Source organism: Cupressus sempervirens, chromosome 2, assembly GCF_028749045.1.
Source record: "Cupressus sempervirens isolate cs-2001-9-10 chromosome 2, ASM2874904v1, whole genome shotgun sequence".
NCBI lineage: Eukaryota > Viridiplantae > Streptophyta > Pinopsida > Cupressales > Cupressaceae > Cupressus > Cupressus sempervirens.
In genome coordinates, this window is record NC_143119.1 from 528,064,687 (window position 1) to 528,136,775 (window position 72,089).

The following is a 72,089-nucleotide window of genomic DNA, read 5'->3' on the forward strand; positions in this document are numbered from 1 at the left end:
CATGTGCTCCTCACTTTGTGACTGAAAGGGACCACTGAGAGTTAGCAATAACTAGAGAAAAATAGCCTTGCTATTGTTCCTAAAGAAAGTGAAAAAAATAACCCACAAATTGTGTCAATTAATCAATAATGAATTACTGCAGTTACGATTTCCCATGCTTCCATATTGAAAAGTACCCTTATTAGTTAAAATCTTCATTATCATAATTATGGCTTGATTTTCTTCGTACTTCCTTGGATCTTGTCCAAGTCAATCACACTTTTAAGGTTTGCCAGCAAACAAATTCTGGGAAGCCAAGTCATTTTATGGTCTGCGTCGACCCCAATGTTCACAAACCTATCAACAACCATGTTTTCTTCCTAGAAAATATCTGTGACATGGATTCTATTAAATTTGGTGAGGGTCTCACAAGTCTCATCAATTAGATTTAAAATTGGCCATGATGGATGTGAGTTGCTAATAATGCACTTTATAATGTTATTCAAATCCTCTTCGAGTCATAAATTGGTGACACCAATTTCAAAAGCTAGGTTTACAACATTGCACGTGGCATTGGTTTCCGCAAAATGATTAGTTTGGAATCCCAGTGGGAGAGAAAAAGCTGCAATACTATCTTTGTTTTCATTCCTTATCATGCCTCCACTACCTGAGGAGCCAGGGTTGCCATTGGAGGCTTTGTCAAAGTCGGCTTTGTGCCATCCTTCAGGGGGAAGGAACCACGTGGCTTCCTGTCTTTTTCTCGAACTATCTTTAACCTTCTCCTTGATCCTGCCTCCTATCTCAAATTCTCCCCCCTTCCTCACAAAATCTTTTTCCTTTATGTTACTAAAAATATTTCTCCCAACAACTAAATCTGGCTCCTCCTTGTCTCTGAAAATCCTGTTGTTTCTCTTCTTCCATATGCTCCAACAAAAATGGGGTAGTATCCAGGAGCTAATTTCCTTCAAGATAGACCCATTGAAGGATAGCACCAGCTGTGGCCTAAGTCTTGGGTGAGGAGGCCCCAAATTGTCCTAGAGAAAGAACAGTGAATGAACATATGATTTCCTATCTTCGACTCTTCTTTACACAAAACACATCTGTTGGGCATGGTGTGACCTCTTTTGATGATATTTTCCTGGGTTAGAGTTTTTTTCCTGAAGAGCCAACTAAAAAAACATGTTGACTTTTGGTGTAAGACTAGGGATCTAAGCCCTCGACCAAGGGGGAGACTCATTTAAGCTACATAAAGTAGAGTACCTCGAGGCAACCAAATAGATTCCATTAGCATTATCCATCCAAACTAGTTCATCCTTATTGATGCTAAGGGACAAGGAATTAAGCATGATCATGATTGGTTTGAGGTCATCTGAGATAATGGAAAGGTCCCTCCAACCCTTTTCAGTCCTGTAATTGGTCACTTTGTGCCCATAAAGGTTGATGCAATCATTAGCCTAGAACCCATAACTAGGGTTGTTCAAAAGGGGGCCCTAAGATAGCCAACTATCTAACAAGAACATAATGTCCTCCCCATTACCCAACTTCTAGGAGACTTGTGAGTTAACCAAGTCCCTAGCTTTTAAGAAACCATTCCAAACAATAGAACCTCTTGGGATGTCCTAACTGAAGAGGTTAAATTGAATAGAGGGCCTCTTTATATACTTATTAAATACAATATCTCTCCAATCCCCTATGATGCTAAAGATGTGCCAATTTTGCTTAGCCAGGAGGGCCTTATTGAGGTGAATGAGCTTCCTAATTTCCAGACCACCATTCTTCTTGGGGAGGAAAACTTTGTCCCAAGCAACAAGGGGGTACCTTTTGTTCCTTTCAGCTCTCGTCCATAAGAAATCCCTTTGGATTTTCTCCATCCTCTCAGCATATTTCACCGGTATGGTAAAAAGGCTTAGAGCATATGTCAACAAGTTTTGAAGGATGGATTTAACTAGTTGGCATTTTCCAGCTTGGCAAAGAATGGCTCCTTTCCAGCCTGCCAGTTTCTTATTGAACCTTTCCATGATGCAATTCTAGAAGGGATCTTAAGGGGTCATTCCCAAGGGAAGACCAAGGTAGGTAGAAGGAAGCTTCCCCACCTGACATCCTATGATTTTGGAGATTCTCTTTTGTCTTTCTTCTGGAGTATTGATAAAGAAAATAGAACTTTTGTCCCAATTGATGAGCTGCCCTAACCATCTAAAGTAGGTATCCAAAGTGTCTTTCATATCCTTTGCCTCCTTGACTAAGGCCTCTCCTCCCATAATTGTGTCATCTACAAATTGCTAATGTGTAAAGGGGGTGCATTTGGAAGAGGGTTTAACACCTTTGATCCTCCCTTCTTTCTTTTTCTTCTCCATGAGTCTGCCAATGCATTTTTCTTGGATAATAAAGGGAATAGGTGATAGAGGATCTGCTTGATGCAGACCTCTAGTAGGTTTGAAGAAATAAAATGGGGATCCATTAACTAAAATAGCTAGAGAGGGAGTGGTGACCAGCTGGGAGATAAGCTTACATGATTTGACATCAAAGCCAAAAGCCGTCAACACCAAATCCAAAAAGGACCAATCAACCTAATCATAAGCTTTGGACATGTCAAGTTTGAGTAACATCCCTTCTCTCTTTCTAGCTTCCATAGAGTGAATCACTTCATGCACCATAATAATCGAATCTAGAATCTATCTGCTTGGAAAAAAAAAACCCAAATTGTTGCTGAGAAATAATTAGGGGTAGAAGCTTAAGAAGCCTCAAAGTGAGCACCTTCGAGATGATTTTATAAAAGGAGCTGCATAAATTGATGGGTCTAAACTTATCCAAAGTGTCAGTGCCTAACACTTTGGGAATAAGAACTAAGAATGTAGAGTTTATTTCCTTTAGAATACTTTTGGCTCCAAAGAATTCCTAAACTTCCTTTACAACATCTTTCATAATGATAGTCCAGTACATTTGGAAAAAGAAGGTGGAAAAGCCATTAGGGCCATGCAATTTATCCACCGAAAGAGGAAAAAGAGCTTCTCTTACTTCGAAGTTAGAAGGAATGACTCGAAGTAGTTTATTATGGTATGGTAGGAGGATCTGAGGAATACAAGAAATAATATCATCCTAGTCCACTTTAGAGAGCAAAGGATCCCAAGATAGTAGGGAGGAGAAAAAAGACACAACTTCATTTGATATATCTTCTTCCTTTGTCAGCACACATTGGTCTTTCTTCAAGCCAGAAATCCTATTGTTTTCTTTATGTTTAAGAGTTGTTAAATGGAAAAACTTTGAGTTCTGGTCTCCTTCCTTGAGCCAGATGCTTCTAGATCTTTGCCTCCAGAAATTTTTCTCTTTGCTAATGATATCATGTAAATTAGATAGGATGGATAACTCTTCTTCCCTATTTGATGCATCATACCCATTTTCCTGAATGGAGGCTTGGATAGAAGAGATATTAGTAGAGAGATCATCTTTAAGAGAGAAGATGTTACCAAAATATGACTTATTCCAAGCTTTAACCATCCTTTTAACATTACTGAGTTTTCTAGCAACCCTGAACATTGTAATGCCTTCCACTTCTATGCTCCACCAAACCTTAATTCTTTCTAAAAGGTCAGGGTGGGAAGTCCACATTTTCTCAAAATAGAAGGGAGGAGGTCTAAAGGGGTCAAAAGGAATAATCGAGAGGGAAATAGGGGAGTGGTCAGACCCAACTCTGGGTAAAAGAGCTAACTTGCAAGAGGAAGACTACAACCAATCAGGAGAAATGAGAGCTCTATCTAGTCTAACCTAAATACAATCCTTTCCTACAAGTTTATTTAACCAAGTGAAGTCACCTCCCATAAGGTCCAGATCTAGAAGAGCCAAACCATTGATGAAGTTAGAAAGGTCATGCTTGATGTCCCAATCCTAAGGTAGACCACCCTTCTTCTCCTTGTCCAGAAGAGGGGTATTGAAGTCTCCCATAATGATTCCTTTCTTCATGTTGCTATTCTGAACCATCCCTTCTACTCTAGACCAGTAGGACTTTCTATCTCTCTTGTTATTGGGAGCATATAAGTTGAGCAAAAACCAAAATTCATTGGACTGAATATGGAACACTTTACAAAAAAGAATGTTACCTACATTGAAGATTGATTCCATCTTGAAAAGTTTGGTCTTGAATAAAGTCAGCAGACCCCCAGAGGCTCCATCAGAGTCCGATGCCTCCCCGCTCATTAGGTTGTTGAACTTAATTTTTCTCAATGAATCCTTTTTCATTTTAGTTTATTGGATCATCAAAATGTTAGGTCTCTGGTCTCTAATCAGATTCCAAATAATATCCTATTTATGGGAACTATTTAAGACCCTAATGTTCCATGAGATAATCTTCATTTATTATTTTTAGGAAAATCCTTCAAAGTGCTTTGGAGCCCATTCGCCAAGCATCTTTTGGTCTCCTCCTCTCTGGGCTCCCTCTCTGATTTTTTTCCTACTTTGGTAGTAGAGCCCACATCTGGTTTGTAGCTGCTCCTAGTCACCACAAGAGAAGCCTTAGATGGATTTTTGATTTGATTCTTCTTGGGTGTCTCTCCCTTCTTTTCAAACTTCAAGGATCCAGAAGCCTTGTTACCATTCTTTGGGGTGCTAAGAAGATCTGCCCTTTGGTCTAGATCTTTCACCGAGTCCTCCTTTTTTCCTATTCTGGTCATTGCTTCTCTGGTGGAAACTAAGTTTTCCTTTAGATCCTGAAAGATGATAATTTCCTTATTTTCTCTTTCCTTTTCCTCCTCTGTGGAACAATTGTCCATTCCTAACTCCTGAAAACCTTTTTGTGAGGCAACCTAACCTTCTGCTTGACTAGGCATGAGGGTCCTATCCTTGACCTGGTCATCCTCAATCTGTTGAGAGGTGTTTAAAGGTAAAGAGGAACTCAGTCCAGACTTGATTAACTCCCCTTCATTTCTTGCCCTACCCTGAGGTTATTGGTTAGTCATCTTAGGAGCATCTACATCTTTCTGGGTTTCTAGAGAAAGGCCCTTCTGGTCTTGTGTAGTGGTCTTCTTTTTTCAAACTTTCTTTACCCTCATTTGCAAAGAAGGATTCATCTTCTTAGCATTCTTTGCTTTTGGGCACTAAAAATCCTTATGACCTATTTTAAGACAATGAAAACACCCAAAAGGGACACTCTCATAGTCCAATTGCTGGATATGAGTATCAAGTTTCGACTGAAAACATACCACTTTAGGCATATCATCCCCTTCCCTTACACCTACACAGATCCTCACATAAATTAGCCTACTCTTAGAAGCTGTAATAGGGTCGATGGAGAGAAGCTCTTCGAAAGAGTTGGCCACTCCCTTAAAAACATCCTCATTCCATTACTCCAATGGAAGCTCAGGGAGTCTGAACCATACTAGAGCTCACTAAAGGAATGATTCGTTTAAGTCTAGTTTAGATGACCATTTTTGAAGCACCAGGGTGGCCCTCTGAAAGCTCGAGGGGCTTTCGCACAGAATGTCAACCATGTCCTCTTGACAGGTGAACTCAAAAGAGAGAAAACCCTTAGCCATTGCAGTGACACTGACCTAACCTTTCAAGCTCCATTTTTTCAAAGTGTAGGCCCAAACCACATCAATATTTGGTCTCAGGACAATAAACTTCTCGATGAGCATTGAGGCCATAGAGGCAATGCTATGGTCAATAATCTAGTCTAGGATAGCAATCATGCAAGAACCCTTTTCCAAACTTGACACAACCTTAACTAGAGGGAAAGAGGACTTACCAGAAGCCTTGACATGAAAGAGCGAGGCCCATTTCTTTGGGATATTCCCTCGTATGTCCTCACATGGGTCCCCATCCCCTGACTCCTTCTCATTGCCTACCTAGATCCCCTCCTGATCTACTTCCCTGTTGTCTGGGATCTGCTTCCCTGTGACTTCCCGCTCGTCTCTAGATTTGAATTTTCCATGTACTAAAATTTATCTTTTTAACCTTTTTAAAATTTTATTAACCCTTGGTTATAAGCACTACAAGCAAGAAGCCCCACTATTTCACCAAGGATCAATGGAAAAACATTCTCAATTAAGATCCACAGTAGAGAATGACCTTGTGGGGACTTGAACCTTAGTTGTAGGCCCTACAGGCAAGAAGCCCAACTATTTTACCAAGGGGACAAGCCCTAAAATTTTATTAACCCTTGGTTGTAAGCACTACAGGAAAGAAGCCCCACTATTTCACCAAGGGTCAATGGAAAAACATTCTCAATTAAGATCCACAGTAGAGAATGGCCTTATGGGGAGTTGAACCTTGGTTGTAGGCCCTACAGGCAAGAAGCCTCACCATTTCACCAAAGGGACAAGCCCTAAAATTTTATTAACCCTTGGTTGTAAGAACTACAAGCAAGAAGCCCCACTATTTCACCAAGGATCAATAGAAAAACATTCTCAATTAAGACCCACAGTAGAGAATGGCCCTGTGGGGACTTGAACCTTGGTTGTAGGCCCTACATTCAAGAAGCCCCACCATTTGATGTTATTTGTGGGAGATAAGGAGAGTATATTTATAGAATATGTGTGTGATAATGAACCTTTGAAAATAATGATATTGTATGTTTGACATTGGCATCTCCTTCATGGTTGTTCCTCCTTCACCATTTTCCATGGGTTCATAGGTGTAACCTATTGTGATATATTTGGTTGGGTATTTCATTATATGTTCATGCATTGTAGTTTGAGTTTGAATGTGACCCATTTAGCATCGGTTCTACTATTTTTGTGGGTGGCCTCCTTGAGACATAGGTTAGGAGGTGAGCTCTACATGGTATTGTTCATTCTTATTTTTAAGTTTTTTTTTTTGGATTCAAATGTTGAATAAAGCTTGGAAATTTGATCTCTTGTTGGTGTCATTGTGAAGGAGAATTCATGTTTCATTGTGACACATTTTGGTTGGAGGATTCTCTACCCATGCTTTCCTTATTCTTTTCATTGTTGCATATCTCGTAGTTAAAGGAATGAATGTAAGTTCATTTTCAATGTATTGGCATCGGCATTAGATAAAGATACATATGTATATCAAATTTAGAAGAGATATTAGTTCTATTATTGGAGAAAGTTGTGATGAATTGATGTAATACTTCTATAAGGGCCCGTTTGGTTGTTGGAATACAACCGAAATAGGAATAGGAAATTAGAATATGATTTGTATTCTTTGTTTGCTATGTGGAATAGGAATAGGGAATAGGAATACGTATTCTCATTTTAGCCCCAAAATGAGCTTTTGTCCATTCCAAAAAATACTTGTAATTGGAATTGCTATTCTTGCATTCATTTTCGCTTTCTCAAATTTGATTAAATTTTCAAATCTTCTTTGACCTGGGGTGATTGCGAGAACTTTGTTTTCAATATTTTCAAATATTTTAGTGATTTTCCAATGGCGCTGATTGCATCTTCAAAATATTTTCAAACGGCGCCGATTGCAAGTTAACCGTATTCCAATTTAAGCTTGCATAACCAAACAAGGGATAAACAAGATTGGATTGCATTTTTCCATTCCTATTCTTCATTTTCCATTCTCATTCAAATTTTCTATTCTAATTCTCAATTCCTACGCTCGCAACCAAATAGGCCCTAATTACCTTCATTGTAATCCTTCATCTCAAGTTGAAATAAAAGTTTTTTTTTTGAATCATTGATTTAAATCATTGTATGGATTCATTCCTTTTCATTTTCTAATAATGGTGAAAGAATGAAATATTTCTTCATTGAGTAGTTTCATGATTTTGTATTGTAGAATCAAGTTTCAAATTTAAATGAGTTATATAGTTCATGGAATAAAAAATACTCTAATTAGATACATTACATAGTTTCAATACTAATAGGTCCAATAGAATAAATGGATTAACTATTAGTTTAATAAAATCTATAAAATGAATTAAAATTAAATCACTTAGGTGACAATACATTGCTAAAATAGTAAATCAAGACACTAGAAAAATTGAGATGTATATAAAAAAAACCCTTTGGGAGTAAAAAGAAACTTGTGTATTTTCCCTCCTAATTGTATTCAAATACAATAATTACTAAAGACCACTTGCTCATGTAACTATTTAATAATTAAGGAGACTATAACATAACCTACTCTAATTAATCTTAATGAGGTACATCTATTAAAAGAAAGAAAGAAAAAGATAAATGAGGTGTGAGAGGATGTGACCTCATGTGGATACCACACCCTCCACCCACTCATCATAAATCTCTTTCCTTGGAAATCTACGTAGGTTGCAACTTCGTTATATTTGAAATCAAGAAATTTAAATGCATGCTAAGGTTTAGGACACCCTTTATCCTAGGTGGGGTCTTTATGCGTACTCTTCCTAGTACTCACAATGAATCATTGTAGAGAATTTGATTTGGAATTAGCTTTAAACATTTCAACTATGTTAAAGGGTCTTTAATTTGGTGGGGTCCTCAAACTATTCCCTCCAGTGCCCTCCATATTCCCCATGTGTACATCTCCCTTGGGTACAATATCATAGTTCATCATGGGGGTGCAGATATGGGATCATATATCCTACTCCTTGGGTAGCATCCACTTGAGGTAGGAAGTCCACTTGCCAAGTGTGATAGTGATGGGAGGGCTAGGTAGGGTAGGTTAGTAGGGGTATTTAGGTAAGTTAGTTAGTTTAAACTCTTTTAAATTTGTAATTAGTCTTTATTATGTTATGTTAGTTGTTTGGTTAAGAAGAGAAACTTTTGTAAAGATAAAGTTTATTATAGTTAGCAAGGTAAGATTCCTTATGAAGTTAGTTAGTGATTAGGATATTTGGAAGTTATTAATTAGGATACATGTTAGCTAGTGATTATTATTTATTTTAGTAATGTTTCGATGTTAAGAAACATGTTTAGTAGCTACTAGATAGAATTAAAGTAAATTGCTATATATTTGAATAGTTGGGGATAAAGAATAAAGCATACTAATGTAGTGAATTTATGAACTATTATAGGAATTAAGTTTAATGTATATAGGCATATGTATAGCCTAATTGGATTTAAGTAAAGTTATTAAAGCCACTTATGTCTATAATAAAATAGGACTTCATTTCATATTATTATTAAATGTTGAATTTTTAGTAACGTTCCTTTAAATGTTAGGAAAATGAGTTCATAACACATTTTTATGCATACCTAAACTTAATTCTTTAACTGATAACCTAGTAGATCAAACATTGAATTGTGAATTGTAATCTAATTATTTGCTTTCCTTATATGGTGTACCTATAATTCACGACAAATTTAAAAAGTGAACATTATCAACCTGTTAGAGAGTGTTCCTATAGAAACACATTATGGCTTATCAAACTTAATCATGAATATCTTTATTATCAACATAGGAATCATATTGAATGTGTATTTCAATTAAATATTATGTTAAACCTATAAATGGTATTGAAACTCTTTAAACATACTTTAATTCTATCTTCCAACTATCACTTTGAACCTTAATGATAATTTGAATCTTAAAACTTAAACACCTTGAGACCCAATCATGTAACATTGGGATTTAAAAATTGTAAATATTCTCTTACCATTATCTTATCTATAACTCTTTTAGTTTTAGTGTTAGTATATAGACAACTTGGTTATAACATTCTTTAAAAAAAAAATTGGCGTGTTTTTTCCCTCAGTTTTGGGCATGACAAAGGATTGGTTTGAACACATCATCATAGAGGTAATTGAAGAACTATTTAAGAAATGAGGACTTGACTTAATTGGTACCATTAATCTACAACTTGTGTCAAAAATTTGTGGTCAAAGAAAAGAAACTTTCTCTACCACTAAAGCTAGAGGTAATTGAGGAACCATTTAAGAAATAGTGAGTTGAATTCATTAGTACCATCAATCTAACTTTAAGAAAATGACATACCTATATCCTAGTAGAAAAAAAAACTTCACCAAATGGGTGGAGGAAATCCCTATCAAGAGTTCTATGTCTAAGGTGATTTATGATTTTCTAAAGAATAACATCATCTCTTAGTTTGGTGTATAGAATACAATTGTCACAACAATGAAATTTTCTTCTCATCCTAGGAAGTTCATGAGTTCTATTTTACCTATGAAATAAATTTGGCATAGGCTTCATAATATTACCAACAAGGTAATGGTTAGGTGGGATCTAGCAATAAGAATCAAGTTATTATTATCAAGAAGTTGGTAGAAGAAAATTAAAGAACATGATACAAGGAAATTTTTGATGCTTTGCAGCCTGACTAGATTACACATAAGAGAGTAATTTTGATGTCACCCTTTTAGTTATTGTAGAAGTCAATGATAACATTCCTATAACTTTAGAGATTCCCTCTATTAAGTTAATACACACCATTATGGATAAAAGTTATTCATGATCATTCGATAAGAGAATCATTCTTCTTCAAGAGTTGGAGGAACATAGAAAAGAGGTGGTGGATTGACTTGTAGCTCATCAATAGAAAGTCGAGGTTATTTTTTATAAGAAGACCAATCATACAGATTTCCAAGTTGGGGATCATATCCTACTCTAGGAAAAGAGGTAGCAACCAAGAGGAATGTATGGAAAGTTTTATTCTCTTTGGTGAGGTCCTTTCACTATCTTTTAAGTTGTAGGGTAAAAGCACACATCTATGCCACCTTTTAAAACCTTTAAACCTATTTTGGTCAAATTTTATTTCTCTATCAAATCTCAAATTTTTTTCAATACTAAAAATACCCTTTTATAGATCTCAAATTCAATATCATCATTATATAAATTACATAATGATGAAGGGCACTCCCCTTAATACCATAAACACATAACAAAAATAAAGAAATAAAAAAAATTTGTGACAACAAAATATGGGCTTCTTATTAGCACCACAAATGTAGAATTACATAATTTAGAATTATAATATGCTAACCTATATGGGCACCTCCATTATAGTAATCTACAAGACAAAGCTATGAACTATTACCTAGAGCTTTCCTAGACAATGTATGGCCATTTCTTAAATAGGAAATTTTATGTTGCCCAGGAAGGTTCTAGACACTCAAACTTAATACATAGCATTGACAAACCCTAGCAATGCATATAAAGTCAACCAAATACATTTTTGACATTTATTTTGGAATTTTTGGTTGGCCCAACTTTGGAAGGTCATAACTCTTAAACCATTGCTCTGATTGGCTATTATAAGAACTTTTTTGAAATCATCAGCTTCTAATCTATAGGATTGGATTGGAACAAGTGCTCATTGCTTGAGTTTTGAGCCTCATATAGGCACATTTAGGTCATCCATGATGAGCCTAGAGTTTTTAAAGAAAAATTGTACACAAAAATTCGATAATAAATCCATGAATACTCATGATGTGACACTAAGCCTCAACTTATAGTTTGATATATCCAAGATGAACAACTACCTTTGAAACTGGGACATTTTGAGCTTATATGTCTAACTTACTAAGAAGCAAGCCTCTAGAAACAAAAACCTTGCATTAAGACAACGCTTATTCAAGAAACAAATAGGAAGTTTTTTTCGGATAATGCAAGATTTCTCTTACACCCAAGATGCTCCTACATCAGATACTCAGGGAAATTTGAGAAGTGATCCTATCACATCTTAGGTGTTTAGAGGAAAACCAAGAGATTTAATCTCCTCCCTAGCTAGCTATGATGAATCTTCTATTAGCCTCCCTTTCCATTTGACAAAGTATTCTTCATAAGTTATTCTCCTTGTAATTTTGCCAACATGACAATCCAGTATCTCCTCAATCTCCTTTGTAGCCAAACTAGCTATTAGAATACTCCATTGCACTTCTAAAACTTCATCTCCATCACCTCCTTCATAATACTCTATCAAATCTAAAATGTTAAATGTCGGTGAAATATTCAATTCCATAGGCAACTTCACTTCGTAGGAATTTACAAAATCATAGCTCTTCATTGTCTTGCATAGTCAAAACTTCTTCATTTTCAAGTTATTATATGTACCCACTAGAAAATGCTCCTTTCTCAAATGAACCATGACTTAATCTCCAATCTAAAATCCCTTATACTGCATTTTCACATCTACCTTAGCTTTATACTACATATTCATATTTGTAATGTAATTCTTCACTTCCTCATGTATATTCTTCAAATGTTGAGCAAATTATTCTACTTCAACACTACTTATCTCTCATTTATCCAACTACCTCAAATTAGAAGAATTTTTGGGATTGCTCCCATTTACAATCTAGAATGATGATTTACCAGTACTCTAGTTAACAAAATTATTGTACAAAAATTCTAGCAATGGTAAAATTAGATCCCATCCCTTTGGTTTATCCAACCAAGCATCTCAGCAAATGACCCAAACTTTGGTTCACAACTTATGCTTGTCCATCAGTCAATGGATGATGTGATGAACTATAATTCAAACCTATATTCAATTTCTTCCATAAGGTACACTAGAAATAACCAAAAAACTTGGTATCTTGATTTGAAACTATACTCTTTGGCAAACCATGTAGTCTCACTACTTCTCTAAAAAACAACTCTACCACATGAACAACATTACTAGCCTTCTTGGTGGAAATCAAATGTGCCATATTTGAAAACCTATCAAGCATCACAAAAATAGAATCATATTCTTGTTGAGTCCTTGGTTATTCAAAAATAAAGTCCATGCTAACATCCTCCCATGACTTCTCTAGTACAAGTAATCGCTGATACAACCTTGTATTCTACTTAACTCCTTTTTTCCATTTGACATACTCTACAATTCTTCACATCTTGCTACAACTATGGCTAGCAATAATTGTTAGTAACCAATAAAATCATCTTATCTCTTCCAAAATATCCAATCAATCCTCCAATGTGCTTCTCCTTGAAGAGATTCTCTCTCATTGAACTTCTTCAAATGTAGAACTAGATTCCTTTGAATAAGATACCTTCTTAAGTTATGAAAACCAACCACTCTATCCTATAAAGTGTAATAGTTTTTGTAAAAGCCTTCCACACTTCACCAAAATTAGAATCTTCTAGACACAAATTACTGAGTTCCTTGAACCCAACCACCTCAATATTCATTTCTGTTAGCAAAAGGTATTTTCTACTAAGAGCATCTACAATTCTATTAGACTTCCAAATCCTATGTTTGAAAATAAATATATAACTCTAAAAAACCTCAATTCACTTCAAATTCCTTTGGTTTAATTTTCTTTGCCTATTCAATTATTACAAAGCTTGATGATCAATATATATAAAAATATTCCTTAGGAAGAAGATAGTGTCTCCACTTCTTGAATGCTTGAAATATAGCATAAAATTCTTTATAAAAAAATATTATTTTGGCATCATTCAATTTCTCACTAAAGTAAGCAATGGGTCTAACCTCTTATCTCGAGATAGTTCCTATTAAATTACTATTGATCTTAGAATGGTTTTGACAATTGAGTTTCAACACACTTAAGATATTTGCTAAGTCCATGCCAAGCTAGCAACATATGCTAAGTGCAATATATACAAGTGCCGAGTCACTTAGGTGTCAAGAAAATAGATAGTGTCAAGCAAGTGTATGTTTCGAGTGAATAATAGATGCTGAGCATGTTAAAGTGCCAAGCAAGATAGAATTTTAGTAAGTATCAAGCATTGGTAATCAACAAGTGTTGAACAACACAAAATCAACATAAGAGTTTGTGCCTTCACAAACTAAGATGTAAACCATTTTGCATGCCAACTAATGGATAGATCTTGAAGCTTAGAGATAAGATAGAATCTGTTTGATTCCCTATGTAATCAACATGCAACCAATCAAAAAATTGGAATGCTAAAGAGGCAAAATGGATAAATCTCAACCATAGATTCATACCTAACCCTAAGTCACAAAATATTTTTGAGCAGATCAAAGCCCTATAATTCATGTGCACTGAAAGATGAGAGTGTGATGTATGTGAGAAAAGAACAAAAGGAGTAAAAGGGTGAAGTGATAAGAGGACATTCAAGGTGACTTAGCAGAGTAGGAGTATTGCAAGATCAATTAGCAAAATAGAGAATCAACATTATAAGAGGTTCATATTAGATCAATTGGGATTAGATCAGACAGAACAAGGATCTAAAATCAAAAATATTAGATTGTAAGTGATCAGGTCAAACATTCTACTGTACTCTAACAATTATTGCAATAGAATGAAATCCTATCGACTTAGGTTGCTTTAATAGCCATTGTATAAATCCTTTAATAGGGTGACATTCCAAGTGAGTGTTCTAAAGTCCTTTAGCTAGGCACACATCTGACAAGGTGTTAAAATCCTTTAATAGGGTAGGATCTAACAATCTTTTGTAAACCTTTAATAGAGTTGACCTTTCACAGGACAAATCATGAGAATGGTCAAAATATGTAACCTTAATAGTTGAACTTTATTTTTGTAGCAGTGAAGAATTGTGGGTGTCATCCCCACCCTAGTTTTACCTTCTCATTTTAAAGGGTTTCTAGGTGATCAAATCTAGTGTCAAATGTTTTTCATGCATGCTTTTAATTTCATGTTATTTCAATATGTTTTCATGCATGTATTGATTTAAGTGAAAAATTTTAAAGGTTAAAGTTTAGTACTTCTGATTCACCCCACTCTTAGAATTATACTTCCCATTTGTAATCCCAACAATTGGTATCAAAGCCAAGTTCTCATTAGGAGAAGACTTATAGCTTGGAGAAAAGATCTTGAGATGGAGGTTTACAAGTTGGGAAAGACCATTGAGAATTAAGAGATTGAGATACATCTCTTACCGCAGCAATTGGATGAAGCTAGAGATTCCTTGAGAAGTTCACTAAAGAGAAGGAAAGAGATTGCCATAGCTAAAAATGACATTCAATATAAGGAGATTGACACCACAAAGTTATTTGTAGATGGTAATTCTTGTGAATTTGATGCAGCAATTGCAAATCTCATGGACAAGAATAGAGTACAAGGTGAGGAAATCAAAAATATCAAGTTGGAGCAATAATCACATGCAATACTATTGTGTGATGTGACTAATCAAAAGAAGAAAGCTATAGAATACAAGGTCATGATTGAAGAAGACAAAAGAATCTTGTCAAATGGATTGGAAGAAAAATCAGCAGCATTGTCTAGGATCTCAAACATGTAGTTGGATACTATAAGCCAAATGATGAATTCCCATCATGAGTTGAATGTCAAGGATATTGAGATAACTACATTGAAGTTACAAAATGAGCAAGTATAGAATGATCTAAAAAGAGTGAAAGAGTTTGCTAAAAGTTTCAGCAAGCCAAATGAAGCCATCAAGTACTTTGAGCAACTATTGATATCCCCTAGATCCAACAAAGACACATCAAGATTAGGCTATACAAGCACTAAAGAAGGAGAGTCATCAAAGACTACTAAACAAAGAAATGACAAAGGTAAGAACTCTAAACCTACTTGTCATCATTATGGAAAGAAAGGACATATAGATAATGTTTGTAGGAGCAAGAATGCTAGTTAGAATGCCAAGCCAAGGAACATGATCCATTGTCACAAGTGCAACAAAAAAGGTCATCAAGCACATGGATGAAGAACAAGGACCATGCATGCACCAAGATTTGAAGGATGCTACTACAGTTGTCAAAAGTTTGGACACAAAGCCTTTGAGTGTAGATCCAAGTCCACATGGTCATCAAACAAGGGAAGAAATCATGAAAATTTCTACAATTAGGATTAGAATGCAAGACATAGTTGTCACTATTGTCAAGCATATGGACACATTCCAGAGAACTGCATAAGAACATATTTTGGTGGAAGCTACAATAGATGATTAACTCAAACTATATGCTTTAGTTGTTTGAAGACTGGTCATATTAGCAAGTACTACCCAACAAGGACTAAGGCACCTAACTTTGAGTTCAACAAGGGAAAAAGGAAAGTAGATGTTGAACACATCAGAGGAGAAATGAATAAGACATGGAAGAAGAAAGATGGATGCAACACATCAAATGAATGGATCACTTCACCTGAAAGGTAAAGTGGTCACACTTGATCAAACTAAGTAAGAAGAAGGTACATGAGATTGATATTTAAATGCTTCATTACACATCAGTTCCAAGATATATTAGTACTATAAAGGATAAAAATAAGCATGAACAAAGATACAAGTTTATGAGAAAAATACAAAGTTAAAACTTCAAGTTTTCACATAGTTTCCAAGTGTGAAAAGCTTGTCTTCTGAAGTTGAGTAAAATCCTAGTGTGTGCCAAGTTGTCAGCCAAGACTAGTTGGAGCCAAGTAAGTTATAGTTGTCGAATAAAAGAAATGATAGTTGTTTTCGAGTAAAGAGAATCTCTATTGAAGTTGAGTAAGGGTAATTCCTATAGCTATTGAGTGAAGTGGAATTTTCATTGATGCTAAGTAAACCAAAAATCACATAAGGAGCTGAGTGTATAGCTGTACATGCACTAAGCATTAAATGCTATGTGTTGAAGTGTATAAGGTTAATTTTTGGATCATTTTTTCATTATTCAAACACAAAGAAAAAATCGAGTAGAGTAGAAAAGTGACTTCCAAGAAAAGACAAAGTATTTGTAAAGATTCCAACAAAAATTCAGCATCACCTCATCAATCTAAGGTATTTCTCAAGTGGTGAGCTATGTTGTTTCAAAGTTTGTTGAAATCCTAGTTTGAAAAATGGCTTCTAGCTCCAAAAACCCTAAGGATAAGGAATATTTTGAGGTTTAGTTAGTTAGCAATGAGGTTAAGCAAACAAATTTTAGGGCAATTCCAAAAGTTGCATATAAAAATGACCTTGTTGGAGCTTTATCTATTATCACACCAAAACTCGTAATGATTCTAGATATTAGGAAATGCTACAATTGCAAGGTTGGAGGGATTGGTGACATGGAGATTTTCTAGGCCTATGACAAACTATGTGAGAATGGGGTATTGAAAGAAGAATTCAACATTGTTGAGAGAAAGAGACTAACACATGCCCTAGATTTCCCTGCGGTCTTTAAAATAGAATGGATTAGAATAATTTTGAGCAGAATCCATGATGGACACCTGTGGTTGGAAGGTGGTCCTATCAAGTTATCAAAGAGAATTATACATAGGGTTACATGATATCCAACCCTAGAATGGTCAATGACCCTAAGGAGTGACTCAAAGGAAGCCATTGAGAAGAACACAAGGGAAAAGTGGAATAAAAGAGGCATGACTATTGACACCATTAAAGATCCACTTCCAAAATTTCCTATGAGGGTCATATCTCACAAATTCTATTAGTCAAGTTGACTGAATAATGTCTCATGCATTATAGTCGATGTTGGGTAAAAAATTGTGAAGAAAGATCATACATATGATTTGGCAGAGCTTCAGTTACAACAAATCATGGAGAACCTAGGAGCTATAAGGAGATCAAAAGGAGATCAATGTAAGTTTGGTTCAATTTTGATATGTATCTTTTTCTATGTTCAAAATGAATTTCCCTCATTTGGTAAGATAGAATGGAAGACCACTAGGTCTATAGTTGTACAAATTAATGAGTACATAGAATAGATGGGAGCCAATTTTGAAACCATAATGACCAGCTATTTTGAGGACTTTAAGAAGTCCATGAAGAAAAGACTAAGAATTCTAGTTTCCCTAGTAAAGTAGCACATCAATGATATTTTTTTCTTAGTTGATATTGATTATACTTATGTTCAAGTAGCAGTACCAAGAGTTAGATGGCTAAGGCCATTAGAATATGAGATAAATATTGATGATGCATCAGCAACAATTACAGTATTGCTCATTGAGGAAATTGATAAAAATGAAAAATGGCACTTATGATGTTGTTAGATCAAAAGTTAACATGGATCTAAAGACAACATCTATATTGAAAAAGAAGGATAAATTGATCAAGAAACTTAAGGCCAAATTTGAAGAGGAAACTGTTGAGGAGAAAGATGATAAAGATGAAGAAGAAGAAGAATAGGGCTAGGAACCACTTGCCTTACACAAGGCATGGGTGAAGATGAAGAGGAAGAAGGTGTCAAGGAGGAACAAGCTGAGGAAGCACCAACTAAGCTAGAACCCAAGAAGAGGAAAGGAAGCACACAACCTACAACATAGACAAAGAGAAAGAAGGTTGCTCAGCCAAGCCCTGCAAAGCCTACTACAAGAGCAAGCACAAGAGCTCCAACTCAAAAGGCTAAGGAGCAAGAAAAAAAGAAGGTAACAAAATAGAAAGGTCCAAAAAAGAAGAAATTAAGAAGAAAATATGTAGCCCAACTTGACTCTAATGAAGAAAAGACCGAGTCAGAAGATACAAGCTAGTTCAGAGTGGTAACTCATGCCACCAAGTCTAATTTAGAGAATATTTGTGATAATATTAAAGATAATGTAGACTTAACTAGCTTGAAGAAAATTTATTTCAGTAAGTTAAGTAGGGAAGAACAAAACATGATTGGGGAATTAGTCTATACCATTATGGCTAAGTTCAAGAACAACCCACTTGAACTTAATAATTCAATGCCTAAAGATTTATATTCTATTGTTGAAAATAAATGATATAATTACCTTAACATGGAGAAGGAAATAAGAGAGTCTAAATTGGCTCAAGTAATGCCAAAGCTTACAAAAGGATAAATAACTAAGGCTAACAAGAGCATGGGAGCAAATTTGCACCCAAATATAGAGCCTTCAATATTCACCAAAACAAAATTGAAGATGTTGTTAATAAATCCACTAAGATGTGGAAGTTGATATATGGTTTAACAATTGTTAAGCAAGGAGAAGAGGATCCCTTTGCAGGAAAGAATGATGAAGAAAAGAAGGAAAATGACAAAGAAGAAGAAACTAAGAAAGAAAAAGGAGATAACACAATAAAGAAAAGATGAAGTGGCAATAGTTAAGGAGTAGCAAATAGAACAGAATGTGTCAGACACACAACTGCCACCTTTGAGCGCTTGACATGACACCTCTACACCTACAGACATAGTAATAGTAAAGGATGTTCCTTACAACTTTGGTCAGAACATCAATCCATTGACTATGGAGGGTCTTAAGAAGATCCTTGACCAATCAACATTACAAGTTCAATTATGAAATAATCTTGTATTGGTTAGTGTAGATGAATTGAAGTAGTTGTAGCTAACTTAACAAAGGATAAGTTGAATCCATAAGAACCACCTTCTATTATCCCTATAGCTACCATTGGACAACCTATAGTGCAAATATCAATAGACACATCTACAAAGGTTGACTCCATAGTCAAAGTGATGATGATTGAGCATAAGACTTAGACTATAGAGGAAAGAGATCCTACAAAGGACCAAATAGGGTAGATGGATACTTTTGTTCCTACTCCACAAGTACAAGGTGCACCATCACAAATAATTGTTATTGATAATGGAAAATTAGAAGATGAGAAGGAGATTCCAAAGGAAAAGGAGCAAGAAGCAATTAAAACTTTGGTAAATCTATCAACTATTGGGAATCCTACAAGAATGCCTCAGAAGTTGAGCACTAATGTTATGCCACTACAAATCTAAGCACTAGGCTCAAGCTCCACAAAAGTTGCAAGGGTACTTCACAATGGAGACCCTACATTAGATGAATAGATAGTCATTCTAAAATATGACTATGACACTATTACACTTGATCAGATAAATCTAATGCATGAGGCATTAGAAAGGAAGAAGAAGTAGGAGATACTTAGAAATGAGTATAAATAAAAGAAAGAATTACATGATATTAAGGACATCTTCTTAGATTCCTTTAGCTTGCAATCAACTAATGAAAAAAAGCCCATTTTGGAGCAACTCTTAAAAATAGTGGACCATGTGCAAAGTGAAGACCATGACACCAATGCAAAACTAATTGAATGGTTAGAGAATAAATTTCAAGCAAAGGTCAATGAAAAGATATCTAGTGAAATAGTACTATCACAAGTAAAGTTGGAAAACAAAATTGAGAAGGTGAAGATAGTACTTGAGAATATATTCTCATTGTACACAAAATTGTGTGATCCTTCAATCTTCACACAAGAAACCAACCAAAGAATAATGAGCTTGAAAAGAAACCTAAAAGTATCATGCATGCAATTGCCAAAAGATCTAGCTCAAATTGAGAAGCACTTTCATACAAAACTTCACACATAGAAGGAACTAGCTATATTGACAGTAGAAGAGGCCAATACTAGAGCCAAACTAGTTCAAATACAAGCCACCCTAACTCCTCACATGAAGATTCTACAAAAGGAACTAGCCTATGCAGAAAATGTTTTGAAGAAAGATCTTAATCTTTCAAAATTAGATGGCTTAGTTCACCTTGTAGAAAAGAGAATAATACAAATCAAATCCCTAGAAGTTGGAATAAAAAACTAGGATGCTGCTCTAAGAATTGTGATGGAAGTAAAACAAGAACTTCTTAGAAAAATACTTAGTCAACATATAGACCCTTTGACATAAGTTTCAAAAGGGGGAGATAAATCAAAAGGCTAGAAGGAGACTTAACTTGCAAGGGGAGACATGTGAAAGGGGGAGCCAAAGAAAATAGAGAAGAGAAAACAAAGGGGGAGTACAAAGAAAAAAAGAAACAATAAGGCATATCAGACCAGATTAGATGAAGAGTATCAGAATAAATTAGCATGAGGAAAATCCAATCAGAGAGATTTTGGATACAAAAAAAAGGGGTACATCAACTAAGGGGGAGTTACAACAATTTTAAGGTGTATAGTCCTTTACAAAATTTTGAGTAGTTTTGAAGTTTTGTATATATGCCGAACTGTAATTATATTATACTTAAGGGAGAAAGACTCATCATGCATAGTTAAGTTTTTTTGACACTCATGTCAAAGGGGGAGATTTTTGATCTCAAAATGGTTTTCACAATTGAGTGTCAACACACTTAAGCTATTAGCTAAGTTCATACCAAGCTAGCAACATATGTTGAGTACAATATATACAAGTGTTGAGTCACTCAGGTGCTAAGAAAATAGATAGTGCCAAGCAAGTATATGTGTTGAGTGAACAATACATTCCGAGAATTTTTAGGTGCCAAGAAAGATAGAATTTTAGTAAGTGCCAAGCATTAGTAATCAACAAGTGTTGAGCAACACAGAATCAAAATAAGAGTTTGTGCCTTCACAAAATAAGATGTAAACTATTTTGCATGCTAGCTAATGGATAGATCTTGAAGCTTAGAGATAAGATTGAATATATTTGATTCCCTATGTAATCAACATGCAACCAATCAAATAATTGGAATGCTAAAGAAGCAAAATGGATGAATCTTAGCCATAGATTTATACCTAGCCCTAAGCCCCATAGTTCATGTGCACTGAAAGATGAGAGTGTGATGCATGTGAGTGAAGAATAGAAGGAGTAAAAGGGTGAAGTGATAAGAGGACATTCAAGGTGATTTAGCAGAGTAGGAGTATTGGAAGATCAGTTAGTATAATAGAGAATCAACATTATAAGAGCTTCATATTAGATCAATGAGGATTAGATCGAATAGAACAAGGATCTAAAATTAGCAATATCAAATTGTAAGTGATCAGGTCAAACATTCTATTGTACTCTCTAACAATTTTTGTAGTAGAATGAAATCCTATGGACTTAGGTTGGTTTAATATCCATTGTATAAATCCTTTAACAAGGTGACATTCCAAGTGAGTGTTCTAAAGTCCTTTAGCTAGGCACACTTTTGACAAGTTGTTAAAATCCTTTAATAGGGTAGGATCTAACAATGCTTTGTAAGCCTTTAATAGGGTAGGCCTTTCATAGGGTAGATCATGAGAATGGTTAAAATATGTAACCTTAATAGGTTAAATTTATTGTTGTAGTAGTGAATAATTGTGGGTGTCATCCCCACCCTAGTTTTACTTTCTCATTTTGGAGGGTTTTTGGGTAGCCAAATTTGGTGTCAAATTTTTTTCATCCATGCGTTTACTTTCATGTTATTTCAATATGTTTTCATGCATTAAAAGTTTTAAAGGTTAAAGTTTAGTACTTCTAATTCACCCCCTCTCAGAAGTATAATTCCCATTTATAATCCCAACAAGTACCACTAGCATCATAGTCTACTTGAAACACCTTGTTAATATCTAGAAGTGCTAAAATATGTTTCTCTATAACATTATATTTCAATAGATTAAAATTCTTATCTGCTCCTATAGTCCACTTAAATTTTTTCCTATCCCCTCTCATTGCTTTAGTTAAGGGTCCATAAATAGTGCTAAAACTTTTTATGTACTTTCTATAAAACTATCCATTCCATGAAAATTTCTTACCTTTATAGCACTCTTTGGAATAGGCCATTCAAGAATAGCCTTCACTTTCTCTGGGTCCATTTTTAGACCTTTTGTTGAAACTACAAATCCCAAGTACACCAACTCCTTCATAAAATTGGACTTCTTTAAGTTTTTTAGTAACTTTTCTTCCCTCAACTTATCAAAAACCCTTTGAATATGCATTAAATGCTCCTCCAACATCTTACTAAAGATCAAATATAATCTAGGTAAACAATGAAAAATTTAAGTCAAAACTCTTTTAGTACCTTATTCATGAGCCACATGAAAGTGATCAGTGCATTGGTTAAGCTCAAAAAGAATGACTAACCACTTGTAAAATATGTCCTTCCCTTGTCTTGAAAGTAGTCTTCCTCTCAACACCTTCTTTGATGCAAATCTAATGGTATCCACTCTTTAGATCTATCTTTGTGAAACATACAACTCCACTCAAACAATCCATAATATCATCCATGATTGGAAATGTAAATATATACTTGATTGTGATCTTGTTGATAGTGCAAGAATCTATGCACATCCTTCACTCTCCATTCTTCTTAGGTGCTAATATTACTAGTACATCACATGGACTTAGACTCTCTCAAATCAACCCATTCTGTAATAACTCATGCACTTGTGTATTCAACTCCTCACTTTCTATTGATTTCATTATGTGCATTGTATTATTTGGTAAACTAGATCCTAGAATCAAATAAATTTGGTGATCAATCTTCCTTACGAGTGGTAATCCACTAGACACATTATCAGATACAATATGTAGAATTCTTTTAACAAATATGCAACTTCTTAAAGTACCTCTTCTACTTCTTCTTTACCATCTTTTGTAGTCACAACAAAAAACATATGCTCATGCTTCATACCTTGAAGAAACTCCTTTCCATCAAAAAAATATTTTTGTAGCACTACATACCTTTTCTTCCTTTTCCTTCAATGAATTCAACTTATGTTTTACTCCATCCTCTATCATAGTGTAGGTATTTACTTGCCCATTGTGTACAAAATCTCTATCAAACTACCATGACCTATCCAACAATATATGAAATATGTCCATAGGTATGATATCACAAAAAACCTCTTCCTAGTAACTTCCAATTTTTAAATTCATTGAGTATTTCTCACTGACCATGACCTTGTGGTCATCTTGCACCTAGACAATATGACATGGATGTGGGTGTTTCTACCTCTTTAGATTCAACTTTTTGACCATCTTTTCTAACACTAGATTGTTACTACTTCCACCATCAATGATCACATCACAAAACTTCTCTTTGCATTTGCACCTTGTGCAAAACAAGCTCCTTCTTTGGTTAGATTCATTCTCACCACTTAGTAAGAAACTTCTATTAAGTAGGACCTCTCCTCTTTTAACATCTTTAGAATGTGATGATTTGGTATCTTCATGAACATGATTAATTTTGGCTTGGCATTTTGTTCTCTAATCTGAACTTCCTTGATGTTGGAAACATTCAAATTCTCTAAGCCCTTCTTCTCCATTGTGAAAGCATTTTCTATGAAAACCTCCTCTTCTAGATCCTTTCACTCGTCCTCTTTCTCCCTAATCTTTGTTGTTCTGATCATAAAAATAATTGGAATTATCTCCCCTCTAGTTTTGACTACTACTTCTTGCCTCATCCTTGTTCTTTTTATCATCATTTTGGCCTCCATAAGACTATCAGTTGCATCTTCCACTATGACCTCTTCAACTATTCTTATCATCAAATATTTTTCTTAGCTTCTCCTCAACTTGTAGGGAAAATTGGTATGTCTCCTCAATACTGGTCATACAAACTAGGCTTTGATCATCCTAAATTCTTGGCCTTAATCCATTAAGATAATAGAAAACTTTCTCCTTATCAACTTCTGCATGGCCTGTTCTAATGAGAACTCAATAGAACCCTTAGGTATACTCTTGAACAAATATTCTCACTTACTTCAACCCTTGCATTTTCTTCAATAAATCAAGCTCATAATCCATGCGAATGAACTATCACTTTATTTTAGCTATGATTTGATCCCATCAAGTGATTTTATTCTTCCCTCTTCTATTTTTATATAACTAGATCTCCTACCACCAAATCTTTGCATGACCCTTCAGTTTGGCCTTCACAAACTTTACCCTATCTAGATCTTTAATATCTTCATAATCAAAGTACTCTTTTCATTTTTTGATCCAATCAATCAATTTCTCTAGGTTAAGATTTCTAAAAAATGTGAGAACATCAAAATTTGTCTTTTTCCAATCTTAGAAATGGCCTTAAAAAGACTCTCTTCCTCTAGATTGAGAACTGCCTCTACTTCAACCTTTTCTTCTTCTTCATCCTCATCTTTGCTTTCATTTCTTATGACAAGATTTATTCCTCTACACATTTTTGCTTCTTGTTCTTCCATCTATATCTAGAGTGTTATAAAACTCTTAGCTATAACACCTACAACTCTTCCACTACACTCTCTTCATGGAGGCATTTTCATACTTTCTCTAAAACCCTAGTGCAAACTACCTCACAATTGATGATATATCTACACACTTAGTCCAAACCATAGTTTTGGTACAACTACCTCACATTCAGAGATCTATGTAAATACTTAGGAACTCCTACTTTAATACTACTTGATGAAAAGTGTTCCCCTTAATACCATAAATGCATAATAGAAACAAAGAAATAACAACAATTTACAAGAAAGAAGTATGAGATTCTTATTATTGCTACAAATGTAGAATTATAGAGTTATAAATTATAACATGCTAACCCACACAAGAACCTTTATTATAGAAATATACACAAAAAAGTTGTGAACTATCATGCAAAGTTGTCTTAGACAATGTACACACATTTCTCAAATGGGCAATTTTATGCCGCTTGGAAAGGTTCTATACACTCAAGCTTAATACCTAGGGCTAGCAGACCCTAACAATACATATAGAGTTGGCCAAATATATTTTTAAAATTTATTTTGGAAGCTTTGGTTGGCCCAACTTTGGAAGGCTATAACTATCAAACTGTTGCTCTGATACGCTATTATAACCACTTTTTTGAATCCTCAACTTTTCATCTATAGGCTTGAATTTGCAAAAGTGCCCATCCATTGAGTTTTTAGGCCTCATACTGACACATTTAGGCCTTCAAAAATGAGTTTGAAGTTTATATACCAAAATTGCACTCCAAAATCCATAATAAATCAATGAATACTCATGATATGGAATTGAGCCTCAATTGGCAGGCTGATATATCCAAGATGAACATTCACCTCTAAAATTAGGACATTCTGACCTTGTATGACTAACTTACTAAGTAGGAAGCCTCCAAAAATAAAAAATTTGCATTGAGACAACCCTTATCCAAGAAAAACAAAGGAAATATTTTCAGGTGATGCAATATTGCTTTTACACCCAAGATGCTCCTGCATCACATAATGCTTTAATTAAGGTATACTATGTAATAATTTCAAAATATTATAAGTATTTTAACTTTTTAGAAGATGCTTCCTCAAAAAAGGAAAAAAATATTAATTCATTTAAAAAAAAAAAGAATTTATATTTTGTTGATATAAGATTTTTTTAAAGTGAAGAACCTACAATAGAACAATCATTATTTTGTCAATGATGTCAAACCTACTACCTACTGATGAGATAATTTATCTTTGCTTTGAAAGATATCATTTGGTTTATTGATGAAGAGGATTTGAAAAGAGGAGATAACTATAGGACCTAGAGAAAGGTTGAGTTATTTGGTATGTAAAAGAAGCACTAAGACCAAGTAAGACATTGATACTATAGTGTAATATTTGTCTACTTAAAGTCTAAAATGAAAAATTACTCAAGTTAATACTAGAAGAAGATCAAGTAAGAAAACTATTTGCTAATCCTTGCCAAGTAGTCAATGTAAGATGAGTAGAAATCAGTAGAAGTTGAGTGAAAAATAAGCATCTAGAAAAGATGAGAACTAGAAAAGATGAGAAATAGTGCAAGTTGGGTGATTGTTAGTATATCCGAAGTAAAGTTTAGTTGGTGTCGAGCATCAATAAACTTTAGTCTTTGCCGAGTGAACTACTGTTGGCTGAGTGAAAGAACATTATAGATGTTGAGTAACAAGATAATGATATTGAGTGCCAGTAAATGTGTTGAATTTAATATTTGATGAGTCTAAGATGACTATTTTATTTTCTTGAATTATGTGAAGCATGTGGAAGATAATTATGATGAGCTGGTGGTACAAAATTCAAGGTAAATCATTTTTAGGTGAATTTAAGGAAGATCATAGAAGAAGCTTCTAGAGGAACCAAATGGAAAAGTGGGTAGATTCATTGTATCCTACCTAATCCTACCTAACCCTAAAATGAATGATTGTGGTTATTGGATAAAAGATCTAAATTATCTATTTATACATATAATTGGTCAAAAGCAAAGGTTGTCATGTGCGAGAACCTAAGGAAGACAAGGTGTCTAAGGTATTACTTCATTTAGTAGTTGAATAGAAGTGACTACAATTGGCATGCAAAGAAAAAAGGCTTAAGAGTATGAATTCTTGAAGGGTGAATAAGCTATTAGAGTTGAAGTGTGTGAAAGTCAAGTAGAATGGAGGATTGAAATAGAGATCTTTAATCTACAAGTGAGTTGTAATTTTTTATCAGATTAGGCCTTACAAGTACTTTCTAATTAATGTATCAATCTAGGTTAAATCCTTTGGATTAAGGTTGACCTAATAGTCATTTGTAAAAAATTTAATCAAGTGACATTCTAATGGAATGGTCTAAAGTCCTCTAACAAGGTTCACTCATAATAGGGTGATTGAAATTCTTTAACTAGGTCACATTTAACAATGTGTTGTAACCTTTAATAGGGTTGGCCTTTTTGGAAATATAAAGAGGAGTAACTAGAAGGGAAGGGGTAAATCAGTTACCACTAAAATAAATCCTAGATCCCTTAGATGTCAATATAGAAAATAAACACTACTAAAAATATCGATGCTCGGTAAACATACAGGCACTTAGTTAATACTCATAATATGTTGTAACTTGGTAACCAATGAAATAGCAACTATAACTCAACAAATGATTAACATAAAAATCTTAAGATATTATCTATAATTAACTGTAATTAACTTAGTTTCATACGCATGAAAGAAATAGCATGAATACAAGTGACATTGAGATTTAACATGGAAACCCAATTTGAGAAAAATCACCAATTGCAACCGGTTACTATTTTTCACTCTTCTAAGTGAGCCTCATTAGGAGCCAACCCAATTAAAGGTTAAAAAAAACCCTATTAGGTGTAACCCTATTAGAGGATTTAATCACCTTGTTAGGAGTGGCCTTGTTAAAGGTGTTTAGACACTTCAATCTAGAAATGCCACCTTGTTAGAGGATTTAAAAATAATTGTTAAGCCAACTCTATTAAGAGATTTAGATCACTAATACAATGGTTAGAGAGTAATAATGAGATGACCTAATTTTTGATGCAACTAAATCTCTAATTATAGATCTCAATTTTGTCTTGAATACTTGATCATTGATGATTGGATGTATCTTTGCAGCTCCTCACAGATATTTTTCTTATCCTTCTAATTTTCTTTCTCTAAGAATATTCTATTCTTCCATACACTTGCACACTTTCAATCCTCAACTTGACCTTAAATTTATATCATACACATTGTCAAGTCAACTTGAATAGAACTTTGAATAATTAATATTCATCTCCTCAATCGGCTAGAGCAAACAAATAAATTCATTGATATCAACATGCCAAAACAAGAAAACCCTTCATTATCTAACCACTCCTAGTAGATATTAACTAAGAAATAATTTTCTTATGTTAATCAAGTTAAGGTAGTTAACACCGCATCTTTATAAAGTTCCTTTGATAATCAAGTGAGATCGGTTAACACTAGTTCCATCCAACTTTCCTTTGTTACCCGAGAGAGCTTGGTTAACACTATTTTATTTTTGAAATTCTCTTTGATGCTTGAGTGAACCCAATGGACACTACCTTCTAAAATTAGAAAATATTAGAATGCTTGGTAGACACAATAAATTGTCCTCATTGTCTCAATGAGCTTAACATACACTATCTAGTAAAGATATGACATTTTGTGTTATATCAAAGACAATACATAATACACAATTGATCTCAATAGGCCATTCTAGGGCATCACTTCAAAAGAGTGAGAATTAGTAGCATTTTACTGGTGGTTTTTCCCAAATTGGGTTTTCACATAAAATCCTTGTATTAGATTGTGTGAATGTTCTTATGTTGTTTCATGTTTATATTTCTACAAAGTTGTTGTGACCTAGAACAATAACCTACAAAGTTTATGTATTGTATGATCTAATGGATGCATGCATGATAAGGCTTTATGGATATGGGTCTACTAATCATTGAAAAGTTTTATTTTTACATCTAGACCTTGGATAATTGGTATCAAAGTGCTATAGTTCTTAAGAGGACTAGTTTGAAGGTACTAGAAGAAAAAGATCAAGATATCCAAAAGAGAGATACCCAAGCTCAACAAGGAGAACTTCCATATATGGAAAATTCTAATGAAGCTACACCTAGGATTTATTGGAGACCATGTACAATCTACCATCACCATTAAGCATGTTAACCCTACTAGAGCCCTAACTATCGAGGATCTAAAAAAGAAGAAAAAACACAATCAGGAAATATTAGAGATTGTATCTTCCCTAAGCTACACCGAGTTTGATGACATAAAGGAATGTGATACTACTAAGAAGATGTGGGATTCTATCAAAATGATCTATGGAGGAGACAAAAATGTACTAAGAGCCAAATGTGAAAGTCTCAGAGGTAAGCTTGATGATATGAGAATGTAAGAAGGTGAGAATATAGTTCAATACTATGCTAGAGCAAGAGAATTAGTCAATTCTATTAGAGGAGCAACTGGCAAGATTGAATATGAAATTGTGGTAAACAAAGTACTTAGAACCCTGCAACACATCTATGCTATTAGAGTCTCTACCATACAAGAAATGAGGTGCACACCTGGTAATGATTTGACCCTTGAAGGATTGATAGGTAGACTCACTACTTTTGAACTCTCTAATTTTGATAATTTAAAATCTGAGAATGTTGAATCTATTTTCAAAGTTAAATTATCATTAAAAGAACCTACAAAGAAGAAGAAAAAGGTCAAGTATGTTTCTAGTGACAATGATACAAATGAGGAAGATGTAGAACAACTTGAAGCGTTTCTACCAAGGAAATTTCATAGAGACAAAAGTAAATTTAAAGGTAGGTTACCTATCATGTGTTTTGATTGTAATGAGGTTGGTCATATTTGTACTAGATGTCCAAATAAGAGGAGACAAATACAATTATAAAAGAGATGAGGAAAAAAAATGTTACAAAGATAAAGGAAAGCAATCTTTCTACATTGTTGAAGAGGAAACCAAAGACAGATCTGATGACCATGATGATGAAGTTGTGTATGTTGCAATGAAGGATGATTCTGGTGAGGATGAGGCAACTACATTAGTTTATTATGTAAACAAGAGTGATAGATGAATCACTGATAATGGGTGTTCACTATTGGATACAATTTTTCAATTGTGTGTTGTCTTTGATGTTACACAAATGTCATATCAGTTGTTAGATAGAGTCTACCAAGCTCAGCTAGTCAATAAAGAAAAAGATAGAGTCTATTGAGCTCAGATGGTTAGCAAAGTGACTTATAGATTCTATTAAGTGTTTCTAGAAGTTACACTATGGAAATAGTTTCTACTGAGCTCACTTGGGCACTAAAGGATTCTATGGAAGAAATTAGCTTCTACCGAGCTAACAAGGTCAGTGAAGGAAAATTAATTCTTATTGAGTTCACTTGGTCTCCAAAAGATTTTGCAAAGTTTACAGTGTTTACAGAGATTCACTTGGTTAACATTGGAAATCATTTCTGGAGTAGTGTTTACCAAGCAGGGCTGACCAATGAAGGATTTCATTGTTTTGGGAAATAAAGTTTAATTGTTTCATATAATGTTTGTAGCTGACTGATGTATTATTTATTGGTAAATGTAACTTGTAAATGAGCTGACTTGACAATTTGTAATGTATAAATAAAAAAGTCAAGTTGTGAATTCAAATGAATGGATGAATGAATGAGTGAGCATGCAAGTGAGTTGACTTTTTGAAGAGGAGGTGTGAGAAAATTTTGAAGAAGGATCAAATATCCTTGAGGAACAGAAAAGTTGTATTCGATCAAAGAAGATCTAGTGAAGCAGAACAAAGATTTCTAATAGCCAATTTTAGTTGCATCTCATTCAGGTCAATCATTGTTACTTTCTCACCATTGTAGCAATAATTCCTAAATCTCTTAATAGGGTTGGTCTAATAGCCATTTTTTTAAATCCTCTAACAAGGTGGACAATTCTACTAAATTGTTCTAAAGTCCTCTAGCAAGGCCACTCCTAGTAGGGTGATTAAATACTCTAACAAGGTCACACCTAACAATGTGTTTTGTAACCTTTAACAGGGCTAGCTCCTAATAGGGCTCACTTCAAAAAAGTGAAAATAGATAGCTAGTTACTTGGTGGTTTTTCCCATATTGGGTTTCCACGTTAAATCTAGTGTCTCTTGTGTTCATGTTATTTTCTTTTGCATGCATGTTAATAATTGTGAATGCTTAAAGATTAGTAATAAGTTAATACATAGTTCATCTACTAAGTTACAACATTTATCTGTGTCGCTACCAAGTGATAGCAGTAACTAGTTATTTAAAGACATTTAAGGGATTTGTGGATTTATTTTTGTGGTATCAGAGCTTTTGGTGCTTGCAGGAATGATTTCAAGGATCTAAGCTAAAGATTAGGATGTCTTACAAGAGGGAAATTCCAAGGCTTAACATGCATAAATTTTCAGCATGTCAAGGTCTCATGAGACTCCATCTAGCTTCGATTGGAGATACATGATTGAAATATCTTGATGAAGCATATGTAACTCCTTCTAGTACATTATCTACTAATGAAATTGCTTAAAAAAATACTCATAATACCATGATGATAGATATTGCATCTGCCCTAAGCTATGAAGAATTTGATGACTACAAAACCACCTTTGAAATGTGGAACAAGCTGAAAGATATCTATGGAGGTGATGATAATGTGAGAAGAGCCAAAGCAGAATGTCTAAGAGGACAATTTGATCAAATGAGGATGAGAAAGGATAAAAACATTGACAAATATGTTGAAAGAGTGAAAGCAGTTGTCAATGCAATCAAAGCTTTTGGAGGAGACATTGAGGAGGGAATAGTTGTGAGTAAATTTCTTAGAACATTACTTCCCATTTATGCAATTAGAGTTTCTGCAATTCAAGAAAGAAGATGCGAAGCAAATCATAAGATAAATTTAGAGGCCATAGTAGGAAGATTGACTGCATTTGAGCTAGATAACTATGATAACTATGTTCCATCTTCCAAGAACATTGAATCAACATTTGAAGCCAAGCTTTCACTAAAAAAAAAAAGTAAGAAGATAAAGGATTCTCAATCAAAAAGTGAAGAAGAATTAGAATAGAGTTCTAATAGTGATCTTGAGGTGGTTGAACCTCTACTTGCAAGGAAATATTCTAGAGGCAGAGGAAAATACAAAGGTAAGGTTCCTCTAATCTATTTTTCATGTGAGGAAATTAGTTATATTGCTGCTAGGTGCCCAAATAAGAAAAACAAGGATGAGAAGAAAGGTCACAAGTGCAATGGCAAGAAAGACTTCAAATCATTCAAGGACAAAGTTAAGAAAACATGTTTCATGGCTAAGGATTCTAATGATTTTGATGATGAAGAAGACCAAATTGTTTACATTGCTGTGAAAGATGAATCTAACAATGACAAGGAAGATAAAATGCCACTTATCTCTCATGTGAGAAAAAATGATACATGGATCATAGATAGTGGTTGCTCTCATCATATGACTAGTGATAAAACAAAGTTTGAACATTTTGAAAACTAAAATGGTGGTCGTGTGAGGTTTGATAATAATGAACCTTGTTGTATAAAAGGAAGAGGAAGAATCTCACTAACCAAAGAGCTTGTATGTGATAATGCATATTGGGTAGAAGGAAAAAAACACAATCTGTTGAGTGTGGCACAACTACTCAATAATGGATTCAAAGTGAAATTCATGCATGAAAAAGAAAGACTATTGGATGACAAAGGAAAGCTGATTGGATCAGGCATAAAGACAAAAGGTAACTTGTTCTATCTTGAACTTGGTGAATGTTCATGCTTTATTGCTCAAGTTGAAGAAAGTTGGTTATGACATAGAAGGTCGTGTCATGTAAACTTTGATAACCTAGTAAAAATAAGAAAATTTAGAAAAGTAAGAAGAATTCTCGGTATAAAGAAACGTAATGTTGGTCTATGCAAGAATTGTCAAATTGGTGAGATGGGAAAGACTAGCTTTAAAAGTAAGAACTATTAGTCTAAAGAAGTTTTAGAAATTGTGCATACTGATTTGCATGGACCTATTGGAATTGAAAGCTATACTGGAGAAAAGTTATTCATTCTTTTTGTTGATGATTACTCTAAAATGATGATTCTATTATACTTGAGAGAGAAATTAGAAGCATTTGAGAATTTCAAATGGTATTTGGCTAAAGTAGAGAAGGAAATAGGAAAAAGACTAAAATGCTTGAGGTTAGACAGAGGTGGTGAATTCATTTCCCATGAGTTTGATAATTTTTGCAATGAAAGGGGAGTCAAAAGATAGGTATCAGCCCCTAGAACTCCCAAGAAAAATGGAATAGTTGAAAGGAGGAATAGATCTAGCATGGACTATGCAAGAACTTTAATAATTGAAAAGAACATTGCTATTAAATACTGGAAGGAAGCTATCAACACTGCAGTTCATACCTTGAACCAAGTACAACTGAAGGACTCATTCAAAACCCCCTATGAGTTATGGTATGGCTATAAACCTAATCTAAGTTACCTAAAAGTAATTGGAAGCAAATGTTACATTTTGAAAGAATCTAAAAAAGGTAAATTTGATGTGAAGGGTGATGAATGGATATTTTTGGAATATGCTTGCAAGAGTAAAGCATATAGATGTTTCAATTTGTCTACTCACAAAGTCATAGAAGGTGCACATGTGAAAGTTGATGAATTTGCATAAAAGACTAAAGAAGAAAGCAAAAAGGAACTAGAAGATTATATGAGATTTTTTTTCATTGAACCTGACATAGTGCTAAATACATTTGTCAATCAGGAATCTTCTACTCCTGAGTCTTTCGTAACCGAGTTGCAGGAAGTTCAAACTGAGTTGAAAGAAACCAAGTCACATTCAGATCCTACTGCTCCAATGCCTAATCAAGTCTGAAGCACCCGAGTAGTAGAAAGAATAGCCAAAACCTAAAGTTGAAGTGCAAGAGGATGACAATGCAATTCATTCAAAAGTTAAGGAACCTGTATTAGCCAAGTATGTCAGGAGAAATCATGCACTAGATCAGATTATTGGAGACAAATATAAAAGAACTATGACAAGAAGTAAGCTAAAAGGTACTTGTTTATTTGCTAATTTTGAACTTAGAAGTGTCAAAGATGCATTAGAAAATGAAATTTGGATTGAAACTATGAATGAAGAGATAGAGCAGATAGAGAAAAACAAAACATGGACTCTTGTACTCAAGTCTAAAGATAAAAATGTGATTGGAACTAAGTGGGTTTTCAAAAATAAGTTGAATGAAGATGGTAAGGTTTCAAAGAACAAAGCTAGACTGGTATGTAAAGGATACTCTCAAGAAGAAGGAATAGACTATGGAGATACTTTTTCTCCTATTGCAAGATTGGAATGTGTCAAGACCCTACTTGTATATGTTGCATACAAAGAAATTAAGGTATATCAGATGAATGTCAAATTTGTTAGAGTAAATAATTAATATTTAATTATTTATTCTATTGCTTAAGCTTACTTAGGTCATGCATTTATTTAATATTTCTTATTTAATGCATGTAGTGGTTAGTTGTTGACAACTCGGGAGTTTTCTCCTTTTTTAGCATATTCCACTTTTTGTGGATATGTGCTGAGTTGTCATTTTTGTCCTCTACCTCCTTCCAGCTTGTTCTACAAGCTTCCTGGAGCTCTTTATATTTGGGCTCTCTCTCATTGTAATAATATATCTTCACATCATTTCTTATTGTAAATACATTTCTTCTTGTGTTTGCATCATGGTGTTTCTCATGTCCGTTTAGGTTTTTTCCCGTGCTCCATGCTCTCCCCTTCTATGGCTTCTCTTTGATAGGTTCGCATGCAGGTGATCTTGGCGTCTTCGGAGTTGGCTTTCCTCAACTCCAACATGGTATCAGAGCCTTCCTGCTGCAGCTTCGTTGAAGAAATTTTGAAGCCGTGATTTGAAGTCACAAACCCTAGTTTGTTTGTGCAATTTTTCTTCAAATCAGGGGATCAGTGATTTTTCAGAGCACTTTGGGACCAAATGGACATCACCATTGGATCCGGAAGGTCGTTTGCAGTCAGGATTCATATAAAGCTTGTCATTTTTGGAGACAGGGCAATTTTGGCAATTTTTTGAGACCTCCAGGGTCGCTGCCGTACGGATCGTACGGACGCAGAACACAAATTTTTTTTTAAAAAAAGGGTTTTTGGCAACGCCGCCACTGCGCCACTGCGGGGCTGCCACTGCGCCACCCGCACGCCGCCTGCAGCGGCCGCAGCAGGCAGCGCCACCCGCGCTCCGCCGCGGCCCGGCCGCCGCCCTCCGCCGGCGGCGCCTCTCCAGCTCTCAGCTCTGCGGCCACCTCCACCAGCGGCGCAACCTGCCTTCGCCGCCCTGTGGCCACCTCCACCTGCCAGTGCCGCTCTGATAGTGCAATAGTTATTGCCCAGTCAGCGACACATGGCGTTTTCTGCCGCGTCGTGTGACTGACACGTGGCAGGCGCACCACGTGGCACATTGCCACGTGGCACCTGCCACGTCATCGTCCGTACTGCCACGTGGAAATGCCACGTAGCACTTCTTTTTTGTGGCGACGGCCTCCAAGCTGTCAAATTTAATCGTCTGACTTGTTGACGTCAGCACTGCATCAGCCCTTGCATGCACCTCTCCTGATTCACTTTTGGACCTACTTGTGGTTTTTTGGCCATAACTCTTGCATACGGAGGTATTTTTCCGATCCGAAAGAAGCGCCGGAAAGCTGGTTCCGAGACGGAGATTTTGGTGCAGGTATTTTTAGGTTTTGATGCATTTTTATTGCTTGTTTTTTCTGTTGAAGTCTGAAGTCCTATTTTTGACTCCGGCATGCATATCTTTTGCGTCCCATGTCTGTTTTTGGAAAACTTTATATTTATGGAAAGCTGGTTCTGTGTAATTTTCAGAACTGTCATCTTTTTTCCTCACTTTTGGCCGCTTCTCTTTCTATCATAGTTTTGGAATTTTTGCTCTATGGTGGATATTTTGAGTGTTTTAGGCCCAAGGATCATTTTCCTGGCATGGTTTGCTTTCTTTTTGACTGTACTTTCTCTTGGTTCAGCTCTTTTTCAGTTTTGATCATTGTAGCTATCCTTTTGAAGCACTTTTTTATTTCGCACTGAGATAAATTGTCACTTTTGTATTTCGGGGATCATGAACGTTGTTTTGAGTCAGTTGTACTTGCACTATTTCATAAAGCACCATGGGGGGGATTATTGTTTGCTGTTTTAGGCATTCTCCCTTTGTCAAGTGAGTGTCCCTTCCACAACATTATCCCATGCAGAGTCAGTTAGACCATGTCTTTATCGGTGTCTGTACCTCTTTTCCTCTCTCCTCGTTCTTGGTTCGTTTGCAGAAGATTTGGCTCACCTTCTCAGTTGCCTGTCATCACACCCCGTCTGCATTAAGGGGGGGTTATGCTGTGTTCTAATGCATCCATGGTTCGATGGTTCGATAGTGTGAACTATGTATTTAGTGGTTGATCCTATATACAAGGCGATTGCAGTGGCTGGCTACCTATGCATTTCGGTGAGATGGATCATCTACCATATAGACATGCTCATTTCGTGCCTTCTTCTTCCATGGAGGTTTCTTCAGATCAACAGTTTGGCAGATTTGCGACTTCTTCATGCTTCAGTGATGCTGCTTCTTCATGATCACTCTTTGTTCCTGTTTTAGGGGACATTTTCCCTAGTTGGAGACTTCTTCAGCTCTTCACTGGGTTCTTACCTCTTTTTAGGGGAGGGTTTTTCCCATGTGGTTTTCTCTCTTTCCCCATTTACAGAGGTTTCATCTTCTTGCATTGTACTTGGGTACCTAAAATGGCCTCGTTGCCGGGACCCATTATGCATTCATCTTAGCTTTGTGAGCTTAAGGCATTTCCCTAAGTTGCACTTAAGGGGGGGTGTTAGAGTAAATAATTAATATTTAATTATTTATTCTATTGCTTAAGCTTACTTAGGTCATGCATTTATTTAATATTTCTTATTTAATGCATGTAGTGGTTAGTTGTTGACAACTCGGGAGTTTTCTCCTTTTTTAGCATATTCCACTTTTTGTGGATATGTGCTGAGTTGTCATTTTTGTCCTCTACCTCCTTCCAGCTTGTTCTACAAGCTTCCTGGAGCTCTTTATATTTGGGCTCTCTCTCATTGTAATAATATATCTTCACATCATTTCTTATTGTAAATACATTTCTTCTTGTGTTTGCATCATGGTGTTTCTCATGTCCGTTTAGGTTTTTGCCCATGCTCCATGCTCTCCCCTTCTATGGCTTCTCTTTGACAGGTTCACATGCAGGTGATCTTGGCGTCTTCGGAGTTGGCTTTCCTCAACTCCAACAAAATTTGCATTTCTCAATGGTATACTAGATGAAGAAGTCTACATTGAGCAACTTCAAGGTTTTGTTGATCCAAACAAGAAGGACATGGTCTACAAATTACACAAAGAATTATATGGTTTGAAACAAGCCTCTAGAGCATAGTATGAAAGATTGCATAACTATCTTATTCAGATTGGTTTTCAGAGAATTAATGATAATAGTAGCTTGTATATCAAGGAAGGACTAGATAATAAGATTATTTTGGTAGAAATATTTGTGGATGATACTTTGATCATAGGAAATGATGATCTATGCAAAGAATTTCTAGAGCAAATGAACAAAGAATTTGAGATGTCAATGTTTGGAGAGATCAAATTCTTTGTTGGTCTTGAAATTCAGTAGAGCAAGAATGGCATCTACATCACTTAGTCTAAATACATCAAGGAAATACTAAAAAAATTTGGTATGGAAGACAACAAACTAGTTGGAACTCTTATGTGCACTAGTCTAAGCTTACCAAGGATGATGAATCAAAAGAGATAGATCATACATTGTATAGATCTATGATTGGAAAGTTGCAGTATGTAGTTCATACAAGGCTAGATATTGCTCTTGCAGTTGGTATTGTAGCAAGATTTTTAGCAAAATCAAGAGAAAATCACATGATGGCAATCAAAAGGATCATGAAATATTAAAAGACACTAAAGATTATGGATTATGGTACAAATTTGGAGGTAATCTAGATTTGAAAGTATTTACTAATGCATATTGGGTAGGAAACATTGATGATAGAAATAGTACAAGTGGAGAAGCATTCTTTCTTGGAAAGAGGTTGGTCTCTTGGACAACTAAAAAGAAAAATTGTACATCCCAATCCACAACAGAAGCAAAGTATGTTACAATAGTAGTAAACTATTCTAATATTGTTTGGTTCAAACAATTATTGGAAGGCATGAAGGTGGAAATCAAAGAACCTATTGTTATGTTTTGTGACAATACAAGTGCAATTAACATATCTAAAAATTTAGTGATGCATTCAAAAACCTAGCACATTACAATAAAATATCACTTTGCTAGAGAATTGGTGTAGGATAAGGAGATCAGATTGGAATATGTCCATACAAAAGAACAAATTGCTAACATATTCACCAAGCCTTTGCCTAAGGATGTATTCTTCTATCTAAGAGGTAAGTTAGGGGTCATTCCCATATTCTAAGCTTACTAAAATTAAGTTTCAGTGATGCATCAATAGGTACCAAGTTGAAGATCTTTCAGTTGATGAAGCATAATCATGAGAATATTGCATATGAATTAGTACATAAGGTACATTGCTATTCATTTGGTTTGTGTTGTCTTTGGTATGTGTTGTCAAAGAGGGAGAGGGTATACTATCATATCTTTCTAAAATTTGAATTTGTTTGTGAAGAGTTTGATGTTTGAAAAGAAGCTATGTAATTCTTTCATAGAGGGAGATTACTATATTTGAGAAGTTTGTGGAATAAATCTAAGAGGGAGAAACATTCTGTCAGAAAAATACTTGTTCTCAAATTTCATTCTGCTATGACATGTTGTGTTGCCATCAATTCCAAAGAGGGAGATTGTTGGATACAATTGTTCAATTGTGTGTTGTCCTTGATATTACACAAATATCATATGAGTTATCAGATAGAGTCTACTGAGCTCAGCTGGTTAGCAAAGAAAAAGATAGAGTCTACCAAGCTCAGATGGTTAGCAAAGTGAATTATAGAGTCCACCAAGAATTTTTGGAAGTTACACTGTGGAAAGAGTTTCTACCGAGCTCACTCAGGCCTTGAAGGATTCTATGGCAGAAGTCAACTTCTACCAAGCTCACAAGGTCAGCAAAGGAAAATCAGTTCTTACCGAGTTCACTTGGTCTCCAAAGGATTTTGTAGAGTTTTTAGTGTTTACTGAGCTTCACTTGGTTAACACTAGAAATCATTTCGGGAGTAGTGTTTATTGAATAGGGTCGGCCAATGAAGGAATTCTTTGTTTTAAAAAATAAAGTTTAATTATTTCATGTAACGTTTGTAACTGACTGATGTATTGTTTATTGGTAAATGTAACTTGTAAATGAGATGACTTGACAATTTGTAATGTATAAATAAAAGGTCAAGTTGTGAATTCAAATGAATGGATGAATGAATGAGAAAGCATGCAAGTGAGTTGATTGTGTGAAGATGAGGTGTGAGCAAATTTTGAAGGATTAGATATCCTTGAGGATCAGCAAAGTTGTATTTGATCAAAGAGGATCTAGTAAAGTAGAATAGAGATCTATAATAGCAAATTTCAGTTGCATCTCATTTAGGTCACTTATTGTTACTTTCTCACTATTGTAGTAGTAATTCTTAAATCTCTTAATAGAGTTGGTCGAACAATCTTTTTATAAATCCTCTAACAAGGTGGATAGTTCTACTGAATTGTTCTAAAGTCCTCTAGCAAGGCCACTCCTATCAAGGTGATTAAATCCTCTAACAAGGTAACACCTAATAGTGTGTTTTGTAACCTTTAATAGGGTTGGCTCCTAAAAAGGCTCACTTCAGAAAAGTGAAAATTGGTAGCTAGTTACTTGGTGGTTTTTCCCATATTGGGTTTCCATGTTAAATCCGGTGTCTCCTGTGTTCATGTTATTTCCTTTTTCATGCATGTTAATAATTGTCAATGCTTAACGATCAGTAATAAGTCAATACATAGTTCATCTACCTATTAAGTGATAGTAGTAACTAGTTATTTAAAGACATCTAAGGGATTTGTGAATTTTTTTTTGTGGTAACTGATTCACCCTTCCTCTCATTTACTTCATCTATATTTCCAATAGTTCACATCACATGACTAGAGATAAAATTAAGTTCACATCACATGACTAGAGATAAAATTAAGTTCATTACCCTTGCTTATTATGGTAGAAATAGTGTAAGGTTTGGTAATGATGCACCCTATCTAATAAAAGGAAAAGGATCTATTAAACTCATAGAAAAGTTCTTGTGTGATAATGCTTATTATGTAGAAGGACTTAACTATATTTTTTGATTGTGTCACAACTAAATAGTTCAAGTTACCAAGTTGAGTTTGAGAACAAGATAGCAAAGATCTATGACATTGATGGCAGACAAATTAGGAAAGGTGATCAAACTAGAGGTAATCTATTTTATCTTGATATGAATGATGCTACTTGTCTTGTTATAGAATTTGATGATATGTGGTTATGGAACAAGAGTTTATGTCATGTTAACTTTGATAACTTAGTTAGTATTAGTAACATGAAAAGAGTCAAAGGCTTTCCTAAATTGAAGAAACCTGACAACATGATATGCAAACAATGTTAGTTAGGTAAGATGACAAAATCTAGTTTTAAAAGTAAGAATCACACCTCTAGATATATTCTAGAAATTTTTCATATTGATTGGTGTGGACCAATTGATGTACATAGCTACAAAGGTGACACATACATTATCCTATTTGTTGATGATTATTTTAGGAGATGAAAATTATGTTTCTAAAATAAAATTCTGGTCCTTTCAAATGTTTAAGTGGTACTTAGAGTTGAGAAGGAGATAAGAAAAATCTTTCAATGTCTAAGATCTGATAGAGGTTGAGAATTTATATCAAATGAGTTTGAGACATTCTATAATGATAGAGGAATAAAGAGACAAACTTCTACACCAAGGACCTCTCCACAAAATGGTATTGCTAAAAGAAAGAATAGATCTATAATGTACTATGCTAGAATACTCATGATGGAGAAGAATGTTGCTTTGAAATATTGGAGAGAGGTTGTAAGTATAAATATTTATACCTTGAACTGTTTACAAGTCAAGAAAGGTACTCATTCAATACCTTTTGAATTATGGTATAGATAGTCACCCAATGTATAATATTTTAAGGTATTTGGAAGCAAGTGCTACATTCTTAAGGATTTCAAGAATGGAAAGCTAGACACTAAAAGTGAAGAAGATATATTTCTTGATTATTCCACATGAAGTAAAGCTTATAAGTGTTAAAATGCTAACACTAGAAAAATTGTGGAAAGTGCAAATGTGAAGTTTGATGAATATATAAAGGTACATGAAGCTAAAAATATGAAGGAACTTGAAGAGTAAAAATCATTTGTATACTTTTATGAAGGTATACCTGTAGACACCTAAATTCTTTAGAAAATAAAGTATTTTTATTTTCTAAAAAAGTTTCTGATGACATCATCATTAATTAATTAATTAATTTTTATGCCATTAAATCTCTTTATCTTAATTAAAAATATTTAATTAAGGAATCCCTCCAAAAAATGATTAAATATTATTTAAACATTATTTCTTTATTTATTAATTATTTAATTAATAAATTGACCAAAAATTCCAAAATAAATAATTTATTTGTTTTTTCCCCAAAACTTGGCCAATTTTCTTAAGACCACTAACCTCTTCCAAAATCTTCTAATCCTTCTTTAATTTCAATTAAAGGCTAATCCCATCATTCCTACCCCTAATCCCAACTCAAAATATTTAATTAAGATTAAATATTATTCCTCATATTTATTAAAAATATTTTAATAAATATCTCCTCAACCCAAACCCTTGAAATAAATAAAACTTTATTTATTTCCTAAAAACCTTATTTATCCTCATCCTAGGAAGTTCTAGACTCTTCTAGAAAGTTTTTATCCTCATCCTAGGAAGTTCTAGACTCTTCTAGAAAGTCTTCATCCTCATCCAAAGCCTAGACTCTTCTAGAAGATGTCAATCCTTATCTTTGACCCTAATCCTAATCCCCCCTAACCTTGTCACATTCCCTAAACATGGGTTAAGACTTGCTAACCCAAGCCAAAGCCAAAAAATATCTCTTCCTTCACCCACCCTCATTAAATGTCATCCACTTGTTCATCTCTAACAAGCCTAATTTAATCTTAACCCAAGCCTAATCCAAGCCTTAATCATTTGCACATTCCTAAGTCAAGCTTAAGACTTTTTTAATCCAACCCAAGTCAAAATATCTCAACTCTCTCACAAATATCCCAACCATAAAACTTTATGAAGCCCACAGAGCCATAAATGACTCTTACAAGCTCATTCATTGCTCTTACAAGCCATTATGAGGGTCTTTATGAGCTTTGAGCCTCCTTTGTTGACCCCTCAACCCCTCTTGCTCTAACCAATGACCCTGTGACATGTGTCACTCCCTGATTGGCTGTAAGAATGTATAATCCATGTGCTCTCCTCTCATTCAATCTAAACCTTCCATAAGCTTTCTCCCATCCTTGCATCCTAGCCCTTGATCCCTCAAGCCCTTTTCCTATTTAAAGAATCCTCTCCCAAGCCATTTTAACACAATCTAGAAAATAAAGCCATAATGTCATTTTGAGAAGCCATTTTTTACATCAAATTCATTCACCAAAATCTATCAAAAATCCTCCATTGAAGCCCATTTGAGCATTTGAGCATACATAAATAATGAATCCATCTTAGCTATTAGACACACCTCTACATCAAGTGATCATCCTCATTGAGAGAGCCTATCCATGAATCATATTCTCATTTGAGGACTTCACTTTGTCTCTCTTGAAGTTATGTTAAATTAGTATGCAAATGCTTTTTTATTGTTTTAATTTAGTGTTTCTAACATACTGAAGTAGCATATACATTTTGGCACGCCCGGTGGGACCCTACATGGGTCATCTTCATTAGCTTTTTTAGTCAAGTTTTGTATTTCATTTGCTAATTTTGGCTAATTTTTCTTATTTTTGTGATTGGTAAGATTGTATAAATTGGTTTTGTAGGTCCACATGAGCATGAAGAAGACAAAGGAACTCATAGTCTATCTCATAGTGTTTGCAGATTTTTCAAGCTTATAGGTGGATGGAGCACTTGGAATTCTTCTTCTATTCCATCTACTTCTTCTTCTTCTTCTTGAGGGATCTTGACCTTTTTTTTTTAAGGAAATAAAATCATACACACTTTTTTTTTTAAAGTGCTTAAAATGAACCCCCAAATCATACTTAAATCCACTAAAAACTAAAAATTTGCAAAAATAAATAAATCTTTTAACAAGTGAAACTAAACTATTCCAATCATTTGCATCCTTGCAACATCAAGGTTTTAGATGCATTCATACAAAGTTAGGAACACTTCATTTTTGAAAATTTAAAAAGATCTTCAAGTTTCCATTTCAAAAGGTTCAAAATAAACACTAAGTGCACACTAAAATCTAAATCAAACTCAAAGCATCAATCAAGGATAAAATGAACCTCATTTGCAAGTATTTTAAAATTCTTTTAAAAATCTCATGAAAACTAAGAGTCCTAAATGGTTGCCAAAATTGTTCTAAAAGATTTTTTATTTGTTCCAAACAAATGTCTTGTTTTAAAATCTTGAATGTTTCCTAGGTTTCTCATGCATCAAAACAATCTAGGAATATCATTTTTTTAGGCTTAAAACATGCAAACTAGAACACAAAATCTTGAATGAAAACCAAAGTCCAAAGAGTCATTTTCACTTTTGAATCTAAAAAAATCTTGAATAATCTAAGGTTAAAACAAAGCACTTCAAAGTTCTTAAAACAACATGCAAAATCTCAATCTTGAATGCTCAAAGGAAAAAACTTGAATGTTTAATCACTTGTCTTTGAATGCATGTTGCTAAAATCACTCTTGAGTGCCATGGATTAAAATCAAGTTTTTATTTTATTTATGAATGCATGATTAAAACAACAAATCCAATCTCGAATGCCATAGATCAAATAATCATCTTTTGGGGCATAAAAAGAATCCACATTTTAGAAACTTTCTAAGTTATTAAATTAAATAAAGACACTTTGAGTGAATTTTTTGTTGGAATCACTCTCTTTAATCACCCATCATTCTAACCATTGGTTGCAATATCAGTGCCATATATGGGGATGGGTCTACCTAAGAAGGTGTTAAGTGCTCCACAAAAATCAAATTCTACTCATTTGAGTTTTTATTGGTTTTTCTAAGATAGAAAATTTCTTGAATGCACATTAGTCTCGCTAACACTTCATTTGGGTATAAAAATTGAACAAATCTTGATGTGGAGGGCCTTTGGGCGTGCGATTGAAATCAAGCTTTACACACATCTTTCTTTTGGGCTTAAAACAAACTCACAATCAATCTTGAATGCCTTAAAGAAAATTAATCAATACTTGACATGGAGGGCCACCCTAAATCTTCTTGGTGTATTCATTCTTCAATCACTTCTCTTTTGTTGGCGCATTTCAAATTGGAATTGAACCTTTTCATCTTAAATCATGTGTGTTTTCAAAAGGTCTAGATCAAAAAACTTAAAGCGTCAGTTGGAAAAGAACTCTGTCTTTTAGCCCTAGATCATCCAAGTCTTCTCTCCCCTTCTCGTCTTTCGAGGCCATCTTGGGTGCATAAGATTAGGATCCAAAATATTTTCTTAGCTTTTAGGAGGCCTACTTGGGGATTTCATCACCCCTTGGGATGACCTCAACTCCAGCATTCCGACAGAGTATAAAGATCAGGAGGTGAATCTAAAGACACCTCTCTTGGGATCAAAATTCTGTCACTCGGGCTAAGCCTCAAGGAACTTTAGACCCTCGAGAAGTGAAAGAGGAGAAGTGGGTTACCGCTCCTCTCGATTGTGTGACATATTTTTGGTTTCATCTATGAATTTGGGCCTCACGTACCTTGTGTATATCAAGGACTCCCTAGCTAAACCAAATTTCATCCTTCTAGAAAGCTTCCTAGGATGTTGGTGTGTTTGATGTGCTTGCTCCAAACTTTTTTCTTCTTTTCTTTTCATAGCTTTTGAATGAATGTTTGCCAACTTTGGTCAAAATCCCAAAAAAGTAGAAATCTCCCAGCTTAAGGCATACTTAGCATAGTCATTGCCTCATCAAAAAATCATCTAAGCTCCCTCGCCGCAACAAAATCTATCTAGTTCTTTGCTTTAGAAAAATCTCAAATCCAAAGTCCATCCAAATCATCCCCCTAGCTAGCTAGCAACCCAATCCAAAATCACCCAATCCTTTAAGGAATTGTTGTTACTTTGCAAGAGTTTTCTATCTAATCAATCTATCCAAATCCCTCAATCTCCCCAAGGTTATCCCTTTGATAGGGCTTTGTCTAGGGTAATCTAGCCTTGTAACTTGTCATCCCTCATCACCTTAAGCTAAAGGTTGGGATCCACAAGTGGTCAATCTCATCTCATGCCCATAGGATCATTTTCATATCCTCAAGTTGACATCAAAATTCGCCAATCCTGCACATAGGAAAGAAAAACTCTCACTATTTGATAGCATACCCTTGAAGTCTTCCATCCACAAGAAAGCCAAAAATCTTCAGCCAATCCTCCTTAGGTCTATCATGCAGCTTTGACTCTCCCTAGGAAATCTTTCATCAACAAATCCAAAATTTGCACTTAATCCAAATCCAACAATGAGCTTTCGTGTTCATCCATATGCAAGACCCCATCCCCATCCAACTCATCATCAAAACATGAAATCCCAACCCTATCATGATGAGTTTGGTTGCATTGTCCTTTTTCCCACTACATCCTATTACAATGATGATGAAAATCTTGTCGACTATGATGGGTATCTTGAGAGCCTTAGATGCCTTCCACCAACCATCCCCCAAAATCCAAGCATTCCTCCAAACTATCTAGTCATGCCATCTCATATCCCAACGTCTCCTCCATCACCCAATCAACCAAGCTTCCAATCTTCCATCCCCATCACACCAGCTATTCCTATCAATCCACCATCTCCACCTCTGACACACGAGTCTCCCAAGAATCTCCTAGAGGAAAAACAAGAAAACTTGCCTCCAATAGTCGATAAGCCATGTCATCTAATCCAACCATGTGAAGTAGTCAGTGATGAAGCTTCCCCATCTATAATATCACCACCATCTCCCATAGCTATCATCCCCATACCATCCATCAAATTGCTTAAAATCCTTCCACTTCTCGCAAGCATCAAAATCTCACCACTTGTCAAATCCTTCCAAATCCTATCCACATAACCTCCAAGCATTTCCCAAATCTCCTATAATGACCCTTATGCATCCATCTTCTATTCACCCATCTCCACCACCGAATCTCCCATCTATCCATCTACTACCTTTGAAGAATCCATCCCTTCACCTCCTATCGCACCATCCACTCCAATCCAATCCTATCAAGATCCTACCCAAAAGTATGTTGACATCTCCCAAAGCATAAATGAAGATATCATCGTATCATGTCTTCCATCCATAGTGCAGTCACCATCCCCTCCATCTCTAAAACCTCAAGCCATACCTCCTCTACTGCATGATATCTTTTCATCCCATCAGCTAAATCAAGATCCTATCCTACCATCTCCTCCACTCCATGCTTCCATCTTACCACCTATCCATGCTATTCCTTCCACGATCTATAATCTACCCTCTTGGTTCACTTACATTCATCCATGGTGGCCCCCTCTCAGTAGAAGAATTAAGAATAGTATCTCCTTTTTGCAGTACATCTAATAAATCACTTCTACCATTTTCTACAAGCAAAAAGTTTCCTCAGCTCATTCAAATGCTCAATTGATGGCATTATCAAGGTCAAGGTTTAGGACCACAAGAGCAAGGAATCAGAAAGCCTATTATTGCACAAAAGAATCCAAGATTTCATGGTCTTGGATATGTATTCAAAGGCTCACCATCTAAAAGTGTTGGTACACGCCATCCCCAAACCAAGCTTATCTCCAGGCCCACCATGCCAGCCTCCCATCACTCCTTCAAGAAATCTTATGTCATCCGCCCTCCACCATCTTTGTAACCCAAAACAACCTACCATATCCCCCCTTCATCTGCCAAATCCATTTTGGGTCCCCACATCCCAAAATCTACCATCCTCCATCCTCCTATTAGCCATCATAAAAATCCTATTCCCTCCATTCCTATGCAAGATCAACAAAGGCACAGATCAAGGCACATCATCCATCATCATCCCCCTACATGCTCTTCCATATCCTCTCCATCTCACAAAGCTTCTCCTAACCATCTTTCCAAAGCTTACCACAACAATGTGAATGCCAACTTTAAAATGCATAAAGCTAAAAATCCACATCCTAGGCAATCATTTGTCTATTCTAAAAGGCATACTCCAAAAAGGAAAAATCCAATCAAAGAATGCAAAACAATGCAAAAGCCTATGAAAAGAAAATCCAAAACCATGTGGATCCCAAAAAAAAGGTTGAAACCCAATGCATAATGGCATCCACCATTGCTAATCCCCCATCTACTGATTTGTGTCCCCCATCTCCTAACTCCATCTTGGATGCCTATATCCCCAAGCGCGCTTCCAAAAATCCTCCATCAAGCCCGCATCTACCATCTATCCCCCATATGCTCTTTTCACACTCGTCCCAAAATGTGCCAATGTTGATCTTGCAAGCATCCCCATCTCATGCTCCTTTCCAGCCTTTTCATCCCTCCATCTCCTACCATCAATCCCATCTAATCCGATCTATTACATAAATCACACATCCAGTGTACCAACAACTAGCAACAAAATTGAACATTCCAACAGCTAGTGAAAAATCCCAAAAAAGCCAAAAACAACTGAAGAAAGCCAAAATCATTCCAGCTAAGTCCAAAGTCAAAAATTCAAATAAAAGAAAGAAAAATAAAGTGTCCACTGGTGAAAACTTGGCAATTCAAGTGCCTTGGACAAGTACCATGATGAAAACTTGGCAAACAAGCATCATGCATAATCTAGCCATCCCCAACTTAGCCTATCATCCTCATGCTTTTGGTCACATCTTTCCATCCAGCTCCATCTTCCAATTTATCCACCTATCTTTCATCCTCTAGCTTTTATCTATCATTATCTACTTATCTTCTACAACCTCACCCCATCATCCTAGCTATCATCCATCTCCCTAGGGCCTTTAGCTTTTTCATCCTACCTCCAATCCTATCACATCCATCGTAAGACCTCCTTCCTCATGTCATCTTCTGACTGGGGGCACTGTATTCCTTGGTGATCTTGTCTTGTCCATACTCCCTTGTCATTGGTATCTTGCTCTAGGCTATCCTCATGCAAATCCAATGTCATTCTCTCATTAGCCATTCACTCTAGTGCCATCTATCAGCTCAGCTACCACCAACCTTAGCATTGTCCCCATCCTTGGTCGCACATCTATCATCATCATTGGATGCATCCTGCCAAATCCATATCTTCCACTATCACCTCATCCTTAGCTTCTACATCTTGCAACAACTTGAGCCATCCCACTATCTTATCATTCGGAGCTCCTGTACAGCTTATAAATAATCTTGTATCCAATGCTTGTATCATAGCTTGTATATCAAATCTTTTCCAAAACAACTTGTACATTTGTACCATATCTTGGTTCGTCAGCTTGTACATCTCTTTAACTTAGTATCATTGTATCTATCCAGCTTTCATGTCAGTTCATCCTTGATCAACATCTTGCACATATCGGACATCTTGGTTAGCTATTCTAATGCATCCTTTAGCTAGATCTCCTATCACCAAAGTGTTATCCTTCTTAGTTTAGCTTGCTAGATGCATCACTCATCCAAATCCACCAGCTTAGGTGCTCTCCGATAGATCCTTGCAGGATATAGCTTTCCTCATGTCTGATCTTGGTCTATTAGTACCTCATCCTACCCATCTCATTGAAAAATGGTTCTTTTTTGGATTTTTTGCTTTCTTTTGATTTGGAATTTTCCCTTTTGGGTCTTGAAGTATCTTTTCCAAGCAATCTTTTTGTTCCCTACTCAAGGTTGCCATGATCTTCCATATCATGGTATGCTGTGAATGGGGCACTTTGAGCATACGATTTTGATCAAGTCTTTCATTTGTTTCTTTTTTTGCTTGTGGGTTACCCAGTGTCGGTTCCACATTGTTTCCTTCGAGTTTCATGTGTGATGCTAGGGGCAATCCTTGTGTGTTTATTTCAAGTCAGTCCGTCAGTCCTCTGGACAGTTGGTGTCATGACCTTGATGTTCTTGGTAACCTTGGAAATTAACCAATAGTCCTATAGCAAATCTAGTGCTCAACTACATGGTGGTACTTCTCTTTGAAGTATCCCCCTACTCAAAAAGCTTTAATGGATTCCCTTCATCTCCATTATCCCCCATCCATATCTAGCATCTGTCTTTCCTACCCCTGCTTATGCATCAGTATCTCTTTGAATCAATCTTCACTTTTAGCTTTAGGGTTCCACAATCCTAGTCTTAGGGATCCACCAATCCAATCAATCCACCAAGTCTCATATTTCAAGATCCACAATCCTAGTCCTAGGGATCTTCGAAACTCATCTTTTGCCAATCTAACTCTTTGAAATCCTATTGTATCAGCTTTATAATCCCCTCATCCTTCTCCCTTCCCTGGATTCCTTTTTATAGCGCTCTGCTCCTTCATCCTCCACCTTCCCTAAAGTCTTAAGCTTGCTTCCTCTTGTGCATCTGATTCTCCTTTATCATTCTCCCATAGTGAGAGTTTGAGCTACTTTAGCCCCTTCTCTTTGCCCATCTGAGTCTCCTTGCTTATTCCGAATTCTTGTATTTTTCAAAAAGCTGTCAAGCCTCATTTTCTCTCCTCGCTGCCTTCTCGAGGGGGTATCTCATAGTCTAGTCTCTCCTTCTTATCCAAAATTGGAGCAACTTTGTTGCTAAAACATCTTCCTCGTGTCATTTATATTCAAACTTCTTTGAAATAGTGTTATCTCAACACTATGTCAAAGAGGGGCAAAATGTAGACCCCTAAATCTTTTAGAAAATAAAGTATTTTTATTTTTTGAAAAAGTCCCTGATGACATCATCATTAATTAATTAATTAATTTTTATGCCATTAAATCGCTTTATCTTAATTAAAAATATTTAATTAAGAAATCCCTCCCAAAAATGTTTAAATCTTATTTAAACATTATTTCCTTATTTATTAATTATTTAATTAATAAATTAACCAAAAATCCCAAACTAAATAATTTATTTATTTTTTGCCCAAAACTTGGCCAATTTCCTTAAGACCACTAACCTCTTCCAAAATCTTCTAATCCTTCTTTAATTTTGATTAAAGGATAATCCCATCATTTCCTACCCCTAATCCCAACTCAAAATATTTAATTAAGATTAAATATTATTCCTCATGTTTATTAAAAATATTTTAATAAATATCTCCTCAACCCAAACCCTTGAAATAAATAAAACTTTATTTATTTTCTAAAAACTTTATTTATACTCATCCTAGGAAGTTCTAGACTCTTCTAGAAAGTCTTTATCCTCATCCTAGGAAGTTCTAGACTCTTCTAAAAAGTTTTCATCCTCATCCAAAGCCTAGACTCTTCTAGAAGATGTCAATCCTTATCTTTGACCCTAATCCTAATCCCCCCCTAACCTTGTCACATTCCCTAAACATGAGTTAAGACTTGCTAACCCAAGCCAAAGCCAACAAATATCTCTTCTTTCACCCACCCTCATTAAATGCCATCCACTTGCCCATCTCTAACAAGCCTAATCTAATCTTAACCCAAGCCTAATTCAAGCCTTAATCATTTGCACATTCCTAAGTCAAGCTTAAGACTTTCTTAATCCAACCCAAGTCAAAATATCTCAACTCTCTCACAAATATCCCAACCATAAAACTTTATGAAGCCCACAAAGCCATAAATGACTCTTACAAGCCCATTCATTGCTCTTACAATCCATTATGAGGGTCTTCATGAGCTTTGAGCCTCCTTTGTTGACCCTTCAACCCCTCTTGCTCTAACCAATGACCCTGTGACATGTGTCACTCCTTGATTTGCTATAAGAATGTATAATCCATGTGCTCTCCTCTCATTCAATCTAAAACTTCCATAAGCTTTCTCCCATCCTTGCATCCTAGCCCTTGATCCCTCAAGCCCTTTGCCTATTTAAGGAATCCTCTCCCAAGCCATTTTACACAATCTAGAAAGTAAAGCCATAATGCCATTTTGAGAAGCCATTTTTTACATCAAATCCATTCACCAAAATCTATCAAAAATCCTCCATTGAAGCCCATTTGAGCATTTGAACATACATACATAATCGAGCCATCTTAGCTATTAGATACACCTCTACATGAAGTGATCATCCTAATTGAGAGAGCCTATCCATGACTCATATTCTCATTTGAGGACTTCACTTTGTCTATCATGAAGTTATGTTAAATTAGTATGCAAATTCTTTTTTATTGTTTTAATTTAGTGTTTCTAACATACTAAAGTAGAATATACAATACCTACTACTGAAGATGTTGTAAACGAAGTTGGAAATCAACAAGTTTTAGTGACTGTTGAGTCACATATAATGAATGTTGAGTTACATTTAGGAACTAAGTTACATTCAAGAGCCAAGTTGCAGACAAAAATTGAGGCACATTTTGATTCTAAGATAAATTCACATGAAAGAGATGTTGAATTACTAGATAGAGAAGTACATAGTGATTCTAAAGTTAACAGACCTATTGAGAAAAGAAGAGAAGAACCAAGATTGCCAAAGTATGTCAAAAGACATCACTCTATTGAATAAATTATTGGAGATAAAGATGCTAGACCAATGATAAGAAATAGGCTAAGAAGTGATAAATATTTGTTGATTATGCATGAGCCTAAGATAGTGAAATATACCTTAGAAAATGAGGACTAGAGTAAATCCATGAGGGAAGGGATTGGGCATATTTAAAAGAACAAAAAATAGACTATAGTTCTTAGACCTGAGGATAAGAATGTGATTAGAACCAAGTGGGTGTATAGAAACAAGTTAGATGAAAATGGTGAAGTCACAAGGAATAAGATGAGATTAGTTTTCAAGGGGCATGCACAAGAAGGAGGAACTAACTATGGAGAAAAATTTGCACCTATTTCAAGACTGGAAGAGGTAAGAACTTTGCTTGCTTACTCTACATACAAAGGTTTCAAAGTTTATCAAATGGATGTGAAGTCAACATTTTTGAATGACATATTAGAAGAAGAGGTCTATATAGAACAACTAGAAGGATTTTTTGATGCTAACAATAAGAACATGGTATGTAGATTTTACAAAACTTTGCATGGTTTAATGCAAGCCCCAAAAGAATGGTATGAAAAACTTCACAATTATTTTGTGAAAATTGGTTTTGAGAAGGTTGGTGATAACAACAATCTATACTTGAAGATAGAAGGATGTAAAGGTATTTTACTAGCTTCAATTTTTATTTATGATATCATATTTGAAAGTCAAGATACATTATGTAGGTCAATTGTAAATTAAATGAAGAAAGAATTTGAGATGTCTATGTTTGGAGAGTTCAAGTTCTTTGTTGTTTTGTAAGTATACCAAATGAAATATGGTATATACATCACTTAGTCTAAGTATGTGAAGGAAATATTGAAATTTTTTATATTAGAAGATTCCAAACCTATATTTGGAGAGATTAAGTTCTTCATTGGTTTCCAAGTATATTAAATGAAATATGGTGTATAAATCACTTAGTCTAAGTATGTGAAGGAATTTTTTTTTTTTTTTGGATTAGATGATTCCAAACCAATTAGCATACCTATGGTGATAGGACACAAGTTTTCAAAGAGTGATGATTCAACTGATGTTAATCAAACATTTTATAGGTCTATGATTTGGAAATTTTAATATGTAGTGCATGGTAGACTTGACATTGTATTATCTGTTACGATCATTGAAGATTCTTTTCAAATGCTAAGGAGAATCATTTGATGGTTGTTTAGATAATTATGACATATCTGAAAGGAATAGAATACTATGGTCTATACTACAAGGAAAATGAAAAATTTGAGTTGAGAGCATACAATGATGTTGATTGGGTTAGAAACATTGATGAAAAAAAGAGCACAAGCAATGGAGCATTTTTATTATGAAAGAGGTTGGTCACTGGACCAGCAAGAAACAAAATTGCATATCTCAATATACTATTGAAGTTGAATATGTGGTTACTACAGTAAATTGTACAAATATTATATGGATCAAACAACTATTCAAAGTTATGAAGGAGGAAATCACTAAACCTATGGTACTTTATTGTGATAATATAAGTGCTATAAATATATCAAAGAACCCTGTAATGCACACTAAGACTAAGCACATTGCAATCAAGTATCATTACTTGAGAGAGTTAGTTCAAGAAGTGAGGATGTAATACATGAATACAAAAGAACATATAGCTAATATCTTCAAAAAATATTTACCTAAGGATGCTTATGAGTATCTTAGAGGTAGACTAGGGGTGATACCCTTAACCAAAGCTACTTAAGAAGATTAAGTAATACCCTATGTCAACTGAGTTGATGATGTATCTTATAACTTGATGTAGTGGATATTACTTTAGGAGATACCTAAAGTAATGAAGGAGTTGAATTTGAAGATTTATAGTCACATGAAAGGTGATAGAGGGAGAATCTGGAATTGATTATATCTACATGCAAAGATGACAAGTCTTTGGTATTATTATCAAAGAGAGAGATATGAGACTACTGATATATACCTAGTAACAAGGAGAAATTACTGAGGGAGATATAAGAATAGAGAAGAGAGAGACAAATAACTAAACATATAGATAGAAAGAGGCAAATATACTCTAAAGAGGGATAAATAAGTTAGAGGGCGAAGAAGTAATAAAGGAACTTTATAGAGCTCAAATTACCATACATAGAGGAAGGAAATATACTACATTGATAGAGAGAGAATTTTCAAAGATTTTTTTTTTTTGGTATTATTGTTGGTATTGGTTTGTCATCAATGCTAAAGAGGGAGATTGTTGATATAAGATTTTTTTGAAGTGAAAAACTTGTAATAGAACAATCAATATTTTATCAATGATGTCAAACCTACTACTTGATGGTGAGACAATTTATTTTTGGATTGAAAGCTATCATTTAGTTGATTGATGAAGAGGATATAGCAATAGGACATAGAGAAAAGTTCAGTTCTTTGGCATGTAAAAGAAGCACTTATACCAAGTAAGACATTGATATTGTAGTGTATTATTTTTCTACTTAAAGTTTGAAATGAAAGACTACTCAAGTTAAGATTGGAAGAAGATCAAGTAGGAAAAGCATCTACCAAGCCTTGTCGAGCAATCAGTGCAAGTTGAGTAGAAATTAGTAGAAGTTGAGCAAAAAATAAGAGGTGCCAAGAAAAGATGAAAAATAGTGCAATTTGAGTGATTTCTAGTATATGCCAAGTAAAGCTTAGTTGGTGTTGAGAATCAGTAAACTTTAGTGCTTGCCTAACTAACTAGTGTTGGTTAAGTGAAAGAATAGTATAGATGCTGAGTGAAAACATATTGATGTGAAGTGCCAATAAATATGTTAAATTAAAGATTTGATGAATCTACTTTGATTATTTTCTTTCTTGATTTGTGTGAAGCATGTGGAAGATAACTATGATGATTTGGTGGCACAAAATTCAAGGTAAACCATTTTGAGGTGAGTTCAAGGAAGATTGTAGAAGAATTTTTTAGAGGAACCAAATGCCAAAGTGGGTGGATTCATTATATCCTACCTAATTCTACCTAACTCTAAAATAGATGATTCTGGTTAAGTGACAAAGGATCTAAATTATCTATTTATAGAGATAAATGGTTAGAAGCAAAGGTTTTTATGTGCAAGAACCTAAGTAAGCTAAGGAGTCTAGGGTATTGCTTCATCTAGTGGCTGAATAGAAGTAACTATAACTGGCATGCAAACCAAGAAGGCTTAAGAGTATGAATGCTTAAAGGGTGAAAAAGCTATTAGAGTTATAGTGTGTGAAAGTGAAGAAGAATGGAGGAAAGAAATAGAGATCTATAATCTGCAAGTGAGTTGTAATTTGTTATTAGATCAAGCCTTATTGTTACTTTCTTATCATTGTATCATTTAAGGGTAAATCCTTTAAATTAAGGTTGACCTAACAATCATTTGTAAATCTTTTAACCGAGTGACATTCTAATGGAATGGTCTAAAATCCTCTAACAAGGCTTACTCCAAATAGGGTGATTGAAATCCTTTAACCATGTCACATTTAATAGTATGTATTGTCACTTCATAAGAGTGAGAATTAGTAGCATGTTACTTGTGTTTTTTCCCAAATCGGGCTTCCACATAAAATCCTTGTGTCAAATTGTGTGAATGTTATTATGTTGTTTCATGTTTATAATTTTGAAAAATTGTTTTGAGCTAAGATAGTAACCTACAAAGTTTCTGTATTTTATGATCTAATGAATGCATGCATGATAAGGTTTTATGGATATGGGTCTACGAAGAATTGAGAAATTTTATTTATACATTTGGACCTTGGATAACTGGTTCAGCCCCCCCCTCAATTATTCTAAATAATTCTAACATATTTTTCCCTATAGGAGAGAATCATCTTGAAAAATATGTAATATTTTTTCAAAAATGTGTAGATTTGATAGGGATGTTTTGACAGGAAAAAATCTATTCATTTCTGATAAGGTTAACCTCGAGTACTTATAACAAAGATAATATAAATTTAAAACCAATATTTATTTTTTTCAGTCCTAGCTATACATGTCATCTATAACATATTTTCAAATCAAAGGAAAAAAAGATGATTTTCATATACTTATTTGATGGAATCTACACCCTATATTTTTTGCAATTAAAAAATGGACTTCAATTTTTTTTTTAAATGAATAAATTTTAACTCAATTTTCTAAAAAAATTATAGGCATAAAATTCATCCAAGTGGACACATTTCATATGTTTACATCATCTTCATATTCTAAACACAAATACCATTTTTATGTCATTAAAGTTGAACAATTTGCATTTTGGGATTCTTTTTCTTTATAAAAAGTGACATAGGTTTGTGTTTTTACCCCCTAGGAAAAAATAGCTTTCTTCTTCCCTATAGAGATGGAAATCCAATCCCACTTCCATATAGTGGATAACATCTTAAACATTACTTCTAATAATTATCTAAAAAGTGCCCCTTGGACATAAATTTTAAGTTTTTAGTCATAGGTTTTTTTTAAAAGTTTTTAGTCACTTGACTCTATATCCCAATGGAATGAATAAATGCACTTAGCAATGTTGGATTCTGTGCTACTCATTATTTCTAATAACAAATGAGTTACATTTCCTAGATAGAATGAGTTATTTTCCTTCATTTTTCATCACAAAAAAGAGGCAACACTAGGAAACTTCTCCAATTAAATTTCATATTTGTCTAAGATAACTTGATATACAATAAAAAAAAACTAATCGATTCATCTTCACTAATCCATATAGAGAGTCTTTTTACTAAATGTTCTTGTCATGTCATTTATAATTTAATTTTGGTAACCTGTATACTTGATTTTTAAGGCATTCAAAGCCTTTTTTTTTTTGTATAAATGTGTTTTTTTTTATTGCTTTTGTCTTTTTGTTTCATTCAATCTCTTTCATTCAATAATGTTCTTGTTTCATGCTATCTTGCAACTTAATCAAAGTTGTTAATCAAAAGTTACTAAGGTTTAAAAGCATGTGTAATTGAACTTTAGAAACCCAATTACATATTTTGCATATTAGACCTTACAATTTGATGTTATGTTTCACTTTTTAAAATGTATAACTTAGAATCACTTTACAACATGATTTTAAGCTATATAGTTGTACTTTATTGATATTAACTTAAATTACATAAGTGAAACACTCACTTTTTCAACCCATTTACATATGAAACATAAAAATATTATGTATATTATGTAATGGACCCCAAAAAGTGAGATTCACTTAAGTGAATCAGTTAAACATGTGCTAAATAGAAACAACAACTATGTGTAAGTCAAATACACATGTAGGTGCACCTAAAAAGTTAGATTTTTCTTCTTCTTTTTTATAGGAGGAAAATTGTACTTTATGAAACCACTTGCATATTTCATTTGACATATTTTTAATACAAAATGTGTATTTTTCTTCAAAAACTACTATTTTTTTACCAAAAGCTTCTTGGCTAGGCAGTTTTCCATTGCATTTTAAACATGCATTTTATTGTGAAATGCAAATACACAATCCTCCTTGAGAAGAACAATCAACTCCATACTTGAGTTTTTATGCAATAGGGAAAATGTAAATAACTTTCAAATGTGTGAATGAGCATTCAAGTGCAATGTGTAATTTGTAAAATGGACGGAAAGGTCCAATTTCTTCTTCTTTTGCAATCAACACAACATTCTTAAATATGTAAATGGTTGTAAAAAGTCCAATTTTCATGTTCCTTTTAAAATTCAATATTTATATGCAAGGGAAAAGTATTATTTTCACTTAGAAGACCAAATGAAACATGCAGGTAACCATGAAAAGTGTGACATTCACTTTGTCTCAAAATGCAACATGTATTCCAATGCCAAAACTACAATCTAGCATTATAAGGCAAATGAGTAATATGCAATGTAGATGGAAAATTCCAGTTGGTATAAAAGTGATGAAGGGTGCTCCCTTAATACCTTAAACACATAAAAAAAGCAAAGAAATAACAATAATTTGCGAGAAAAAAAAAATGGGCTTCTTATTATCCTTGCAAATGCAGAATTACAAATTTCAAAATTACAATATACTAACCCACACGGGTACCTTCATTATAGTAATCTACAAGACAAAGATGTGTGTTATCACCTAAAGCTATCCTAGACAATATATGGGTATTTCTTAAATAGGCAATGTTATACCACCCAGAAAGGTTCTAGACACTCAAACTTATTACCTAGGGCTGATAGACCCTAACAATACATATAGAGTCAAGAAAATACAGCTTTGACATTTATTTTGCAAGCTCTTGATCTACAATGTTGAATTTCATAAGTTCCATTCTATCAAGTTTTTAGGCCTCATCGATGCATGTTTAGGGCTTCAAAACTGAGCATAAAGCTTTTGTACTAAAAAGTTATACCAAAAATATACAATAACTTCACCGATACTTATGATGTAGCACTGAGCCTCAATTGACATGATGATATGATTAAGATGAACCTCCAACTCTGAAATTAGGACATTCTAAGCTCATATAAATAACTTAATAAGTAGAAAGCCTCCATAGAAAACAACTCTACATTAAGACAACCCTTATTCAAATAATTGAAATGAAAAATATTTTTTGTTGATGCAAGATTTCTCTTACACCCTAGATTCTCTTGCATCTGACACTAGGAGTAATTTGAGAAGTGACCCCGTTATGTCTCAAGTGTTCAAAGGAAAACCAATATGGTTAACTTCTTCTCTTGCTAGCCATGATGAATCTTCTACTAGCCCCCCTTTCCATTTGTTTAGAATTATTCATAAATTCTATTCCTTGTACATTTTCCAACACAATAATCCAGTATCTCCTCAATCTCCTTTGTAGTTGAACTAGCTATTAGAATACTCCACTACACTTCTGTAATTTCATCTCCATCACCTACTTCATGATACTTTTTCATATCTAAAATGTTAAATACTGGGGAAATATTTAGTGCAATCGGAAACTCTACTTTCTAGGAATTTCCAATATCATGCCTTTCTACTACCTTGCATGGTCTAAACTTCTTCATTTTTAGCTTATTATATATACCCATTGGAAATCTTTCCTTCCTCAAATGAACCATGACTTCATCTCCAATCTAAAATTTCTTATACCTGCTTTTCACACCTTCCTTAGCCTTGTACTATATATTCATATTTATAATATGTTTCCTCACCTCTTCATGGATGTTCTTCAAATGTTGAGCAAAATCTTCTACTTCAACACTACTTATCTCTCCTTTATCCAAGTGCCTCAATTTTCTAGAACTGCTCCCATACAAAATCTAGAATGGTGATTCACCAATACTACTATTGATAGAATTATTGTGTGTAAATTCTACATGTGGTAAAATTAGATCCCATCCTTTTGGTTTGTCTCCAACCAAACATCTCAACAACTTTCCCAAATTGTGATTCATAACTTTTATATGTCCATAAGTCTATGGATGATATGAGGAATTGAGCTTCAAATCTATCTTTAGTTTCTTCAACAATTTATGCTAGAAATACCCAAAAAATTTGGTATCTTGATTTGAAACTATACTCTTTGACATACCATGTTGTCAAAACAACTCTGTCACATGAACAACATCACTAGTCTTCTTATAGGGAATGAAATGTGCCATCATTAAAATCTTGTCAACCATCACAAAGATAAAATCATGTCCTTATTGAGTCCTTGGTAATCCAAGAACAAGATAAATTCTGACATCCTCTAATGGCTTCATTTGTACAAAAAATGGTTGATATAAATAATTTTTGACATCCTCCACTATGCTTCTCCTTGATGATATTCTCCCTCATTGAAATTCTTGGAATACACAACTAGCTTCCTTTGAATAGCATACCATCTTGGATTATTAAATCCAACCACTTTTTCCTATCAAGTGTAACAACTTTTGTGCAAGCCTTCCATGCTTCACCAAAACTAGAATCCTCTGGATACAAATTATTGAGTTCCTTGAACCCAACCACCTCAATTTACATTTCTATTAGAAAAATTTGTCTTCTACTAAGAGCATCTACAACATTTTTAGACTTTCCACTCATGTATTTCAAAATAAATGTATAACTCTGCAAAAACTCAACCCAGTTCAAATTTGTTTGGTTTAATTTTCCTTGACTATTCAAATATTACAAAGCTTGATGATTAGTATACAAAATGAAATCCTTAGAAAAAGAATAGTGTATCCCCTTCTTCAATTCCTAAACTATGCATAAAATTCCTAATCATAAACAAAATATTTTCTTTTGGCATCATTCAAATTCTCACTAAAATAAGCAAGAAGTCTACCTTCTTGGCTCAAAATAACTCTTGTTGGAGTACTACTAGAATCACAAGCTACTTGAAACACCTTTTTAAAATTTAGAAATGCTAAAATAAATTGCTATGTAATATATTAAAACTCTTATTTGATCTTACAGTCCACTTAAATTCTTTCCTACCCACCCTCATTGTTTCAATCAAGGGTCTACAAATACTGTTAAAACCTCTTATGAACTTTATGTAAAAATTAGCCATTCCATGAAAATATCTTACCTCTATAGAACTCTTTGGAGTAGGCCATTCAAGGATAGCCTTCAGTTTCTCTGGGTCCATTTTGAGACCTTCTTCTAGAACTATAAATCCTAGGTACACCAACTACATTTTCACAAAACCACACTTCTTTAGGCTTATGAGAAACTTTTGTTCCCTAAAATTATCAAACACCTTTTGAATATGTATCAAATTCTTCTCCAACATTTTACTAAAGATCAAAATATCATCTAGCTAAACAATGAAAAACTTACCTAGAAACTACTTCAATGCCTCATTCATGAGCCACATGAAAGTTCTTAGTGCATTAGTTATCCCAAAAGGCATGACTAACCACTTTTACACTCCTTCCCTTGTCTTAAAATAAATATTCCACTCATTACCTTCTTTGATGTGAATATGATGGTATCCACTCTTCATATCTTTATTTGTGAAATGCATAGCTCTACTCAAACAGTCCATAATATCATCCATCCTTGGCAATGGAAATCTATACTTGATTGTGATCTTGTTAATATCACCACAATCTATGCACAACCTATATTCTCCATTCTTCTTAGGTGCTAATTATGTTGGTACAATACATGGACTCTCTCTCTCTCTCTCTCTCTCTCTCTCACACACACACACACACACACACACACACACACACACACACACACACACACACACACACACACACACACATCAACCCCTTCTACAAAAACTTGTGAACTTGTCTATTCAATTCTTCAATTTTCGCTGGTGTCATTTTTCATGATTCCTTATTTGACCAACTTTCTCTTGGAATCAAATTCATTTGGTGACTAATCTTCCTCACTAGGGGTAATCCATCAAGTACATTATCTTACATAATATCATAAAACTCTCCCAACAAATCTACAAATTTTGCAAATACCTCATTTACTTCTTCTTTACCTTATTTTGGGATTACAAAAAAACACATATGTTCATGCTTCATATCTTGGAGAAACTCCTTTCCATCAACAAAACATATTCTGGTAGCACTACATATCTTTCCTTTTTTCTCCTTCAATGACTACAACTTATGTTTCAATCCATGCTTTATTAGAGTGTAGGTATTTGGTCATTCAAAATAGAATTAACTCATCCTAAATGATTGTCCTTAAACCATTAAAATAATAAGAAAATTTCTCCTTATCATATTCCACATTGTTGGTTATAATAAGAACTTGGTAGAACTCTTTGGTATACTCTTGAAAAGATCTTTCGAATTGCTTTGAACCTTTAATTTTCTTCAATAGATCAAGCTCACAATGAATAGGAATGAAATCTTACTTAATTTTAGCTATCATTCAATCCCATCTAGTGATTTTTTCCTTCACTCTTCTATTTCACTCCAACTAGATCTCCTGCCACCAGATCTTTGCGTGACCCTTCAAGTTGGCCTTTGTAAATTTAACCTTATCTGGATCTTCAATGTCTTCATATTCAAAGCACTCTTCCAATTCATTGATCCAATCAATCAATTCCTCTAGATTTATATTTCCCAAAGATGTGAAAACATCAAACTTAGGTCTTTTTCCAATCATAAAAATCACCTCAAATAGATTTTCCTCGTCTGGGTTCAAAACTTCCTCTTCTACTACTTGATCAATGTTTCCTTCTTCTTCTCTTTCATCCTCAATTTCATCATCTCCTATGCCAAGATTCATTCCTTTTTTCATTTCTTCTTTCAATTCTTGTATTTTCCTCTAGAGGGCTTTAAAACCCTCAAGTGTAACACTTGCAACTCTCCCATTAGGATATCTTTGTGGAGGCAACTTCACACTTTCACTAAAAACCCTAGTGCAAACTTCCTCATAGTTGATGATCTATCTATGTGAACAACCCAAACCAAAGTCCTTGTGTAACTATCTCATAGTTGACAATCTATTTACAAAAATCAAGAACTCTTTCTCTGATACCACTTCATGAAGTGTTCTCCCCTTAATACCTTAAACACATAACATAAAAATAAAAATAAAAATATTTAACAAGAACAAAATATGGGCTTCTTATTGTCATTGCAAATGTAGAATTAAATAATTCAGAATTACAAAATTTAGAATTACAATATGTTAACCCACATGGGTGCCTTCATTATAGTAGTCTGTAAGATAAAGCGACAAACTATCACCAAAATTGTCCTAGACAATGTATGAGCATTGCTTAAATAGGCAATTTTATGCCACCTAGGAAGGTTATAGACACTCAAACTTAATACCTAAGGTCAATATACCCTAATAATTATCTCCTACTTATCAATACATATAGAGTTGGCCAATTACACCTTTGACATTTATTTTAGAATTTTTGGTTTGCCCAACTTTGGAAGGCCATAACTTTTAAATTATTTCTTTGATTTTCTATTATAACCCCTTTTTAGAATCCTCAGCTCATGATCTATAGGCTCAAATCCCCGAAATCCCTTATCCTCGAGATTTTTGGCCTCATCTTGGCACGTTTATGCCTTCAAAATTGAGCACAAAGTTTTTGTATGAAAAATTTAAACCAAAAATCTATATTAACTTCACTGTTACTTATGATATGGCATTGAGTCTCAACTGAAAGGATGATATTGTTGAGATGAACCTCCACCTCTGAAATTAGGAAATTCTAAGCTCATTCATAGACAAAAACTCTACATTAAGACAACTCTTATTCAAACAATTGAAATGAAGTGTTTTTGGTTGATGGAAGATTGCTCTTGCACCTAGGATGATCCTACATAAAAATGTCTTCTCCCAACATATAATGCACATGAAAAAGTCTAATTTCCTTGGGCATTTGACTTTTAAGTTCTTGATATTTTATTTTTAATTATACAAATGCTCATATAAAGCCCAATTTTGGGCATTTGAAAAAGAAATGTGACATGCAAAGAGGATGAAAAATATTGACTTGTGCAAGATTCTCATCTTGCATATAAAAAGAACTCTAAAATGTGTGATTATCTTAGGTGTTTAGAGTTGTATCCCTTTGCAGTTTTCATTTTCCACATTTTTAATATATGCAAGTGCTCATCAAAACCACAATCTGAATTTGAAAGGTTATTTCCAATGTGTACACAAGTCCAGAAAGTGTGATTGATATATTGAAGGAGCATATACATCGAATACAATATATATTTGCACATGTAAAGTATGATTTAGGAATGGAGTTAAAACATTTTCAAAAATATTTGATCATCACATGCAAACACATTCAAGAAAACTGATTTTGTAGAAAAAAATTTCATTCCAACTGCTTCTTACTCCAAGTGTTCTCTTTGCTCTTGAAGTAAGTCTAATATTTGAGTTTTCTTTCCATTTGTTTAGTTGCAATCCTAGATTATTGTTCAAAGTTGATAAAAATTTCTAAACTCTCATTCATTATGATGCAAAAAGGGTTCTTCCAAAAAAGAATTTTCATTTTCATGCTTGATCTTTATTACATACTACTAAGCAGTATTACTAGTAATCCACTATCCTATTATAACATACTTGATGAATGTAAAACATGTAAATGTAAAACAACACAAAAATTCAACACAATTTTGACACTAGGATTCAACACATCATTCCCTTGTTTCCATCATTGAAATCCGGTCATAGATATCTATTAATGGCATCAAGGTTGCATAGTGTGCCATGTTGGTGTTTTAAAACTACTAACCAATAAAATGCTCAATACCAAAATGATATCACTCACACAATCTAAGGATTAGCCAATTCCTATTAAAAATTATATGTGCAAACCATTTGGACCCAACTTCAACAAAATGAAGGGTGGTTTTCTACTCTTTAGGCTCTGCAAAACCAGGGTGGGTATACCTAGGGATGATTCAAGACTGGGAAACACTATATGAGAATTATTTTAGTTTCATTCTAATTCTCATCTCATATCCTCAAATACATGCATAATTCTTAACAATTTGATAAACACATCCCAAATAATAGATCTGGCCAAAATTCTTCTATAGCTATGCACGTGTTCTCAACAATACTGGCTAACTGAAGCTAAAACATTCCATGCAAACAAGTACAAGCCAACTTTGAAGATCTTCGAGAAATAAAAGTAAAATTGATTATAATTATGTATTTGAAAATCATTTATGACATATTTCTCTTCAAGCTGAATGAATTTGACCAGTGCCTAATCCATTGGGGTTCAGAGTCTACTATGAATCCATAGATCTAATTTTTTTCCTTACAACAAATTTTATCGGCAATTCTTATCAGAATTCATCATTCAAAAATCCTTCCTACTACTATAGCAACCTTATCAAATTCATCAAATCTTTTACTTAATCCATTGAACTAATAGCAGTGGTGAACAGATATACAACCTAACTGGATTGCATTTAATTACACAAGCCTTTACTCATACAATATCAAGATGACCAAGTAACTAAAAGGAGACAAAATTCAAAAAGAACTGATATGGTGACAACTCATAATTTATATTCATTTTCTTTGAAAATTGTATACATTTGTAGTAAACTCAGAATGAATTTAGGAAGAAACATAGAGATCATTCTATATTCATGTATTCTCAGGAACTAATAGAGAAAATACATCATAAACTTGCTCCAAACATTGGACCAAAAAAAAACTAAGTATATCACTTAAGCATTAGAAAATCAGACCATTATCTAGCCTTGCAATCTCACTTATATAGTGTGAGATACAACAAGCTTTAGGCTAAGAGAAAATGATAGGTGTCCTTTACAAGAAATATTTACATATACCTATCACAAAATGACAAAATGTGAGTAATAGAAAGAATTATACATCACACATTCCTTTTGTGGGCCCCTTTCTGTTACATCCTTTGGAATCAACAGAGTATAATGATTTGATTATTCTATCAATCCGATTCTTTGGAATAAGTGACCATAAGGCTTGAAAGTGATGTGTCCTCTTTAGTTACCTACAAGTTTACTTTAACTTGGGGATTTTCTCTGTCTTCATCATCAACAGTTAAAGTAATAGTTACACTTGCATCATCTTCTGCCTCATCATCTTCTAACATCTGCTCTATAGACATCAATTTATCTTTCACTCATTATAAGCAGTGTCATCTGGCCAATCAAAATTTAGAACCTCCCTTTGTACAATTATTAAAGAATTTGCAACTGCCTCTATATCAACCAATTCTTTGTTGATGGAGTTATAGAATATTTTCACTTTAACCAACTCCTCATTTTTCATACCCCATAACGAGTGTCCAGTCTCATTTATAACTTTAATTATTCTTTCACAAAAGACTTCATCTAGCTCCCTCTTCTATTATTCCTTTTCCTTTACTTTATCAATGGTCTTTAAAGCACAAGGAAATAAATCAAATTTCTCTGCAATATACAGGGAAATTTTTTTTTATTCTTTTTTGAAAAGAATCTTGTTTGTCATCAAAACCTTGCAATTAATTAAGAAAATCAAAGATCTATTCTATTTGATGACATGGTAGTTGAATGACGGATATACACATAATAGTGATATCATTATTCCTTTCTATCCATTTCTGCATAAGGGGTCTAAAACTGCCCTCATTTCTCTATAATTCATCCTTAATGGATGCAACCCTTGCCAATAAGTCAAAAAAAGATGGTCACTCAATTCTATCTACTAAATACATTATACTCTACCTTATTTTATCCTCAAACTGATTATTTAGTTCTACATGCAATGCATACAACTTATTCTTTTCTTCTTCAAAATCCTCTGCAGTGTAGAACTATGGCCTTTCAGGGGTATCTGGTACCTCAACAATTGGAGTGGACTTGAAAGGTTCAATAGGTGGCCTGGGAGCATATACAATCCTGGGTCTGCTAGATTCTTCTACTTTTCTTTTCCCTAGTACCTTCTCCATTTGAGATACTATGTTTTTCAATGATTGTATCTACATACCCCTTTCCTCATACACTTTCAAAACTTCTTCAAACCTAGCATTGAGTTGGGAAAATATATCTTCTTCCCGGCCAGATACAACACTACCAAATTTTAACATTTATGAGACCATTCCTATTATTTGCCTACTACCTACCTCACCAACCCTAAAAACTGTCAATGCACTAGTATGTTGTGCAGTAGAGAATTCTTGCATTCTAGTCTTGTCTCTTTTTTCAATTGACCAAATAATAAGGACTTGGTGATCATCACTAAAATTGACTCCCTTATGAGCCTATAATATCTCTTTCTCAGCCTTAAACTAGACATCCTTTTGTTTCCTTACCAAATCAAAAACTATTGCATTCACTATATCCCATTCAGGTAAAATAAGGACTCTTGACTGTCTGACTACTTGCCTTCTAGCCTTAGGTGTAAATTGAGAAAAATCATTCAAAAACTTAGATTTTACCTCTTCTTTTATAACAGAGTCTAATTTATCAGGTTGCTCTACCTTTATCTTTTCACAAGTCTTCTCAAAATTTCCTATAGTTAGCCTCCATAAAAAATTGAGCAAATGCCCTAGATTTCACAAAAATTTCATCATTGATAAATTTCTCAGAGGCTTGGGCAACTATTGGATCAATTTCCTTACCTTTTTAATTAGCCATAGTTAAATCCAAGGAAGGTGTAGGTGGTTCTTGTGGCTCTCTAATCTCCAAACCTATGGAGGTAACAATTACATCTCTCTCTCTCTCTCTCCACTAATTTGTCTAAGTTGCTCTCTTAGAGATGTTTCATGATCAATCCTAATTGGAGATTGGCTTGGGGAATATTGCTCCACTTGGGAAGAAGACCCTTGCTCTAAATTTTGTCTTTTTGGAGTAGTGGCTTTAAGTGGGCTTTCTAGCCTTGGTCTTTGCTGTGGGGGAGCCTGTTGCACATTCTAGATCATTACATATCCTGCCCTTTTCTGCAAAGTGTACTGACTAGGAGACACCATATTTCTACTATTTATTTTATTCTACACCTCTACAACCTTGTCTAGATAAGCCTTGACATATGCATCCTTCTTCTCATTCATGGCTTGTATTATCACAACAAAATTATTCATCAATGCCTGCATCTTGGCTCCCCAATATTTCTTTTCTTTCAATGGATCATAATGGAGGTCAAAAGCATTAATGAATTCTAGGGTTTTGCTAAAAACTATCCATTTCTCCTTTCTCAATTCTTGTTCTTGCAAAGTAAAAGCATTTCTAATTACATCCTCTGGATAGTAAACTTGTTGCACCTTGCAGGAAGCTTTTATTCTCTCTCTTAAGAGGTCATAAAATCCTTCAGGATCAATAAACCTAACATGAGACTTTGCCATGTTATATCTATCTAAGAAAAAATTCAAATGCTTCCACCCTTTCCTTACAAAAACAAAATCATGTGCCAAAGTAACAATTGGAAAAAATGTACCATTCTTAGGCAACTCCCTCTCATCTATAGTGCTTATTTTCCATAACAACTTAGCTATTCCTATCTTCAAAGGCACATGAAATGGAAACACATGAGGCTTTCCCAGAAAGCCATATACATTTATTACTATTGAAAAATTATAGGGAATTATATCCCCCCAATTATAACTAACCAATAGCCCTTTTGCATGGTCCTTGGGTCTGACCAATTCTAATAGTGCTGGTGGAATTCTAGGGTTGTCTCCTCTCAAAAGCAATCTAAGCTTTGATGCAAAATATCTATCAAACCTCACATAACTAGCATCTGTGGCTTCTGAGGTCATATCCATGCTCCACAACTATACTGGATTCCTCTCTCCATTCCTAGTTATTTCTAGCTCCATACCCTTAAAAAAGAAAGCAAGTCCCTTATACAAACATACATACATGAGCACTGAATACCAACACAAAGGTTTATCCAATTTTCCCCTTGCTATTCCCACCAAACCATTGTGAATCTCCTTTGCGAGGAAAGTAGAAAAATCTAGAATAGTGCTCATCCCAAATTGAAGAGTTTGACCCATTACGAGGACAATTGAGCTTGGGATCTTCTCGGCTTCATCCATTCCAAAAATTTTATAAAGAGAAATATATAATGCCAAAGTGCTAGGGTTAAAATGTCTTTTCAGTAATGGCTCAAGTGTGCTAGCAGTAATCACAAACAAGGTTCCAACTTTAGCAACATACTCCTGCAATGGCCTTGTCCTCAAGTATATTCTTTGTGCATCATATCTTGCTTGCAAATCATCCATATCAATGATTTCATGTACATCGTGGTTAGGGTTAAGGTAAAAAACTTCACTAACCAGCTTAGGGAAAACCCTAAAAAGACTCACTCTAGAATGATTCTTCACCCAACTCGTAATAGGATCATATTTCTTAGCCAAGTCAGTCAATAGATCACTATCAAAGAAAACTATAAGGACTATTAATTTTCCAATGGCAAATTCCTAGACATTGCTCATGGGAATATCTAAATTCCTTTTTGAAAACCACTTTTTGAACAATTGCAAACCTCCCATAGATACTTGGGTGTCTCTTACCTAGTTTTCCCTATCATGGAAACCCTCAGTTACAACTACCCTAGGGTTCTTAGGAATGAGTTCCCTTCCTTTAGTTATTTCATTTACTAATAAGGGAAATTGTTCTAGGAAATCATCATGCACAACCCTCTTTAAGTAATCAGTTTTCCTAGAAAACTCCTTCTGTGGAGGCATCTTTTAAAATTTTAAACTCTTACAATAGCAAATTCTAGATTTCTTATGGTTACATGTTACTTGCTAAAATTTCCCTTCTTTCTCTGTAATTTTCTCTACAATTTCACTGAAACCACTATGAAATTATGTGCCCTAGCTCTAGAAATCCTTTTTCTCTAAGAAAATCTACAACTTTGTGATTCAGTAATGGCAAATTTTTATGTTATACCCATGCATTAAGGTCAAATGAAGGAACTTTGAATCTTATTAACTCCTATAGCCATTATTTTTGTGTTTGTGCTTCAACTTTGAATTTCACCCATTGATCCTATGATGATCAAACAACTTTATTTAAAAAAATAAAAAGCTTTAAAAAATTGAGAGCCCTTGGCCACGTGTCTAAATGGCACATGCTCACATTACTTAAAATTCTTGCAACTTTTTATTGCGGGCATGTGTTCTCCATCGATCTTTTCCAGATCGATGATCGATGGTGGGCCAAAGTCCTTTTCTTTGATGGCCCACTCAGTTGACTTAACCAATAAAATATCATCCTTTTACTTTTACCAACATGCTCTGACAAATTTGACTATGGCATTTAAAGTTTCAACACCCATGACATCACTGCTTCCAACTCGGAAAACCTGTCATATTCCACCAATGAGCATGCTTTACTTTATCTCACCTTTCTAGCATGGCATGACTTAGGATTCATTTCAAGGCTCTATCCTACTTTGCCACATGTCACAAAGGGGCTTTCCCGCATTGCATAAAATTCATGTACTTTCATATTGCGGGCAAGCGCCAGCCCTTAATTCTTGCTAAATCAATGATCGCAAGATCTGGATTGCAAAGTATTAATATCACTAAAAACCAACCAATGACATCGCAGGAAATTCAAAATGTGCATAGGGAACACTGACGACTCTGCAAAAGGTCTGACTAACTCTGACAATAAAAACTTTTATAGCGCACTAAGGTTTGAACATCAGTAGGTGCTTGCCCACAATATTTAAAAACCTTGCAGCTCCATATTGCGAGCAAGCCTCAACCCTTGATCTCAAAAGGATCTATGATGCTTGAAAGAAATTGCAATTAAGACAAGCTTTATAAGGTTTATCAAAAGATTAAAAAGGTCATTGTTACATAAATAAACCTTTATGATAGAAATGTCTCACAAAAAATTATTTGAAATGATACTTTCTAAGGTTTTCTAAGGCTAGGGCCAAACAAGGCAAGGCACAAGGTTATTTGGTGAATTTTTTGCCTAGGGTTTTTTTGACCAAATTTCAAATTACTTGGAGAGCACATTTTGGGTTTTTCACTACTAAATACAACAAAATAAGGGTGGTGAAAAACTAGGCCAACATGCCAGACATGTGAAAGCCATAGTTATCCCCTTCAATGATATAATTTTGTATTACCTTTTTAAGGGTCAGATTACCCATGCATCACTTAAGTTGGGTCCCCTTGCGAGGTTCATTTACTCTAGGTGTTGACCCTACACCCTATTCATTTAAATCATTTATGTGTCCACCTTTTATTTCCCTAAGTCTAAGTGCCCCTTTTATTAGACTTAATTTTTATGAAGGATATTTTATCGAATGGTGCCTCTATTCTTGTGAAATAGCATGATACATACACGTTTCATGGCAAGGTTGTGGTTAGGTGATCTAGTGATGACATCAAAAGGTGGACAAGTGTCATCATCCTGGGAGATCTGAATGGATTGAAAGAAGAAATGCCTCCAAGGCCTATGATCAATCACAATCATTAATCTGGAAGCAGATCAACACTTTTTGTATTCTTTCTTTATGAAGTTGCATGAAGTTTATGTTAGGAATAGGAATTACTTGGGAGGGGCGGGGGGGGGGGGGTGAATCATTAATTTACAAACTTTAATTGCAAACTGAATATCATTTATTACTTTGAACCATATGTAAGAAAGTAATAAAGTAACACTGAACAATAATAGTAACCATGCACAAAGATAACTCATAACACCATATTTTGCTAACTAGGGAAACCCTGGCCAAGGGAAAACCCCAGTGGGAATGATACCCGCTAGATAATATACTAGTATATATGTTCCTTGTTAGAGGATGGATCCTATTAGTAGTCAATGAGAAAATTTAGTATAGGGTGTCCCTGTTAGGAGACTTTGAATCCATTTTATTAGATTCTGACCATGTTAGAAGTTGTAGTATAGTAGATGTAAGATGAGCCCACTGCCCAAACATGCATTTCCAATTACCAGAAGAGCTCACTTTCCTAACAAGTAATTGGGCTTTTGGAATAGATTCTGTAACCTCTTCTTTGACTGATCTTTGAACTTAGCTAGATCTCAAATCACAAAATAAACTTTGTATATGTAAGGCCCCTTCCCTAGTACCATATTATAAAACCTAAATAGCATGAATATGGTTAGAACAAGGAAGCATAAGGAGGTGAGATGTCATGCCTTGGTCTCTCATGCAAGGTATGACTATTACCATACACCTTATAATAGAATGATGATAAGTAGGCTCTAGGATTTAGGTATGTCATGATTGGCATCCTTCTTATTAATATTGGACCTAAGATCTTATGAAGACTAATTTAAATTGTAGTCATTATTGTCATAAGTATCATGTTCAAAATTTAATCAGGTTGGTGAGCTAAGACCCTATGGAATAAAGACTCAAGATGTTATAACTTACAAAACTATGCTGATGGGTTCATAGTATGTTATGATCTATTAGGATAGTTGTTTCAAGAGCCCATTGTAAAAAGATTAATTAACAACCACCTTGGTGAGTACTAATAATAATTATAGATAGAAATTTTTATTAATTTTGATAAAGGCCTACTCAGTAGAGCTCGACAAGATGTAAATTTTATAAGTAAATTATTGTACAAGTAGTATTATGTGGATAGGCTATAGTGAATGATGATTAAGATGGAAACATAATATATTGACTAACAAATATAATGGGTTTACCTAATGACTGATTTTGAACCTATACAGACATGATTTTGAAAACATCTTGATTTCCTAACATTAGCGATTTTAAAGACATGTGTCTTATCATGTAATATCTCATAATGATAATAAAATAGTGTTAGTAATCAAACTATATTTAATTGAATTAAGTATACTAGTTGTGATGATTACATTTTGGTGGTTTTGATCTAAGGTATGTAATCGAAACTAATTTTCATGTTGGCTGATTTAACAATAAAGATTCAACATTTCATCATTACGATAGGAAATGGATTATGATGTGATGCAAAATGTTAAATTCATTATGATGATTTATGATTAAACGTGATGTGCAGATTTTGATATTTAATTGTTTTGAATGTCTTACTTGAAATGATTAAGAAAAAGAATTCCATTGAATTATGTTAATATGGATTATGTAATATTTAAATTCATATGCATTTATGATATGTATTTTATATGACCTCCTTGGACTACTGATGCTCGAGTTTAATGTGTAGGAAGTGGAACCATAGGAATTTTTGGGGGAAACAAGTTC